Genomic DNA, 72,089 nt, shown 5'->3' with positions numbered 1-72,089 from the left:
AAACCCACAAAAATCTGATCGAAAGCTCTAAGTTGAAGCCATTGCTTCATACCTGAGTTCCGTGGATCGAGATTAGCTTTCGGGGACCCTTTGTAAGTATTCCTTCGTTGTTTTATCGCTTTTCGAGTCCGAAAGTCGAACTATGTTTGACTTTCTGCATTGACCAGTTTATGGTCGATGCGAAGTTCGTTTGAACTTCATAACACGATGGTTATAGTCCATAGTGACTATACCTACTGATTACCACGTTATCTAGGCTCAGTGACGAGTCGTAGTTTCGGCCAAAATGCGCATTCTTGCGTATTTTGTAACCAAACTACTCATAGGTATAAAAACCATTTGTTTTGATACCAAACCTGTTTTCTAAACTTGGTTAAGCATGTTCTAACATGCTTAAGCTCGTCACTTTTAGTTTAGTGCATATATAGGGTCGTAAGGTAAGCGATCTAAACCATCGCTTATACTTTCGAACCCGACCCATTTGGTCGATCATTAAGATCCGACCAAACACATTAGGTGACCATAGCTATAACCTTGTGAGGTTATACCTTATGGCCACGATGTTAGGCGTTCCAAACGCGTTCTACGCAAACGACGCATTAAGGTAGCATAAGCTACCTAAACGGGTCGTAATGGGTCGCAAGCACTTAGGATAGGTTTCATTTTAGTATGTAGGCTTTGTTAAACCATATTTCACGAGTCTCCATACTCGTTTGGTTTACGAACCCGCATACTATCCGATCCTTCCAATTTTGGTCCGGTATATTAATATAGCTACCTATTAGGTGCCGTTTGATATCCCGTGATCTCTAGCATTGTGTGATTTTTACACAAGGAATTCAAAGCAATCTCAGGTGAGTACATAGAACCCCATCTTTTACATGTTTTCGAGGAGTCAATGTGAGTACATTGAACCCCATCTTTTACTGTTTTTCTAAACTGTTTTGGGGTGAAACACATGTGCCTACTTGTTACTTTCATGCTTTCCATGTTTTCACATCATATCGGCTATGTTCGTTAGTACATTATCGTACATGATTTCATTACATTTCATGCTATGTATGCCCTTAGTACATTGTTTTACAGTACATTTCATGCTATGTATGCCCATTGTGTGCGTACTTAGTACATTGCTTTTCATTACATTTCATGCTATGTATGCCCATTGTGTGCGTACTTAGTACATTGCTTTACATTACATTTCATGCTATGTATGCCCATTGTGTGCGTACTTAGTACATTGCTTTACATTACATTTCATGCTATGTATGCCCATTGTGTGCGTACTTAGTACATTGTTTCACATTACATTTCATGCTATTTATGCCCATTGTGTGCATACTTAGTACAATTGCTTACATCACATGCCTTCATTTTTGGTATGACATTTGGTTTGTTTAACATGGAACAATACATACGTTAACATTAGCTACGCCGTTCATTAGTAGGTAGTGGTACCATAGGAATTGACAACTCCCGTTCCTGAAATCCTGGGTTTGTTTGGATTGGAAGGAATGACCGAATTCGATATACATAACTTAGATAAACCTTTAATTTGTTTAAGGGTTTATCGCCACAGTCTCAAGGCTTGGATGTATGCATATTTCACAATACCGCATAAATGTTTATATCAGAAGAGCATGCATTGTTCCACAAAACATAACGTTGATTTAAACCATGTTTTACTTCAACACCTTGTTTTATGCATTTTACATATGGTTTAGTTGATACATCTCACTTACCATACAAGATATATTTTGGGTACACATTACATGATCTACATTAAACATAAACATTTTGACATTGATATACATACTTGGTGGTTTACATTGAACATAGACATTTTGATATGGTTTACACAATAACACTTGACAATTGATTTATACATGAACAATTTACATGGTGGTTGGTTTGGGTAAATGGTTGGAGTAACGTGGCGTATGTAATACGATACAAACATGGTGGATACGCCGCTGGTACTTCCTATATATAAATGTTTGTATAATATTACATATCGTGGCGTTATCTAAATCATTTCAGTTTAGACATATTATGTTTTATACAAATAACATACTTTTTACAAGGCATTGCTTTACAAACAACTTATCATATTCAACTCAGTTTACCTGGTTATTCGTTTAACCTTACATTTATCTATACATATCATCCGATTTTATCGTTTTCTAAAGGATTTACAAGGCAAAACAATTTACAAGGTTCATGACTGACTGTTATTAAACATTTTCTTAAAACTTAAGTCATGAATCCCATTTTCACAAAACCTATGTATCTCACAGGCATTTTTATGCTGACGTACCTACTTTCACATGTGTTTTCAGGAGCTATTCCATAGGATGATGATCATGACACTAGGGCGGACCTGTGCCTTAGAGAATAAAAATGGAGATAGACTAGTTTAATTATGTTCCGAACTCTTTGATTTCCTGTTTAAGACAATGTATTACTCTTGTTTATAAATAAAATACAACTTTGTATGCCATGGTTATGAAACAATTAATTCTGTCCCAACACTCCCCGGCGTTTCCACCGCGGTTGCACGTTACATGCGGTCGGGGTGTGACAGAAGAGTTGGTATCAGAGCCATTGGTTATAGGGAATTAGGTTATTAGTAATGCTTTCACCTAGACTATAACTTTCTAGGACCCTAACGCAAGTTATCTTGTGTTTAGATTCTAAAACATGCACATCACCTATCCTTAGGTGATAACCACAACGGGAACTTCGATTCCTAATCCGCTTTGTAAATTAATCGTCTGTTCGAGGATGATTGATTACTAGGTTTTGAACCCTCTGTTATATGGTTTTGAACCCTTTTAAATTTTCAAAAGTCTCGTCAAAGTTTTGGGCTTTAATAGTGTGAACACGTGCGAACTGGAAGAGTGAATGCCTGTACCCTGGGTTTTCTGTCTAAGGCTAGAGTGTTCGTACAAATCCACATAATCGGACCAGTCACACTTACCTGGGAACTCTTGGGGTGAGTGTTCACTTATCGGCGAACATGTCTTCGAGATACATTATTTTTAACCCGCTTACTTTGACTAGACATTTTCGTGTCGCTTGTTTGCTTTGCGATGCGTAACCACCATCTTTGCTTTTGTTGATTCTGTTTCATCTCATTCTCTTCATCCAATCATCTCACTCGTTTCCTTTCATGTTTTTTCCTCTTTTAGAATGCCTCCTCGACGCGAACACCAGATAGCAACTGCCGAGCTGGCAGAAATTATTGCGCAGCAGATGGCTGCTCAATTCCCAAATCTTTTTGCTCAATGGAACCAAGCCAACAACAACAACAATGGTACATGCAATTTCAAGAATTTTAACTCGGCTAAACCACTCAAGTTTAGTGGTTCTGAGGGAGCAACTGGGCTTCTTCAATGGTTTGAGAGCATTGAGAATACTTTTCACCACGTTCAGTGTCCGAATAATCGCAAGGTCGAGTTTTCTTCAAGCGTGTTTTAGAAGAGGGCTCTTACATGGTGGAATGGGGTAATGAGAGACCGTGGTGCAGAAGTTGCTCTAGCACAGACGTGGGCTGAACTCAGAGCTCTTATGATGAGGGAGTTTTGTCCTCGTCATGAGCAACGAGCGTTGGAGAAAGAGTTTGATGATTTGAAGCAAGATAGCGGCGAGCACAGGGCTTGTACTGATAGGTTTGAGGAGTTGAGTCTACTTTGCCAGACTATGGTCGCCCCACTCGACAAGGCTATCAAAAAGTACATCGACGGCCTGCCTGACTCGGTACAAGACATTATTACTGGTAGCAACCCTACCACACTCCGTCAGGCAATCGAGTTATCAGCGACACTGACTGAGTCGCAGATTCGAAAGAATAAATTACACAGGAAGGGTGACAAGGGCAAGAAACAGTCGTCTGACAAGGAAGATAGCAAGAAAGGTCAAAACAAGAATGGAAAGGATTCTGGTTCATCGAAATGGGCAAAGAAGCGTAAGGCTTCCCAAAACTATGCTGTTACTGCCCAAGCTAACCAGGCAGCTCCCAACCAAGCCGCACAGCCTCCAGCAAAGAAGCCCTATTCAGGAAGTGCACCTTTGTGCAATAGATGCAACAACCACCATCAGCCGCAACATCAGTTCCGTTTCTGTACTAACTGTGGGAAGTCAGGCCATCTTGCCGATGTTTGTCGGTTTGCTCAAAATCGCGCAGTTCAGAACCCGGCACAACAAGTTGCTCAGCCTCCTGCTCAGCAACAGGGTCAGGCTGCACGTCCAAACTACCTACCAGGTGCTTGTTATAATTGTGGGGATCTGACCCATTACAGAAACCGGTGCCCAAGACTAGCCAACCAGAATCAGAATGCAAACCAGAATCAGGCTCAGGCTCGAGGTCGAGTCTTCAACATGAATGCTCAAGAGGCACAAGCAGATAATGAAGTGGTGAACGGTACGTTCTTTATTAATAATCAGCCTGCATCTGTTCTTTTTGATTCGGGTGCCGACAAGAGTTTTGTGTCATTGTATTTTGAGCCAATGCTTCGCGTGTCTAGAACGAAACTAGATAAACCTTTGACAGTAGAGGTTACTAATGGTGAACCCATTGTTCTTGATTCTGTTCTCCGCAACTGCCAGTTGAACCTTAACGACCATATTTTTCCTATTGACCTCACGCCAATGCAACTTGGAAGCTTCGACGTTATTGTGGGTATGGATTAGTTATCTAAGCATCGCGCAGAGATAGTTTGTTTTGAGAAGATTGTTCGTGTGCCGCTGTCGACAGGCGAGATCCTACAAGTTCGTGGTGAGAAGCCTGCCGGTGGTCTCAAACTCATGTCTTGTTTTAAAGCTCGGAAGTATCTGCGAAAGCACTATGTGGCATTTTTGGCACATGTTGTAGCAGATAAAGGAAAAGGTAAGTCTATTCAAGATATTCCTGTTGTATGGGATTATTCTGAAGTATTTCATGAAGAGTTACCCGGTCTACCCCCAGCACGCCAAGTCGAGTTCCGTATTGATCTTGTACCTGGTGCAAATCCCATTGCCAGAGCTCCATACCGTCTTGCACCGTCTGAGATGCAAGAGTTATCTAAGCAGCTTCAGGAGCTCTCTAACAAAGGTTTTATCCGTCCTAGCTTTTCACCTTGGGGTGCTCCCGTTCTTTTTGTCAAGAAGAAGGATGGATCTTTTAGGATGTGTATCGATTATCGTGAGCTTAACAAGCTTACCATCAAGAATCGATATCCCCTACCTCGCATTGATGATCTCTTTGATCAATTGCAAGGCGCTTCTTATTTTTCAAAGATTGATCTACGATCTGGATATCATCAGCTTCGTGTGCATAAAGAAGACTTTCCCAAGACAGCATTCCGCACTCGTTATGGACATTATGAGTTCACAGTCATGCCATTCGGTTTGACTAATGCTCCTGCTGTTTTCATGGACTTAATGAATAGGGTCTGCAAGCCTTATTTAGATAAGTTCATCATCGTTTTCATTGATGACATCTTAATTTATTCCAAGACGCGAGCTGATCATGAACAACATCTTCGTCTTACGTTGGAACTCCTCAAGAAAGAGCAACTTTTCGCCAAATTCTCCAAGTGTGAATTCTGGCTTAAAGAGGTTCAATTCTTGGGACATATTGTCAACGAACAAGGTATTCATGTAGATCCCTCCAAGATCAGTGCGATCAAGGATTGGGATACGCCTACTACTCCTACTGAAGTTCGTTCTTTTCTTGGTCTGGCGGGTTATTACCGCCACTTCATAGAGAATTTCTCAAAGATTGCAGTTCCTCTAGCTGCTTTAACTCAGAAGAATAAGCCATTTGATTGGGGAGTCAAACAAGAGGAAGCGTTTCTGACTTTGAAACAAAAACTGTGACAACCTAAGCTTTCAAGATTTTCACTCGACACGCTACTTGTTTCATACCGTGTTTTTCATGATTTATTTGCATGGTAACTTGTGCACGTTGATACATGATTATTATACTATTGATGGGTGTGTAGTTGATGAAAACTTATTAACTTTTTATGATTGAATAAGCTTAGTCGTGCACCCTCACACTAATGCATTACACTCGACGAAAGAGTACACTTTCTCGGCGAAACATAGAAATTTCGTCGCCACCCATTCTTTCTCCGTGTGGGCTTGTGGCCCAGGTTAGGCCCAGATATGAGTCTCTTATATTTACCTAATATTGATAACCGACAAACCCTAACTCTCCTACTCTCAAAACAAGTCGACGGCAACCATCTCGAAGAATCCACTCAATTTTCCTTTCTTACTTCATTGGTTAGTGTGTCTCTTTCATTGATTATTGAGATTCGTTTGTTTCACACAGTGGTGAATTCATGCAACTATATGATTGGTTAAAATTGTTACATGCATAATATGTGTAGGGCATGCCTGTATACAATGATAAATACGTTTATGATGAAAAGTGATGATTAGTATACGTTTAGATTATGATAATGTGGTTGTTAAATTCTGTCTGATGATCGATGAGTGGGTACGGTTTTTAAAATCAGTGAGTGCTTATAATTTTAGGATTAAACGACTGTTGAGAATGATATGGATAATGAGTTAAAGTAATTGACAATTTCATGTGTTGCATGGTGTCTGCGGTCCAATGAAATCCATTTACCATGGGACTTGTCGGCCATTGTCTTTGGTTACATTAAATTGACATTTATCCACACTAAGGAAACCAACACTATTACCATTGATATATTAGAACAGATTGTGATAGCATGTGATTATTGATATATAACAGTGAGAGGTCCAATTACATCACAATATATTGAGGCACATTTAAGTCAAACAAGAACTTGCATTGGGGTAAGTTGTGAGTGAAATTAGAATATTAAGCATGTGATAACCTGATGCAACACACAACCTTTTGTTAATGAAAGATGATTTAATGGCCGACAACCATAACCTATGAAAATTCTAATTGAACCGACAGAACAGTTCACATGCAAGGCTTTAAATATGATGGGTTGCACTAATTTCCTGATGTAGCTCATTAAGTGGCCTGACACAATGAATTATCACAATGAATATGCACATGATAGGAACCTTGGGTTACTTAACAGATTGATTAATGGCATAACTTTGATTGGGCCTCGGGATTTCTTGGTCGCGGGATAAACTCGGCCTGCTAGTTGGGCTGCGTGTTAACATGTTTAGTTGGGCCGGGTTTCAGGGGTTGAACACTTGGGCCGGTTACACGTTACACACATTGGGGATGGGTCATAAACTCTGATTCGGACTTATGAGCAAGGGCCGCATAATGCACTAGAATAACTCATGTATATATAGGGGCCACACACACACAATTATACTCGAATGGTATTTTGGGCCACACCTTTTCTCTGTTCGTGTTGGGCCACGTAGTATGGTACAATACTTGTTGGGCCTCGACAGTTGAATTGAAATGTCGAGTGTATAGCCTAAATGGAATTAAACTAAGTAGTGTTTGTTGTATGTCTTGTGAAATATGAAATTGTAATGTGAGTGCATGCATGAACCAATTACCTGCTATGCGTGTGTGTGTTTATGGTCTGGTGTGTCGCATGAATTACTGAAGTGACTTGCATAACAATACGTGAAATCTGTGTGCATTGCAAGTGTAGTATGTGTAAAGAATACGTGATCTGTGCGCATACGAAACTGATTGATATTGATAATCACGCTAGGGTTTGGTTGATTCATTTGAAACGAATAGTGAAACGCGACATACCGAGAAAACCAAGGTGAGTTCACACTCTTACTAAGGCATGGGATTCCCAGGGCTTGGGAATGGGATTGAAGGAATAAGGTTGAATAGATTCATACTGACACTAATACTAGACTACCATACCATCGTCCTCGGTTGTGCAGGACACATACGCAAAACCTACGTATACTAATGCTACTCACTGTCCTCGGTTGTGCAGGACACATACTTATGCTACTCACTGTCCTCGGTTGTGCAGGACACATACTTACAATCTACGTATACTTATACTTACTACTATCCTCGGTTGTGAAGGATACTTACGTAATACCTACGTAAAGCTTGTACGTACTACTGTTCTCGGTTGTGAAGAACACTTATGGTTACGAATAGTCTAGTGGTTATACAACATGGGAAGCCCCTACCAATAGAACGTACTATCGGCCCAGTAGAGCCACATGTTACAAACGAATATACTATTACGCATTTACTTTCTGTGAACTCGCTCAACTAGTTGTTGATCCTCTGTTACATGCCTTGTAGGTCGTTAGATACATGGAGCTTGCACAGGGAGGAGCTGGTCGTTGTGGGCTTGGATCGTGATCATCTTGTTAAACACTTATGACATTTGATACTTTATTATGATGGGTTTTATTTATACGCTTCCGCTAAACAATGATAACTTACTTATGTTTGGAACACCTTTCATATGGATTTGGTTTGGTTTAATGGCGATTACTTTTACTATATACATTATTCTATATGATTGGTGGCTTGATCCTGGCCAATCACGCTCCCAAGCGGTGATATTCCGTAGGTGGATTTTGGGGGTGTGACAGATTAGTATCAGAGCCATTGGTTATAGAGAACTTGGTTTTAATATGGGAAAACGTTTTATTAAAACCAGACTATAACCAGAACAGTGCTCTCAACGATCCACAATGACGCTTCGCTCCACGTGCAAGACTCGACATCATAGGTAATATGGTTATGTTTATTACCTGCTTGCTAGAAATGCATAGAACTTTGCTCGTAGTATGCTTAGATACACATGACCCTATTACATGAGAATACTTATGTGCTTACACTCTTCTGTTATCGCACTACTCGTGAACCATTCTCACTTACGTTACATTTGCTATGAAGATCATGGTCGGATATATCAACATGACACAAGCCCAGTTGACGGCTCTCATTAACGAACAAGTTGCTGCGGCGCTTGCAGCCGCACAAGCAGGGGGTATAACCTGCTATTCCAAACCTATCCTAGGATGTTAGACCCTACTCTCGTGACCCAACTCTCGCGCTTAACCTTGACTTATCTTCCTCGTGCAACGGGTCAGAACGCACAGCAACCTGTCTGCACATTCAAGAACTTCATGGACTGTCGTCCAAGCACATTCAGTGGCACAGAAGGAGCAGTGGGACTACTCCACTGGTTTGAAAAGCTCGAGTCCGTGTTCGAGATGTGTGAATGCCCTGAGGCTCGCAGGGTGAAATACGCCACTGGTACTTTGGAAGGAATCGCGTTAACTTGGTGGAACGCGCAAGTGTAGATTTTAGGGTTGGCAGCTGCTAACGCCACCCCTTGGAATGATTTCAAGGAATTGATCAAAAGGGAATACTGCACACGGGAAGACATTCACAAGTTGGAAGATGAGTTATACCATCTGAAAATGACTGGGTCAGAGATCGAGGCTTATACCAAGAGGTCAAACGAACTGGCCATCTTGTGTCCAACCATGGTGGACCCTCCAAGCAAGCGTATCGAATTGTACCTCAAGGGTCTAGCCTCAGAGATTTAGAGCCATGATACATCGGCTAACCTCGACAATATCCAAGACATTCAGCGTCTTGCTCATCGCCTTACGGATCAGGCAGTGGAACAGAACAGGCTGCCTAGTTGTATCAGCGCTATTACTACCGCTACCACTTCTGCTACTCCCGCTACTCCTAGTGACAACAAGCGGAAATGGGATGGGTATTTCAGCAAGGGTTCCGCTACCGTTCAGTCTCAAGCATAGCAGCAGCGCAACAATAGTGATCATCAGAGCCCGAGTCAGCCAACTTCTGGTGGTCATGGGGCAGGGTGGATATCGGGGAATTCACCCAATGTGTAACAAATGCAACAGACACCACAGTGGTTAGTGCAACGAGGGACGTTGCCAGAGGTGTCTCAAGATGGGCCATGAAGCTAAGGATTCAGGAACCCACGGCCTGCAAATCAGAATCGCCAGCAGCAACAGCAAGCAGAAATCCTATGCAAAGAAAAGATTGTTCGCATTCCTCGTTCTGGCCAAGAATCTCTCGAAGTTCAAGGCGACAAGAGTGGTGCTGTGGTTGGCATCACCTCTCTATTGAAGGCTCAAAAATGTTTGCAGAAGGGTCACACCGCAATTTTAGCTCTCGTTACTGACGCATCAACGAAAGAAAAGAAGTTGGAAGACCATCCAGTTGTACGCGACTTTCCTCAGGTGTTTCCTGAAGATTTACCTGGTCTACCGCCTCATCGTCAGGTCGAATTTCAAATCGAGCTCGCTCCAGGAGCAGCACCCATAGCTCGAGCACCATATCGTTTAGCTTCAACCGAACTGGAAGAACTGTCAAAGCAGCTACAAGAGCTCTTGGAAAAGGGCTTTATTCGTCCAAGCTCTTCGCCTTGGGGAGCTCCAGTGTTATTTGTGAAAAAGAAGGATGGCACTTTCAGGATGTGCATAGACTACCGCGAACTGAACAAGGTCACAGTGAAGAACTGTTATCCTCTTCCTCGTATTGACGACTTATTCGACCAGTTGCAAGGGTCGAGTTACTACTCCAAGATTGATCTAAGGTCAGGTTACCATCAGCTGTGAGTCCGCGATGAGGACGTCTCCAAGACAGCATTCAGAACTCGCTACGGTCACTACGAGTTTTTAGTCATGCCATTCGGGCTTACGAACGCGCCTGCAGTTTTCATGGATCTTATGAACAGGGTGTGCAAACCCTATCTTGACAAGTTCGTCATCGTTTTCATCGACGACATTCTGATCTACTCCAAGAGTCAGGAGGAACACGAGCAGCACTTACGTCTTATCTTGGAACTTCTTCGAAAGGAGCAATTGTATGCCAAGTTTTCAAAATGCGACTTCTGGCTTCGTGAAGTCCACTTCTTAGGCCATGTGGTGAACAGGGATGGGATTCATGTCGATCCATCCAAAGTAGATTCGATCAGGAACTGGCCTGCACCGCGTACACCAACAGAAATACGCCAATTCTTGGGTTTGGCGGGATATTACAGACGATTCATCAAAGACTTTTCCAAGATCGCACAGCCGCTTACCATGTTGACACAGAAAGGTGTTACCTATCGCTGGGGTAATACACAAGAAACGGCTTTTCAGTATCTGAAGGATAGATTATGCAGCGCACCTATTCTCTCATTGCCAAAGGGCACGGATGATTTTGTGGTCTATTGTGACGCATCGATACAGGGGCTTGGTTGTGTATTGATGCAGCGGGATAAAGTTATTGCCTACGCTTCTCGTCAACTAAAAGTACATGAACGGAACTACACGACGCACGATTTAGAGCTGGGAGCTGTTGTTTTTGCGCTTAAGATATGGCGACATTACCTGTACGGTACCAAGTGCACTATTTACACCGATCACAGGAGTCTCGAGCATATCTTCAAGCAGAAGGAATTAAATATGCGTCAACGACGGTGGGTCGAGTTACTAAATGATTACGAATGCGCCATCAGGTACCATCCAGGCAAAGCCAATGTTGTGGCTGACGCTCTCAGTCGGAAAGACACTCTACCTAGGCGTGTGCGAGCTTTGCAGCTCACTATTCAGTCCGATCTCCCTGCACAGATACGAAATGTTCAGGTTGAAGCATTGAAACTTGAAAACGTCAGGGCTGAAGCCTTACGCGGCTCAAGGCAACGATTAGAACAAAGGGAAGACGGCGCCTACTACGTAACAGGGCGTATTTGGGTCCCACTATACGGAGGTTTACGAGAACTTGTGATGGACGAAGCTCATAAGTCTCGCTACTCGGTACATCCAGGTTCGGATAAAATGTACCACGATATTAGAACTACATATTGGTGGCCTAGCATGAAGGCCCACATCGCAATTTACGTCGGCAAATGTTTGACTTGTGCGAGAGTCAAGACAGAGTACCAGAAACCTTCAGGCTTACTTCAGCAACCCAGGATACCACAATGGAAATGGGAAGAAATTTCCATGGATTTTGTTACTGGCCTGCCTAGATCACAGCGTGGGAATGATACTATCTGGGTGATCGTCGATCGACTCACAAAGTCTGCTCATTTCTTGGCTATCAAAGAAACGGATAAGTTCTCTACGTCAGCAGACATCTACTTGAAGAAGTTGTTTCGAGGCACGGGGTGCCCACCTCTATTATTACGGATCGGGATGCACGATTCACTTCAGAACTATGGCAAGCGATGCACAAAGCTTTTGGCTCTCGATTAGACATGAGCACAGCTTATCACCCTCAGACGGATGGGCAGTCTGAGCGCACGATTCAAACCCTAGAAGACATGCTTCGGGCATGTGCTATTGATTTTGGCAACAGCTGGGAAAAGCACCTCCCTTTAGTGGAGTTTTCGTACAATAACAGTTATCACACCAGCATACAAGCCGCTCCATTCGAGGCATTATACGGACGTAAATGCCGGTCACCTCTCTGTTGGGCAGAGGTGGGGGATAGTCAGATCACAGGTCCAGAAATGGTAGTTGACGCTATTGAACGAATAGCACAGATACGACAACGCATGGCGGCAGCTCGTGATCGCCAGAAAAGCTACGCTGATAAACGCAGAAAACCGCTCGAGTTCCAAGTTGGGGATCGAGTGCTACTCAAAGTCTCACCCTGGAAGGGTGTGGTTCGATTTGGTAAACGAGGCAAGCTCAATCCACGGTATGTTGGACCGTTCTAGGCAAAGTAGCCTACAGACTAAACCTACCAGCTGAACTCGGTGCAGTTCACAATGTATTTCACGTGTCGAATCTGAAGAAGTGCCTGTCAGATGAGACCCTCATAGTTCCTTTTAAGGAACTCACTATCGACGAGCGGTTGCAGTTCGTCGAGGAACCAGTTGAAATCACAGACCGGGATGTTAAGGTCCTCAAGAACACTAGAATACCTCTTGTTCGAGTTTGTTGGAACTCCCGTCGTGGCCCAGAGTATACCTGGGAACGAGAAGATCAAATGGAACTCAAGTATCCCCAGTTATTCGGAAACCGTGCAACCACTACTTAGGCTGAAGCTACTACTACAGAATTTCGGGACGAAATTCCAAATCAACGGGGGGATGATGTGACACCCAAGGAAAAATCAGTAGATGATACAACTTACCTAGCTTCCTCAGTAACCGCATGCTAAATTTCGGGACGAAATTTCTTTCGAGTTGGGGATGATGTGACAACCTAAGCTTTCAAGATTTTCACTCAACACGCTACTTGTTTCATACCGTGTTTTTCATGATTTATTTGCATGGTAACTTGTGCACGTTGATACATGATTATTATACTATTGATGGGTGTGTAGTTGATGAAAACTTATTAACTTTTTATGATTGAATAAGCTTAGTCGTACACCCTCACACCGATGCATTACACTCGACGAAAGAGTACACTTTCTCGGCGAAACATAGAAATTTCGTCGCCACCCATTCTTTCTCCGTGTGGGCTTGTGGCCCAGGTTAGGCCCAGATATGAGTCTCTTATATTTACCTAATATTGATAACCGACAAACCCTAACTCTCCTACTCTCAAAACAAGTCGACGGCAACCATCTCGAAGAATCGTCTCAATTTTCCTTTCTTACTTCATTGGTTAGTGTGTCTCTTTCATTGATTATTGAGATTCGTTTGTTTCACACAGTGGTGAATTCATGCAACTATATGATTGGTTAAAATTGTTACATGCATAATATGTGTAGGGCATGCCTGTATACAATGATAAATACGTTTATGATGAAAAGTGATGATTAGTATACTTTTAGATTATGATAATGTGGTTGTTAAATTCTGTCTGATGATCGATGATTGGGTACGGTTTTTAAAATCAGTGAGTGCTTATAATTTTAGGATTAAACGACTGTTGAGAATGATATGGATAATGAGTTAAAGTAATTGACAATTTCATGTGTTGCATGGTGTCTGCGGTCCAATGAAATCCATTTACCATGGGACTTGTCGGCCATTGTCTTTGGTTACATTAAATTGACATTTATCCACACTAAGGCAACCAACACTATTACCATTGATATATTAGAACAGATTGTGATAGCATGTGATTATTGATATATAACAGTGAGAGGTCCAATTACATCACAATATAGTGAGGCACATTTAAGTCAAACAAGAACTTGCATTGGGGTAAGTTGTGAGTGAAATTAGAATATTAAGCATGTGATAACCTGATGCAACACACAACCTTTTGTTAATGAAAGACGATTTAATGGCCGACAACCATAACCTATGAAAATTCTAATTGAACCGACAGAACAGTTCACATGCAAGGCTTTAAATATGATGGGTTGCACTAATTTCCTGATGTAGCTCATTAAGTGGCCTGACACAATGAATTATCACAATGAATATGCACATGATAGGAACCTTGGGTTACTTAACAGATTGATTAATGGCATAACTTTGATTGGGCCTCGGGATTTCTTGGTCGCGGGATAAACTCGGCCTGCTAGTTGGGCTGCGTGTTAACATGTTTAGTTGGGCCGGGTTTCAGGGGTTGAACACTTAGGCCGGTTACACGTTACACACGTTGGGGATGGGTCATAAACTTTGATTCGGACTTATGAGCAAGGGCCGCATAATGCACTAGAATAACTCATGTATATATTGGGGCCACACACACACAATTATACTCGAATGGTATTTTGGGCCACACCTTTTCTCTGTTCGTGTTGGGCCACGCAGTATGGTACAATACTTGTTGGGCCTGAACAGTTGAATTGAAATGTCGAGTGTATAGCCTTAATGGAATTAAACTAAGTAGTGTTTGTTGTATGTCTTGTGAAATATGAAATTGTAATGTGAGTACATGCGTGAACCAATTACCTGCTATGCGTGTGTGTGTTTATGGTCTGGTGTGTCGCATGAATTACTGAAGTGACTTGCATAACAATACGTGAAATCTGTGTGCATTGCAAGTGTAGTATGTGTAAAGAATACGTGATCTGTGCGCATACGAAACTGATTGATATTGATAATCACGCTAGGGTTTGGTTGATTCATTTGAAACGAATAGTGAAACGCGACATACCGAGCAAACCAAGGTGAGTTCACACTCTTACTAAGGCATGGGATTCCCAGGGCTTGGGAATGGGATTGAAGGAATAAGGTTGAATAGATTCATACTGACACTAATACTAGACTACCATACCATCGTCCTCGGTTGTGCAGGACACATACGCAAAACCTACGTATACTTATGCTACTCACTGTCCTCGGTTGTGCAGGACACATACTTATGCTACTCACTGTCCTCGGTTGTGCAGGACACATACTTACAATCTACGTATACTTATACTTACTACTATCCTCGGTTGTGAAGGATACTTACGTAATACCTACGTAAAGCTTGTACGTACTACTGTTCTCGGTTGTGAAGAACACTTATGGTTACGAATAGTCTAGTGGTTATACAACATGGGAAGCCCCTACCAATAGAACGTACTATCGGCCCAATAGAGCCACATGTTACAAACGAATATACTATTACGCATTTACTTTCTGTGAACTCGCTCAACTAGTTGTTGATCCTCTGTTACATGCCTTGCAGGTCGTTAGATACATGGAGCTTGCACAGGGAGGAGCTGGTCGTTGTGGGCTTGGATCGTGATCGTCTTGTTAAACACTTATGACATTTGATACTTTATTATGATGGGTTTTATTTATACGCTTCCACTAAACAGTGATAACTTACTTATGTTTGGAACACCTTTCATATGGATTTGGTTTGGTTTAATGGCGATTACTTTTACTATATACATTGTTCTATATGATTGGTGGCTTGATCCTGGTCAGTCACGCTCCCAAGCGGTGATATTCCGCAGGTGGATTTTGGGGGTGTGACAAAAACTTTGCGACGCGCCTGTTCTAACTTTACCCGAGGGCAATGTTGATTTTGTCGTTTATTGCGACGCATCTAAATTAGGTCTTGGTTGCGTCCTGATGCAAAAAAACAAAGTCATAGCATACGCATCGAGGCAGTTGAAGATACATGAGAAGAACTACACCACTCATGATCTGGAGTTGGGTGCAGTTGTCTTCGCTCTTAAAATCTGGAGACATTATTTGTACGGTACAAAATGTGTGGTTTTCACAGACCACAAAAGTCTTCAACATATCTTCAATCAGAAGGAACTCAACATGAGGCAACGACGTTTGGTTGAACTCCTAAACGACTATGACTGCGAAATTCGCTACCACCCTGGTAAGGCGAATGTCGTGGCCGATGCTTTGAGTCGCAAGGAACGTACTAAGCTTCATTGTGTTCGTGTCCAATCTGTTATCCAAGCTCAAACCGATATCCAAGCCCGTATTTCTTAGGCTCAACAAGCTTGTGTTTCACAAGGTTTGATGGATAAGGAATTTCCTTATCACATAACTCCTGCTCTTGAACTGAAAGGCAATGGATTGTATTACTTCATGGACCGTTTGTGGGTCCCGAGCCAAGATAATCTTCGTACCCTGCTTATGGATTAAGCCGATAAGTCTCGTTATTCTATTCATCCTGGCTCAGATAAGATGTATAAGGATCTTCGTATTCAGTATTGGTGGTCTGGTATGAAGAAAGACATTGCCTTATATGTATCAAAATGCCTTACTTGTCTTAAGGTTAAGGCTGAACATCAGCGTCCTTCCGGTTTATTGGAGCAACCAGAGATCCAGTTTGGAAATGAGAGAACATTACTATGGATCTCATTACTAAACTCCCGCGCACAAAGAAAGGTCACGATTCCATCTGGGTAGTTGTTGATCGTCTTACTAAATCAGCGCATTTCTTGCCAATCCGTGAGGATTTTTCGGCTGACAAACTTGCTCAAATCTACGTGGATGAAATTGTAGCTCGACATGGTGTTCCTTTGAACATCATTTCTGACAGAGATGCTCGTTTCACTACTCATTTTTGGAGAACCATGCAATCTGCTATGGGGTCCCAACTTAATCTGAGCACAGCTTATCATCTGCAAACGGATGGTCAATCTGAAAGAACAATCCAGACACTGGAGGATATGCTTAGAGCTTGTGTAATCGATTTTGGTGGTAGTTGGGATTCACATCTTCTATTGATTGAATTCTCCTACAACAACAGTTATCACTCCAGCATCAACATGGCTCCTTTCGAGGCTCTCTATGGTCGAAAATGTCGTTCACCAGTCTGCTAGAATGAGATTGGCGAGGCTCAACTTATGGACCTGCCCTCATTTTAGAGACAACAGATAAGGTAAAGAAAGTTCGTGATAACCTTCAGACAGCTAGAAGCCGTCAAAAGAGTTACGCAGACCTAAAACGCAAGCCCTTGGATTTTCAATTCGGTGGTCGTGTATTACTTAAGGTCTCACCTTGGAAAGGTGTGATCAGATTTGGAAAGAAAGGAAAACTTGCACCTAGATACGTTGGACCATTCAAGATCGTCGAAAGAATCGGTAAGGTAGCCTACAGACTTGAGTTACCTCCTGAACTCGGAAAATTTCATCCAACCTTTCACGTGTCCAATCTCAAGAGGTGTTTAGCTGATGAGAACCTCCACATACCGCTTGATGAAATTCGTGTTGATGAAACACTGAAATTTGTTAAGAAACCAGTGGAAATCATGGAACGTGAAGTCAAGTGGCTCAAACGCAAGCGCATTCCTTTGGTCAAGGTTCGTTGGGAATCTAAGCGCGGACCCGAGTTTACTTGGGAACGTGAATATCAAATGAAGGCAAAATATCCGCATCTTTTTCCACGAGTTTCCTCTAAATAAGTTTCGGGACGAAATTTCCACAAGTAGGGGAGATTGTAACATTTGTGCTTGTAATCACTGTGAACAGTTCAAATTATTAATAAAACAATGTTATTTTATCCCAATGTTTGTTTGGTTGTGTTTTACATTTTTTCATGTTTTGACTTTTGTTCAATTCCAAACTCTACATCGCTTTCTGGAGAATTATACGCAAACTGGTGCATAAGCGTACTCAGTCTAATGCGACAAATACTCCGGAACATCAACATATACTCAACATACCTTAAATAACCATTACATAACTTAGAAATAAGTTTTGAAGGCTTTGGTATGGCAAAAACAAGTTAATTCGCTTACAGGGACTAAAATTGACTAACCGCAAAAGTAAGCCAATTTGAACTGTAACAAACATTCCAGAACATGTCCATAAGTTAAACATACCATAAATATCCTTTACATAGCTTAGAAATAGGCTTTGAGGGGTTTGGTATGCTAAAACAAACATTTGGATCATTCAGGGGCTAAAGGTGTCAAAAAGTGCACAAGTTTGCACTTTTACGCATAACTTACGTTTTGAATACATCCAGACATCCAAAAATTTATGTAAGCATCCTTATATTATGCCTTAGTGTATGGCATGAGAAAAATCCATTCGTCGCGCAATTTGGATCGTCTTTCGCGCTTATGCGCATTCCGTCGTAATTAACCGAACATCGCGGCCGTACGGCCAAACGAACCGACACCCGAGATATTTTTGAGCATATTTTAAGTTCCCTATACTTTAACTTCATTTTAGAGCTTTGAAATAGGGTTAACGGGGCTTAAACGTGTCAAAAATGCATCAAATATCAAGTTTTGGGGCTGCAGGGACCAAAACTGTAAATCTGCCAAAGTAAGGGCTTACAGACCGTAAGCCATCACCCATACGGTCCGTAAGGTGTCCCCAGTACAGCAGATTTAGTTTTAAATGTTGTTGCCTCTTCATGTAGTGAAAGGCCAAGCTTGCCCTTGTCTCTTCTAGCCAATGAAGGGCAAAACCTATTGTACCATAACATTGTGACAAGTATATGGACAAGATCAAAGCACGTTAATCGATAAACAATCCTAACGGTCTTGCTTTTCCTATAAATACCCCCCCCATTCTTGCAAAAACCCACAAAAATCTGATCAAAAGCTCTAAGTTGAAGCCATTGCTTCATACCTGAGTTCCTTGGATCAAGATTAGCTTTCGGGGACCCTTTGTAAGTATTCCTTCGTTGTTTTATCGTTTTTCGAGTCCGAAAGTCGAACTATGTTTGACTTTCTGCATTGACCAGTTTATGGTCGATGTGAAGTTCGTTTGAACTTCATAACGTGAGCGTGATAACGATGGTTATAGTCCATAGTGACTATACCTACTGATTACCACGTTATCAGGCTCAGTGACGAGTCGTAGTTTCGGCCAAAATGCGCATTCTTGCGTATTTTGTAACCAAACTACTCATAAGTAACAAAACCGTTTGTTTTGATAGCAAACCTGTTTTCTAAACTTGGTTAAGCATGTTCTAACATGCTTAAGCTCGTCACTTTTAGTTTAGTGCATATATAGGGTCGTAAGGTAAGCGATCTAAACCATCGCTTATACTTTCGAACCCGACCCATTTGGTCGATCATTAAGATCCGACCAAACACATTAGGTGACCATAGCTATAACCTTGTGAGGTTATACCTTATGGCCACGATGTTAGGCGTTCCAAACGCGTTCTACGCGAACGACGCATTAAAGTAGCATAAGCTACCTAAACGCGTCGTAATGGGTCGCAAGCACTTAGGATAGGTTTCATTTTAGTATGTAGGCTTTGTTAAACCATATTTCACGAGTCTCCATACTCGTTTGGTTTACGAACCCGCATACTATCTGATCCTTCCAATTTTGGTCCGGTATATTAATATAGCTACCTATTAGGTGCCGTTTGATATCCCGTGATCTCTAGCATTGTGTGATTATTACACAAGGAATTCAAAGCAATCTCAGGTGAGTACATAGAACCCCATCTTTTACATGTTTTCGAGGAGTCAATGCGAGTACATTGAACCCCATTTTTTACTGTTTTTCTAAACTGTTTTGGGGTGAAACACATGTGCCTACTTGTTACTTTCATGCTTTCCATGTTTTCACATCATATCGGCTATGTTCGTTAGTACATTATGGTACATGATTTCATTACATTTCATGCTATGTATGCCCATTGTGTGCGTACTTAGTACATTGTTTTACAGTACATTTCATGCTATGTATGCCCATTGTGTGCGTACTTAGTACATTGCTTTTCATTACATTTCATGCTATGTATACCCATTGTGTGCGTGCTTAGTACATTGCTTTACATTACATTTCATGCTATGTATGCCCATTGTGTGCGTACTTAGTACATTGCTTTACATTACATTTCATGCATTGTATGCCCATTGTGTGCGTACTTAGTACATTGTTTCACATTACATTTCATGCTATTTATGCCCATTGTGTGCATACTTAGTACAATTGCTTACATCACATGCCTTCATTTTTGGTATGACATTTGGTTTGTTTAACATGGAACAATACATTCATTAATATTAGCTACGCCATTCGTTAGTAGGTAGTGGTACCATAGGAATTGACAACTCCCGTTCCTGAAATCCTTGGTTTGTTTGGATTGGAAGGAATGACCGAATTCGATATACATAACTTAGATAAACCTTTAATTTGTTTAAGGGTTTATCGCCACAGTCTCAAGGCTTGGATGTATGCATATTTCACAATACCGCATAAATGTTTATATCAGTAGAGCATGCATTGTTCCACAAAACATAACGTTGATTTAAACCATGTTTTACTTCAACACCTTGTTTTGTGTATTTTACATATGGTTTAGTTGACACATCTCACTTACCATACAAGATATATGGGTACACATTACATGATCTACATTAAACATAAACATTTTGACATTGATATACATACTTGGTGGTTTACATTGAACATAGACATTTTGATATGGTTTACACAATAACACTTGACAATTGATTTATACATGAACAATTTACATGGTGGTTGGTTTGGGTAAATGGTTGGAGTAACGTGGCGTATGTAATACGATACAAACATGGTGGATACGCCGCTGGTACTTCCTATATATAAATGTTTGTATAATATTACATATCGTGGCGTTATCTAAATCATTTCAGTTTAGACATATTATGTTTTATACAAATAACATACTTTTTACAAGGCATTGCTTTACAAACAACTTATCATATTCAACTCAGTTTACCTGGTTATTCGTTTAACCTTACATTTATCTATACATATCATCCGATTTTATCGTTTTCCAAAGGATTTACAAGGCAAAACAATTTACAAGGTTCATGGCTGACTGTTATTAAACGTTTTCTTAAAACTTAAGTCATGAATCCCATTTTTACAAAACCTATGTATCTCACAGGCATTTTTATGCTGGCGTACCTACTTTCACATGTGTTTTCAGGAGCTATTCCATAGGATGATGATCATGACACTAGGGCGGACCTGTGACTTAGAGAATAAAAATGAAGATAGACTAGTTTAATTATGTTCTGAACTCTTTGATTTCCTGTTTAAGACAATGTATTACTCTTGTTTATAAATAAAATACAACTTTGTATGCCACGGTTATGAAACAATTAATTTTGTCCCAACACTCCCCGGCATTTCCGCCGCGGTTGCACGTTACACGCGGCCGGGGTGTGACAAAGTCACAGACAGACTCCTACGAATAAATTTCGGGACGAAATTTCCTAAAGTAGGGGAACCTGTGACACCTATGCCTCTGCGACCATCAAACAAAAACCAAATCAATGAAATATTGGGTTTCATACTTGGGATTTGTGTAAATATGTGTATCGTTTGCACATGTCAATTCTTGTTCGATTTCGGGCCTTAAATCGCTTTCTGGAAGGTTATACGCGATCTGATGCGTAAATATAACCAGTTTAATGCAACAAACACTCCGGAAAAGTGACATAGTCTTAACATACCTTAAATAACCTTTACATAACTTAGAAATAAGTTTTGGATGGTTTGGTATGCCGAAATCAAGTTTGTTCGCTTACAGGGACTAAAATTGACAAACTGTGAAAGTATGCTGATTTGAACTGTAACGAACAATCCGGAACTTGATCATACGTTAAATATGCCCTAAATATCCTTTACATAGCTTAGAAATAGGCTTTGAGGTGTTTTGTGCGTAAAAATAAACTTTATGTTCATGAAGGGACTAAAAGCGTCAAAAAGTGCATAAGTTTGCATTTTCGCGCATATCTTACGTTCTGAATACATCCGGACATCCAAAAAATTTATGTAAGCATTAAAATATTTTATTTTAGTGTTTGGCATAAGTAAATTCCACTCGTCTCTTGATTTGGATCGTTTTTGCGTTCGTTACGACTTCCGTCGTAATAACCGAACAACGCAACCGTACGACCAAATGAACCGACATCCGACATATTTTTGAACATGTTTTGAGTTCCCTTTACTTTAACTTCATTTTAGAGCCTTGAAATGAGTTTAACAGGGCTTAAACATGTCAAAAAGGAGCCGAAATGCAAGATTCTGAAGTTCAGGGACCAAAATTGACATTCTGCCATAGTTATCTTAGGAAGGGACCAAAATGAAAAATCTAAATTCTAGCTTGTTCCATCTGTTCCCCTCATTTGCACATGGTCTTAATGAAACTATGGGCTCCCATGGTTTCACAAAACCATGGGCACATGTGTACGGATGAGATCGAAGCTCGTTTTACGATGAACGATCCTAACGGTTCTAGATTTCCTATATATACCCACCTCCTTTCACTTGCAAAACCCACAATGATCTGATTTTGGCTCTCTAAGTTGAAGTTTATGCTTCATACCTGAGAGTAAATCGGATCATAGCTTGCGGGGACCTTTCGTAAGTATTCTTTCGTTCTTTTCATTCGTTTTTATCGTTAAAGTCAAACTGCGTTTGACTTTCTGCTTTGACCAGTTTATGGTCAACGCGAAGTTCGTTTGAACTTCATAACGTTAGCGTAATCACGATGGTTATGATCCCTAGTGACTATACCTACCGATTACCACGTTATCTAGGCTCAGTGACGAGTCGTAGTTTCGGCCAAAATGCGTTTTCTCGCGTATTTTGTAACCAAGCTACTTATAGGTATCAAAACCGTTTGTTTTGATACCAAACCTGTTTTCCCAATTAACTAAACATGTTTTAGCATGTTTAGCTCGTCACTTTTTAGTTTAGTGCTTGTGTAAAGTCGTAAGTCAACCGGACTAAACACCCGCTTAGACTTTCGAACACGAACCGTTTGGTCGATCATTAGGATCCCACCAATCATGTTTAGTGACCATAGTAGCATAGGGAACAACCTTCTGAGGTTATACCTGTAAGTCCCGTTTAACCGGATCTTTCAATGATATCAAACAACACCAAGTTTGTGCGGAATCCAAACTTGATGTGATTCAAGAACAAATCGGAAAATATGAAAATACGAACCGAAAATATGGAAACGAAGAACAAACCGAATCACCTTTAGACTTGCACACGATTCTATTACTTGAACAAGCAAAATCGTCTGGTACAAGTTCACCACCAATTGCCTCTCTCTCTCTAGAGAAAATGTAACTATGAATGTCCAACCCTAAAACAAGTAGAAAACTTGTTTATATACTAACCTAAGCCCACTTCCTTACATGGGCTCCCCTTGGGCCTGCTTGGCCCACATGGCCTAAAGCTTGGCCCAAGTGACCTGTAAAGGTCCAAAACCTATTATAACTAACCCAGTAAAGCCCAGTTCGTAACCATAGCCCGTTGGATTAATTTGATGCATCAGTCTCACACTTTAGGGCCTAACAATCTCCCCCTAGACTGATGCCATCAAATTGTCTTCATAACTTGAATTCAGCAACGTCTTCAACGAAATCTATGCTTGTCGCTATGCTGCAGATGTTGTGGAAGTTCTTGACTTCTGAACTCTCAGCACTGGGTCTCTTTCTTCAGATTTTGTGGTTAGCTTCATATCAGGATCACGATCAGCATTTGCTTGAAAATCTTGTCAAAAGAATGTGAGAGGAGGATTCTCAGCAGCTCTTTTCTTCTTCAGTCTTTGTCTTTCAAGCAGGTTCACGGTACTTCTTCAAATGCACTTTCATTGTCAGACGACGTCTCGTATCCGATTCTTCTGACTCAGGTACATCTTGTTGTTGTGATGCTTTGGACTTCTTCAGCAGCTAACAGCATCTCAGTCTTCATCAACCCCTGTTCTTGATTGAAATCAAGTTCTGCACATGCTCACAAACTCATAAGCAAACATTTCTTGTGCAACAGGGAGAGCACCACATGAACACTAGGTACATCCAATTTCACAATTTAAATTCTTTTAACTTTTGATGATCAGTCAAATCTTCAAGAACGGTTACATTTTTAATTTTTAAGAGAAACAAATAAACACACTATTTTTGGATTTTTGAATTTTTCCTTTTTTTTTAAATTTTAAAAACTAAAAACAAATAAAAACTCGAAATATAAACAACTACCATAATATACAATTACAATTGCAATGGGATCAAAATTCGTTCTCAGGCAGACTAAGGAACACTTTTCAGTACAAGCCTAGTCAAACTGGTCTATGCGATTGCCAATATGTTTGTCCACTTAAACTTTAACAACTCAACTTTCAATTTTTTAACTTAGTGATATGCTTAAGGTGATATTATACTATTATACCCGTGTGTCCCATTCCAAGGCATACCCCCGCGATCAAGGTAAGCACAACGATTCATCGTAACAAGTGAGTATACTGATGTCATCCTTTAAGATATCCTGACTGTGCAGTCTGCATATAATCTGTTTTATCATGTTTTGATTTCTTAACAATGAACACCCAAATAAATACTAATCAAATCTCGGAAATATAAACAGCACACTCTATCATGCAAGTATCTTCCCTACCACATATTTCACAAGTCCAATCCAGATTTCTGAAATTTTAACTGGGAGTAGGTTGAGAAAAGAACAGAATAGATCTTTTGCAGAGATGATATAATATACAGATCAAATGAGTTTTTCTCAATTTGATATAGGTTTCTTGGGGTTTCTTTTGGGCACTAGAGGGCCTCTTTCGGGTGTATTAGATCTATAGCGCGAAAACGTACAGCTAGGTCAGCATGTATCTGGATGCAGCAGAAGCTGACGTTGCCTAGCACCTCCAGGTCAGCATGTATCTGGATGCAGCAGAGGAGGTACACGACTTTTTTCAGAGAAGATTTCAGAATCAGATCAAAATTGTGTGTATCGGGAAAACATACAGACATTCAAATAGAAATGAGCTAATTCCAAGTGACTTTCTTTCCTGGGGTCATGCACAATTTTAGTTCTAAGCAGAAGGACAACCAAGATATCCCGGATGATTCAACAATATAAAGACCCGAAACCTCAGATGTTGGCTATCTATCAACGCAAGATTTAAGACCATAAAATCATACGCCGTTGGTATGTTACCCACATGGTACATAGTTCGTTATGTTTATATCACTTAGTATCTTTTATCATGTTGAGCGTCAAGCCTATCGACATATCGCAGTAGATCCTAGTCTTTTCAGCTATGGCACCTTACATGTGTTAGACAAACCCTTTAACACAAACATTTATTTCACTTCCCATATCATGCAATTTTTCTTTTTGGCTTTTTCATTTTTCTAATGTTTTTGTATTTTTCTCATTTTCTCCCCCTAAACACTATATATGTCTCTCTCTCCCCTAAATTTGTGCATAAATCTTTGATTTTTGCGCAAATTTACCATTTACAAGAGAAAGGACACTTTATATACAAGGTTATAAACTAAGAAAAAGGGAAAATATTTTTGCTTAACCGTTCTGTCATCAGATTGAAGACTAATTAAATTCAAATCAAAGTACTGAATTTAAACGGTACCTTTTGCTGATCATTTCTTACTTCTTTTATCTCCTCCAAAGGAAACATATCATCTGTAAAAAAAAATTGAACTTTTTGCAACAGTGAAATGTTACCCGTTTTATCTCTGGAACAACCGCTATCAACATTCCAGAGATTGTCAACAGCTCCTCCTTGGTTGTTCCTGAAAAGTAAGGAGATTAGTAAGACATGGGTACCCAGGCCATCGTGGTCCTGGGATTTCCTGAAGCATCAAAATAAGACACTTCTTTTAAACACAAGTCCCCTTTCATTTCAAGAATTGGAGATGTAGCTGCTTTTTGTTTTGCTCTCCAAATTTGTTTAGGCTTTTCTAGTTTCTTAGATGCCTTTGGCAACACATTTGGCTTATCAACCTTGTTATTTTTCGAAATTTTTGTAGGTTTGAAAGCTTGTTTTCTTTTTGCTTTAGCAGCATTCCAATCCCCATCAGAAGGTTTAACCTTGGGATTCACATTCTTCATTGCCTTAGGTGAAGATACCTTCATCGGCTTAGAATGGTAGTTACCCTTTGGTGTAACCCTCTGATTTTGCATATAGTAGGGTACGTAAGGACGATGTGTGCAATTTCGAGCAATGTGACCAGCAATGCCGCAATTGAAGCATGTTTGTCTCTTTACGTAGAATGCATTCTGATCAGCTGGATTTGCTCTTGAAGACCCTGAAGGACGAACAGGTCCTTTCTGTGCTTGATTTTGTTGCACATTTCTTGCAGACGACGATGAATTTGGATGCCTATACTTGTCGTTTGCAGGGGCCTTCTGTGGTGGAGATTTCTTCTGAGTTTTCTTGTTTTGAGTAGACTGCACGTCATGTTCAGAAATCTCGCCAGTCTTTCCGAAAGCTTTGTTAGCACAGTCAAATGCATATTTTTCACATTTGCCATTACTGACTGGCTTAACAAAGGCATTTTTCACATCACGGGCCTTTTGATGACTATTGCTGCCCGTTGAGGACTGTGGAGAGCCTGCTTGTCTTTGATGTTTAGGCTTCTTATTTCCGCCTCCTATTCCTGCTTGCTTTGGCTCTTGTTGCTTGATCTGAACCTTTTCATCACTAACCGAAGGTTCAGATTGTTCAGTCTGCGTATTTGGAGCCTTTTTCACGTCTGTCTTCTCTTCATCCTTCATGGCATCAACTTTGACAGAATCGGAGAGTTCTGGTTTGTTGGATGAAATACCAGAAACTGTAGCAGAAACTTCAGCTGAAACCTTTGACGAATTTTCAGCACAAGTCGGTTCTCCACATGACACCCTTGAGCTGAATTCACTAGAATCAAATGATTCCGATTTCTCAGAAACAGCTGCTTCAGGTGATTCGCATTTGGAATTAGATGTTTCAGCTGGCCAATTCGCTCTATTTGCCGATTCATTTTCCGTTACACAAGCATCACCGTTTTCGCCCAAATCATCAGGCCTGAGATTAATCACAGAGCGAAAAACTGAGTTAAGAATATCACATGCTGTAATAGAGTCTAGATTAGCTTTATTTATTAAATTTTCAGAAGCATTAGACTCTGATGCTTGTTCCTCCCCAGCTCCTTTTTCAATCATTACTTCAACTACTTCATCTGCACATGTAGAAGAAGCATTAGGATCAATTGTACCCTTAGCAACAAAATTTATTGGAGGGGTCGCTCGTTTATCAACAGGTCTGCTGTTGATTGATGACTTATCAGTTTTAGGACCGTAAGTCATTTTACTTTCATTCATCAGCTCCTCCTCAGTCATAGGTAAATAAGTATAATTGTCATTATAAGGAGGAGGAGCCTGATTAAAACCCAATCCCAACCCTTTTCTTTTCTGGTATGCTAGCTGTTGATCACACAGGTTTTTGACTAATTTACTGGAAGAATCAAATTTCTTAATGTTAAGCTCATTAATTTGATATCTCTCTCTCTGATATCCTCCAGTTCCTTAGTCACATCGCATAGTTTTTCTTGAACCATGAAGAGTTGGGCTGTTTTTACACTAACATCATCCTTAAGTTTGATGATGTCTTTTCGCTGAGCTTCAATTTTATCTTTATAAAGCTTTTCATTCTTTGATAAAGTAAAATTTTTATTTTTTATGTCGTTGTAGTCTTGAACCAACTCAGCGTTGTGTAATCGATATTCCTCATTTCTTTTTCTACACTCAGGAGTGCAAAATACAGAAAGTATCTCTTCACGATCACGAGTAACTTCTTGAGCCATGGGTTTGTTAAACATAAATGCCGAATTTTGTGATGAGTCAACACTGCCATAGGATTTGATGAGGGAGATCAGCTCATCTGACTTCATTTTGTAACAGTTGCCGTCGGTTGTCACTATTATCTGATTAACATTCATAAACCAACTACAGTTCGCCTGATTTGGAATCCCTTTTATAGCCTCCAGAAGCTTTCTGTTGCTTATGCGAGTAGACACCACCATTTCTGCCTTCTCCATTTCAGAAAGCAGTTCAACAAACCGGCCAATCACTGCATCTATAGATTCACCGTATGAGTAACTGAATCCTTCGAATTTCTGCTCAAGCATCTCTCTTTTTGAAGACATTTATGATTTGATCTCCCAAAAAATATGATCTTTTAACTATTCCCTCAACACAATCTCAAGCGAGAACCCGTGTACTCGCTCACTCAAAACCCTTTGCACGCGAATCGAGCCCGCTTTCTGAAATCACACCTCAAAAATCTGTCAAAAACCGTTATCACAAACAAACTCTTCCCCCCTTCTTTTTTTTAATTATTTTTTAATTAATTTATTTTATTTTATTTTATTTTATTTTTTTTATTATTATTTTTAATAAACCCTTTTTTTTTATTAAAATTTAAATTAATTAAAATCTATAATGTAAACTATTATTATTAAACAATTAATATTATAATTATTATTATTATATAATGATTAGGCAATGATTAGATAGTGATTGATTAATTATTATTATTATTATTAAAAAAAATTTAATTATATATCACGTATGTCTGCTTCTCCGTTTTACCCGAAAATCCAAAACCCTAATTTAACCTCTCAAAGTTACAATCGTGAAAGAAGGTTGGCTGGAGATGAAGTTTGATCGGAGAAGAAGACCGGATGTGATCGGAGAGAACGGTGGTAGTAGTCTTGTTTGTTGCAGGTGGGTAATGGTGGTGATCGTCGGACGATTGATGATGAACGGAGTTGTTACGGTGATGATGATGAACGGAACTGTGAAACGGTTGCGAGTCGGAACGATGGATGCGGTTGCGACTCAAGACTATGGTGTTGCACGGTTGCGAGTGATGATGATCGGAGAGATGGTTGCGAGTCAGAATGGTTGCGAGTCAGAACGATTGCGAGAGCAGTGAAGTCGAGACCTTGAAACTGTGGTTATCGTTGAATGATAGCCGATGATGATGAAGACAATGTTGTCAACCGGAGATGATGAAGATGAAACTGTGGTGTCTCAAGGTTGATGGTGATGATGAAGATTATGGTTGTTGAAGCACGAAGTTGGTGGTTGCGAGTCGGTATGATGTACTCGGAACCGCGGTTGCGACTGAGAATGATCACTCGAGACTGTTATGAAGTTAACTCGATACTGGAGTTGAAATGATGATTGCGACAGGCCGTGAAGAGTCGTAATCTCGGTTGCGACTGATTGAGATTGCGACTCGGAATATGATTGTGACAGGGAGTATGATTGTGGTAGGGAGATTGCGACTGGGAGTGTAATAGCCGAAACCGTTGGACTCGAAACCAGGAAAGCGAAGATGTCGGACTCGAGGTTGTTGGACTTTCCAAAGATTTGCACGTGATTTTAAAACTCAAACAATATATTGGATAATTTTTTCTTTTTTAATTTTGGCAGTTTTTAAAATCAAGAATTTATCAAAACAAATATCAACCAAAATGTCGAAAGTTTTGGGATTTTTTTTTAAATAAAGAAAAATTTAAATTTGGATAAAATCCCTTTAACACAATTTTGAACGGATCAAGGAGCAAAATATGATAGATTTTCAATAAAACACCGATGAACACTTTGAAGAACGCGAAGAACGCGAAAAACGAAAATTCTAATTCTTGAATATTTGATATCACACCGAGCCTAGAAATAGGTTCTAAAGGCTCTGATAACACTTGTAAGTCCCGTTTAACCGGATCTTTCAATGATATCAAACAACACCAAGTTTGTGCGGAATCCAAACTTGATGTGATTCAAGAACAAATCGGAAAATATGAAAATACGAACCGAAAATATGGAAACGAAGAACAAACCGAATCACCTTTAGACTTGCACACGATTCTATTACTTGAACAAGCAAAATCGTCTGGTACAAGTTCACCACCAATTGCCTCTCTCTCTCTAGAGAAAATGTAACTATGAATGTCCAACCCTAAAACAAGTAGAAAACTTGTTTATATACTAACCTAAGCCCACTTCCTTACATGGGCGACATGGCCTAAAGCTTGGCCCAAGTGACCTGTAAAGGTCCAAAACCTGTTATAACTAACCCAGTAAAGCCCAGTTCGTAACCATAGCCCGTTGGATTAATTTGATGCATCAGTCTCACACTTTAGGGCCTAACAATACCTTATGGTCACCTAGGTTTAATTAATCGTATGATAGGTAGTTTATATGCCTTAGGAAAATTACCAACATACCCTTTTTACGCATAAATTCATTTTAAGCATATGTAACCTAACTTTTGACATCTAAACTGATTAGACAATGATATTAGACATGTTAAGGCATATATTACTTGTCATAGGACTAGTTAGGCATTCTGAACGCGTTTTACGCGAACTACGCTTAAAGTAGCGTAAGCTACCTAAACGGGTCATATCGGGTCGTAAGCACTTAGGTTAGGTTTCATTTTAGTATGTAGGCTTTGTTAGACCATATCATATGAATTCCAATACTCATTTGGTTTACAAAACCTCATACTATCCGATCTTCCGAGTTAGGTCCGGTTATTAATGTAGTTACCTATATTAGGTGTCGTTTGATTTCCGTGATCCCTCTAGCTTTGCTTGGTTGTTGTTCAAGACTTCTAAGCACCCTCAAGTGAGTACATAGACCCCTCTTTTACTGTTTTTCAAACGTTTTGGGGTGAAACACATGTGCCTACTTGTTACTTTCATGTTTTCATGTTTTTATATCATATACTTGCTATGTTCATTAGTACACTATTAGTACATGATTTCATTATGTTTTTATGCTATGTGTGTCCATTGTGTGCATACGTAGTACATTGTTTTACATTACATTTTGCTGCATATGCTCATCCAGCATATGGACACATTGAATTACCTTTTGAACCGTTGTAACTATTTGACTATGTGAACCGTTGTAACCATTTGATTATGTGAACCGTTTGTAACCATTTGATTATGTGAACCGTTTGTAACTGTTGGACCGTGTGAACCATTTGTATCTGTTGATTGACATGAACCGTTTGAAATCTGTTTGAACCGTTGGGTTAGGGAAGTGATTAGGTAATGGGGCGGGTGTAATGTGCTAAAAGCATGGTGGATACGCCGCTGGTACTTCCTATATATAAGTGCTTTTAACACATTATATATCGTTGTGTTATCTGGATCACTTGGGCAAGGTTATCAAAAACAAAGTTATACTACAAGGTTTTTCTAACAATATATATATACTATTCGAGTTTTTATTTCAAAAATGATTTCCAATCTGGGTTTAATTAAACAAATGTTTTTTGGAGTTAAGAAGCATCACTACGAGATTTTATAAATTATAATCAACTTGATTTGAGTTGGTTAATTATGTCGCAATGCTATACTTTTCAAAATAAGGTTTTTAAATAAGCATTGTAACATGTGAAACGAGCCATGAATCTGACACTCACATAAAACCTATGTACTCGCCAGCATTTTTATGCTGACGTATTTTCACATGTGTTTCAGGTACAATAGTTGATGATATTTGATGATGATATTGGTGTATGCTCACATAGGAATGGACGAGGCCTTAGTGACTTAATAACAACGAAAGACTATTTGTTTATGTTTTGTTTCAATTTCTAATGTAATGTAATACATTTGATTTAATAAAACGAAACTATTTATTCCATGGTTGTGAAACAATGATTCTGTTACAACACTACCTGACGTTTCCGCCACGTTTTGTTGTTTTATGTGGTCGGGGTGTGACACATTGCCTTTAACTGCACTAGGATAATCGTGCGCAACTGGCGAAGGTGTAAGAACCTGATTCGTAGAAGGTAATAGATACCTTAGCTGGGGATAAGCCCAAAAACTGGGGACAAGCCCAAAAACTTTGGAGAGTTGGCCAACCACTTTGATCTTCTGTAAAATGATAATAACTCTGCAAAAGCTTAAAATAGATGTTAAATGTTTAACATCTTTGACTCATTATAAGTAATAAGTATAAAATGAATGAAAATGAAAGTAATGTGTTACCAAAGATAGAATCATATATCCTTTGAGGATCCCGGATCCTTAATCAGAATACTAGTATCACTGGGGATTCCTGATCCTTCTTACATAAAGTACTTCTTTAGATGAACATCATTCCAAGCCCTTGGTAAGAGGTCACCATCCATTGTCAGTAAATGATATGTCCCCTTTCCTGCCTCAGCTTCAATTAGGTAAGGGCCTTTCCACTTTGGTACTAGCTTGCCATCAGCAGGATTTGTGGTATTTTGGAATGCTTTCGTTAATACCAAGTCAACAACTTGAAACTTTCTGACCCTGACATTCTTGTTGTAAGCTCCAGCTACTCTTTGTTGATAAATAGCCATCTGTCACAAAAGTTAGTAGTTCTACTCCCAATAAATTGGGATCCATTATCACAAACAATTTCAGAAGGGATGCCAAATCTAGTAATAATGTTTCTTTTAATAAAGGATATCACTTCCATTTCTCTGACTTGTGCAAAGGCTTCAGCTTCTATCCATTTGGAAAAGTAATCGGTTATAGCAAGCATAAATACTTTTCCTCCTGGTGCTTTGGAAGTTTGATTACTGTTGGTGCATAAATGTCTGTCAACTTCGTCTTGTATCGAGTCTTGTACCTAGATAGGATAAACCAGTGTTCAGAAGGCTAGAAATTAGGGTTTTAGTAGTGTTTAACCATTTCACACGAAATGAGTAATGTCCATTCCATGCGAAATGGTCACCACTATAAATACTGAGCATGGTCATTTCATTTGTAAGGTTCGAGATTTCAGAGCCAAGGTGCTGTCAAATTGTCAAGTGATCTGTATTGCTTTGAAATCAATAAAACAAGATAATTAAAGTGAATCAAGTTGTAATCAAGTCCGAATCATCGAATTCCGCCTTTTATTCTGATTAAAACTCTTCTGATAGACTCTTTCAGGTCGTACAACGATCCAACAAGTGGTATCAGAGCTCAGGAGGAAGAGTTCTTACTGGTTCGGCTTGTTTTCACCGAAATTTCTGACTTCTACTCATCTTCTTCACATTTTTCAAAATTAACTAAGATTTCACGGTTAAAATGGATTGAGTTTCACATATTACACGTGCAATACAGTTTTAACAAATCCTTGAAAGAATCAGACCTTAAATCAACTTAAAACCTGATCAATTTGACAAAAACATGGCCGATCGTATGACGCCAGCATCATTTCGTTTGAAAAATACACTCCGTTTCGCACGGATTGATTAGATTGAACTCCATTTCGCACGGATTGATCAGCTTGAACCCCCATTTCGTACGTATTGACTCCAGGTCGTTTGAAAGTGTCCATTTCGCATCAAAGTTGCCATTTCTTTTGAGGGATTCATCCAATTCGCACGATTTGGATTTGGTTGGATCAATTCGCTTGAAATTCATCCATTTCACTTGAAAAGTTCATCCAATTCGCACGAATTGGACATTATTGGATCATTTCGCTTGAAAAGTTGCTAGTTCGTGTGAAAGTTACTTCCAATTCGCTTGAAGTCCAATTCGCTTGAAGTCCAATTCGCTTGAAGTCCATTTTGCTTGAAGTCCATTTTGATTGAAGTCCATTTCGCTTGAAATTCATTTCGTTTGAAACTACATCAATTGTAAAGTTTGTTTTTAAAATCACAAAAATTTGACAAAGTGTTTGTTAATTGTTTCAGGTACTTAAAGATGGGTGATGGATTTCTGAATCCGTTTAGTGATGTTTTTGCATACACAAGCAGCACAGGAGAGAACACATCAGACTACATGAACACCTCAGCACCAAACCCGAACCATAGGAAAACTATTGCTGATTCTCTGAGTGTTGATAATGCCTATGGCACCTACAACAAACCGCCCAAGCTAATGGCGATAGAGGAATACAACAAATGGGCAAATAGGTTTGAGGAATGGCTGAAACCATTTGCATACCTAAGTTGGAAGAGTATAAGAAATGGTTTTGACATTGGAAGAACTGACTTTGAAAATTTAAATGATACTGGACAAGAAAGGTTCGTGGCAGAACAGAAATGCATTGCCTTACTACATCAATCAGTGAGGGATGACATTATATCATTAATTGACTACAAAGATTCTAGAGATCTATGGGAGAAATTAAAGATGAGTTGGGAGCTTATTATGTTAAACCTGTGAAATTGAAAAGTCAAAACAAGTTCATTAAGTTGAAACTTGTAATTTTCAGAATATTGTTTTGAAAAATGTTGAATAAAATTCAGTTCTGCTTTGTCTCGGGTCAACCAAGGTCATTAAGTTGGACTTGGTAGGAAAATTAAGTACCCAGGGTCATTAATTTGGATATGGATGCTTAAGTGGATTATTAAAAAAAACTAATAAAAACAGCAAAAGAAGTCAAAAAGTGAATAGATTATAATGTTAGATTTCTGAGAAGCAGGCAACAGTATTGAACTTGTGAAAGCTGCAAAGCAAGATTCCCATGGCTAAGTCTAAGCAAAGTTTGAGCCAGAATACGATTGAAGAACGAGAACTATTCAAGACTGCAATCCTAGCTTATCAAAAGGGAGAGTCTGAAGATGTAATCTGGATTAACATTCAAGGGGGAGTTTGAAGATTGTAAAAGCCTGGTTCGAGTGCTAGCTGCTGATGCTGTTAAAGTTAATGAATTAAGAGATCTGATCAAGAGAATTAGAAGAAAAAGAGATTGAAGGGTGCTTACAGTGTCAAATTCTTTGAAAAGAGCGAGAAGACTGATCAAGACTGAAGACTCGACACCGAAGACTTCGACAACATCCAAGGGGGGAGTCTGTTGGTGCATAAATGTCTGTCAACTTCGTCTTGTATCGAGTATTGTAACTAGATAGAATAAACCAGTGCTCAGAAGGCTAGAAATTAGTGTTTTAGTAGTGTTTAACCATTTCACACGAAATGGACAAGCCATTTCACACGAAATGAGAAAAACCCATTTCGCACGAAATGAGTAATGTCCATTCCATGCGAAATGGTCACCACTATTAATACTAAGCATGGTCATTTCATTTGTAAGGTTCGAAATGGTTAAAAACAAGAAAAAAATGTTGAAAAAAGAATTCGATCTATTTGGGTGTATGAAAAATGAGTCTGTGTCAAAGATGATAGAAAGATTCGGTCACTTAAAGATGGAACTTGCAAGATATGGAATTGTGTATACTCAGGAAGAATTGGTTGATAAGTTGTTTGACTCACTGCCTGATGAGAAAGATTGGTAGTATTTTGCTTTAATGCTGAAGAACACAGTGAAGTCGATTGATCTGACAGTTGATTTACTAATCGAAAGGTTGGAGAGTCATGAATTGGAGATCAGGAAAACGAACAAAGTCAATAATTCCTCGTATCAGCAAAATGTTGATTTATATTATCGAGGAAGTATGATTCCTTAAACTGGTCACCGAAGACTACATTCTCAGCAGAAAATTCAAACATGTCAAATCAAGAAAGTCCAAGCAGTGGTTATCATGGAGGATCATCTTCAACTGCTCCAAGTCAACACCAAAAATCAGTTCTGAAAAACATGTTCCAGTGCAATATTGTTGTAGACCTAAAAATGCACAAAACTTCAGCGAAGAAGCAGCCAAGCAGCAAATGGTGTTTTTGGCATCCATCTTAGAATCATATGAGAGCCTTGTTGCTGGAAAGAACGGAAACACAAACCTCACCAAGGAATATTATGATCAAATCGACCCCGAAGAGATGGAGTTGATTGACATTAGATGGTGTATGGCGAGTGCGGTCAGAATGGCTCAGAGATTCATGGAGATAACATGCAGACACTCTGTGACAACTCGTAGTTCGAGCCCACTTCTGTGTAACATTATGTGCCGATGTGAACTATTACGATTGATATGACGTTATGATTCTGTGTTTTGTGTTATATGAAGTGCATGTATGTATGTCATAAACAAACCGAACCACACAACATGGCCTTTGGGCCGTAATATTTGTACTCGAGATGTGGGGCTCGGCCCACTCTCATGCCCGCAAACAAACACCTCTTTAGGGGTTATTGCCCTTAGTTAGTAACAACACACACACACAAGACTCTCGTCTCTCTCTCTCTCTCTCGGCTTAGGCTGAAACCCGACGGCATCCACACGCACAACCGAAGATCTTTCTTACTCGGATCACCTTTGTGTACTCTAATCGGTTAGTGTCTGATTATGATTGATGATATTATTCTATGTGTGATAATCTAGTATGATGATCTAGGGTTCATGATAGTATGTTTGATTTTGATGTTAACTATTAATGTTCATGAATCGGCTATTATATGTGATTACCGGATATATATTGTATGATGTGTTAATGGTATCTTGGGTTTGATTATGATTTAGCTGGGAAATTGTTATGCTTTAGGGTCTAAACCGATTTATGTTCGGTGAAAAATTGATGTTCACGCTTTGATCATGACTAGGGTTCATGAGATTTATGTTAAAACTGCCTGTTTGATTCGTTTGAATGGTAAACAAAACTGTTAATTGATTCTGATTGAATTGCCAAAATTATGCATAATCTGTTACGGAATTTAGAAGCTACAAATCAGGGAAAACTGTTACACACTTGGTTGCGACACATAGTTGCGGGTCTAGTTACGACTCGAGACCCCACACTGGTACACACATAGCACAACTCGAAACCGTGGTTGCGAGTCCAGTTGCGACTCGTAACCAACGCACACCGACACAAAACAGCATGAACCGAAACCACTGTTGCGAGTCAGGATGCGACTCGTAACCAGACCATGACAAACCGAAACCACTGTTGCGACTCGTAATCTTTGTTGCGACTCGAGACCTTTCTTTGTTGCGACTCGAGACCATATAACCGTACATGCTGATATTGGGCCTGCACAATACGAGCCCAACTGATTGGGCTGAACACTTGGACTTTGCTTGTTTACGTGATTGTTTACGTGGAATACAATGTTGAATACTTGTACAACCTGTTACAATATGTGTGGAACATACGTGCACTACTTGTATACGAATCTGACTAGCATAATAACTTTGGTAGGACGTGGTTAATCGCTCTATAACTTAATTGAACTGTGTGTATCATACCGAGCAACCCCAAGTGAGTTCATTGCATTTTCTCAAGCATGCGTCCCGGTGGTTTGGGACAACTGGTAAACATTTGGAAGGGAAACGTGGGGTAAACAACTGAAACATAGAAACAATCACTTACCGGATTGCCTGTAAGGCAATGGGGTAATTAGTTGATAGCGCTATTAGGTTTGGCACCCTCACACCGGGCCGTAAGGACGGGCGTGAACTAATTACTGGGACAACTTGTAACGCGGATATAAGACCTCCTACAGCTTGTCAAGGTTGTTTGATACCTTGACTTTGACCAATGCCTATAAGGCATTGGGGTTAGGCATTCCTAGCATTGACGCTGCATACGGTACAACAAACGAATTAACAACGATATCAGAAACAAACAACGAGTTGACTTAACGAATATCTGGTAACTTCACACGTAAGCAACACCTTGAACTCACCAGCGTAGTCTGACACACTTGTTGCATGCTTGTAAGTCGTTAACTTTGGAACGTGGACTTGCTGTCTGGAAGTGCTGGAGTTGTCATGGATCGAAGCTATTGGATTACTCGTATTGACACATTGGTTTTGATTTATTCTGAAACGATTACTAAACAATTTACTATATGCTTCCGCTACTCAACATTATTGAATTGATAACGTGTTTTATTAAGTATTTTCTATTGGTTCAATGTGATTGGTGGCTCAGACTCTGATGTGTAACACGCCTCGCGGGGGTTCTCGCAGGTGGTATTTTGGGGGTGTTACAGTTTGGTATCAGAGCCACTGGTTATAGTGAACTAGGTTTTAAAACGTTTTGTAAAACCAGACTATAACCGAACGTCTTCGAAAATCGATCATGACACTCAGCACCAGATTGCAAGGTTCGTTTCTCTCTCACTTTATACTAGCTTAGCAGTCACACACTCACAACGTATATGAACTGAAACGTATAACACCATAGTGACTTGATAGTGTGACACTACTCTTCGACTCCTGTAAACCATAGAACTGTGATATTATCTGTTGTGTTGTTTGAACGGGGGAAACTTCGAGCGCAAGCTAAGAGGCTCTGAGATGAACATGCAAATCGCCTTATTATTATGGGTGCACACTTAATAATAACGCGGGGTGCATGCAAGTCCCAGTGAGGCTTATCGAGCGTGAGAAGGGTTCTGCCTTACTATATGTGAACTTGGTAGTACGTAAATATCAGTGTGATACTTGACTCCTGTCACGTTTCGATTTCTAAATCGGTTTATTCCCAACTTTAGAAACATGAGTGGACGAGGACACGGACGTGGCAACATCAACATGACTCAGGCTGAGTTGAATGACCTAATCAACACCCGCGTGGCTGAGGCCCTAGCAGCCTATCAAGCTGGTACGGAATGTACCAAGTACTCTTTACTCTTATACCACGTACACGTCTTTTCATTCCTGTAATGTGTTCCCTTTCGTCATTTAGGTCAGCAAGCGCAACCTCAACCTAACCAGCCTGCGTGTACGTTCAAAATGTTTATGGACTGCAAGCCACAGACCTTCACTGGGACTGAAGGGGCTGTGGGACTCCTAAGATGGTTCGAAAAAGCAGAGTCCGTGTTTGCTATCTGTAACTGTCCCGCTGGGGACAGGGTGAAATATGCTGCGGGTACCTTGGCTGATGGTGCCCTAACATGGTGGAACGCCCAAGTGCAGTTGTTGGGCATTGAGGCAGCGAATGCCACAACTTGGGAAGATTTTAAAGAACTGATCAGGGAGGAGTACTGTCCTCGGGACGAGGTCCAGAAGTTGGAAAACGAATACTACGACTTGAAGATGGTTGGATCTGAAGTCGAAGCGTATGTGAAGCGATCGTATGAACTGGCCGACATGTGCCCGAACTTGTCTCGGCCTATGTCCCGGAGGATTGAGTTATTCATCAAAGGGTTGCCTCCGCGTGTGAAGAGCTTGGTCACTGCAGCCCACCTCAATGATTTGACACAGATCGTTCGTCTGACTCACAAGATTGTGGATCAAGAGGTGGAAAGCGAATCGCTGCCCCCGCGTATTTCGGCCACTAAAACTGCTACACCCACTGCCACTGCGTCCGCTAATGATAACAAGCGGAAGTGGAGTGATTATGACAAGGCATCCAGTGCTGGCCAGACTCAGAAAAGGCCAGACAACAGCAACCGCAACATCAGCCAGTCGTCTTCTGTCAATCAAGGCCAGGGAAGTGGTCAAAGTCAGGGCTCGTATGCAGGGAAGAAACCACAGTGTAATAAGTGTGGCTACCATCATTTCGGGCCATGTAGTCGCACATGTCGCAGGTGTGGTAAAGTGGGCCATGAGGCCAAGGATTGTAGGGCTTCACAGCCCAAACACCAGCAGCAACAGAACCAGCAGAATCAGAGACAACAGGGACAACCACCACAGCAGAACCAGGGTTTCAGGAAGGGGTGCTTTCAGTGTGGTGATGAGGGCCACTTTAAGCGGGATTGTCCTCAGTTAAACCAGAACGCCAACAACCGCCCGAATAACAACAATGCTGGAAACAACAACAACAACGGCAACAACGGGGGTAATGGTGCTCGGGGCAGAGTGTTTCAGCTTGGAGCAGGGGATGCCAGGAATGACGGCAACGTTGTAACTGGTACGTTTCCTGTTAATGATCGTATTGCTTCTGTATTATTTGATTCGGGTGCCGATTGGAGTTACGTGTCCCTAGAGTTTAGTCAACGATTAGGGATAACCCCAACACCTTTAGAGGTTAGACAAATAGTGGAACTAGCAGATGGTAAGACGATAGAAGCCTCAAATGTTCTTTTTGGATGCAAACTAGATCTCGTGGGTCAGGTGTTTGACATTGACCTCCTTCCCGTTACGCTCGGTAGTTTCGACATAGTGGTAGGCATGGATTGGTTGGCTAAGCACCAAGCAGAAATTCTGTGTAAGGAGAAGATTGTGCGTATCCCTCTCCCTGATGGAGAGTCACTGTTAGTCCAAGGGCATCGCAGTGGGACGATGGTTGGGATTATCACGGCCATGCGTGCACAGCAGTATCTACAAAAGGGGTACCCAGCAATGTTAGCGTTAGTTACCAACGCTCAGTCTGAAGAGAGTAAGATTGAGGATCTACCAGTGGTGCGAGAATTCGCTGATGTATTTCCAGAGGAGCTACCAGGGTTACCTCCTCACCGTCAAGTAGAATTTCAGATTGATCTTGCACCGGGAGCGGCTCCAATTGCTCGAGCTCCTTACCGGTTAGCACCAGGAGAATTACAAGAACTGTCTAATCAACTGCAGGAGTTGTTGGACAGGGGCTTTATTCGACCTAGTTCGTCGCCTTGGGGAGCCCCAGTTCTGTTCGTGAAGAAGAAAGACGGGTCATTCCGTATGTGTATCGACTATCGAGAGCTCAACAAGGTGACCATTAAGAACCGCTATCCGTTACCACGCATCGACGACTTGTTCGACCAGTTGAAAGGGTCGAGTTTCTATTCAAAGATCGACTTAAGGTCGGGTTATCATCAGGTAAGGGTTAGGGAAGAGGATGTTCCCAAGACCGCCTTTCGAACGCGCTACGGACACTATGAGTTTTTGGTCATGCCGTTTGGATTGACCAATGCACCAGCAGTTTTTATGGATCTCATGAACCGCGTATGCAAGCCATATCTTGACGAGTTCGTTATAGTGTTTATTGATGATATTTTAGTTTATTCCAAGAACAAGGAAGATCACGAGCGTCATCTACGTCTCATCTTGGAACTCTTAAGAAGGGAGCAGTTGTATGCGAAATTTTCTAAGTGCGACTTTTGGATTCGAGAAGTGCACTTCCTTGGGCATGTTGTTAACGAGAAAGGGATACACGTGGATCCTGCGAAGGTGGATGCAGTTAAGAATTGGGCGGCACCAAAGACTCCGTCTGAGGTGCGACAATTTCTCGGTCTTGCAGGGTATTATCGAAGGTTTATTAAAGACTTCTCGAAAATCGCACAACCTCTCACCTCGCTGACACAGAAGAACACGACGTACTCTTGGGGAACGAAGCAGGAAGAGGCCTTCCAATTGTTAAAACAGAAACTTTGTAGTGCACCGATCTTGTCTTTACCAGAGGGCACCGAAGATTTTGTGGTATATTGTGACGCGTCAATTCAGGGTCTCGGTTGCGTGTTGATGCAACGCGAGAAGGTAATAGCTTATGCTTCCCGTCAGCTAAAGGTGCACGAGAAGAACTACACGACACACGACTTGGAGTTAGGAGCGGTGGTGTTTGCGTTGAAGATTTGGAGGCACTATCTGTACGGTACCAAATGCACCATCTACACCGACCATCGAAGTCTCCAGCACATCTTCGACCAGAAAGAATTGAATATGCGACAACGACGATGGGTGGAATTATTGAACGATTATGAATGTGCCATCAAGTACCATCCGGGCAAGGCGAACGTTGTAGCTGACGCCCTCAGCAGAAAGGATAATGCACCTAGGCGCGTGCGAGCATTGCAACTCATGATTCAGTCCAATCTCCCTTCCCAGATACGGGATGCTCAGTTAGAAGCATTGAAACCAGAGAATGTTCAAGCTGAAGCTTTACGTGGCTCGAGACAACAACTAGAACAAAAGGGAGACGGCTCCTACTACGTAACTGGACGCATTTGGGTTCCACTCTTTGGCAACTTACGGGAACTTGTAATGGAAGAGGCACACAAATCACGCTACTCTGTACATCCTGGATCAGATAAGATGTACCACGACCTGAAAACTACCTACTGGTGGCCCAGCATGAAGGCTCATATAGCAACCTACGTAAGCAAATGTCTGACCTGTGCTAAAGTCAAAGCAGAACATCAAAAGCCCTCGGGTCTACTGCAGCAACCAGAGATACCCACATGGAAGTGGGAACAGATCGCTATGGATTTCGTGACAGGATTACCCAGAACTCAGGCTGGGAACGACACTATTTGGGTGATTGTTGATCGCCTCACGAAATCAGCACACTTCCTGGCAATCAAGGAAACAGACAAGTTTTCTCAGCTGGCAGCAGTGTATCTTAAGGAAGTGGTTTCTAGGCATGGAGTGCCAACTTCTATCATTTCAGACCGTGATCCGCGTTTCACTTCAGAGTTATGGCAGTCTATGCATAAATCGTTTGGTTCCCAACTCGACATGAGTACCGCTTATCACCCACAGACGAATGGTCAAAGCGAGCGCACCATCCAAACACTCGAAGATATGCTTCGGGCATGCGTACTCGACTTTGGAAAAGGATGGGAGAAGCACCTACCGTTGATAGAATTCTCCTACAACAACAGCTACCATTCAAGTATTAAGGCAGCTCCGTTCGAAGCACTGTATGGACGGAAATGTCGTTCACCTCTCTGTTGGCATGAGGTGGGTGATAGCCAGATCACAGGCCCTGAGTTTGTTCTTGAAGCATCGGAAAGCATTGTGCAGATCAGAAACCGTATGGCTGCAGCTCGTGACCGCCAGAAGAGCTAAGCTGACAAGCGTAGTAAACAGTTAGAATTTGAAGTTAATGACCGCGTTATGCTAAAGGTTTCACCCTGGAAGGGTGTGGTGCGTTTTGGGAAACGCGGCAAACTAAACCCTCGTTATGTAGGACCCTTCAAAATTGTGGAACGGATTGGAAAGGTGGCCTACAGGTTGGAATTACCGGCTGAGTTGGGTAATGTCCATGATGTATTTCACGTATCGCAGCTAAAGAAGTGTTTGGTTGATGAAACACTAGTAGTACCATTTCAAGAGCTGAAGATAGACGACAAATTGCAGTTTGTCGAAGAACCAATTGAGATTATGGATCGGGAAGTTAAAGTTCGTAAACACAGCCGTATACCGATTGTGAGAGTTCGTTGGAACTCAAGACGTGGTCCAGAGTTCACGTGGGAACGCGAGGACCAGATGAAACTTAAGTATCCACATTTGTTCCCCGAAGACCAGTCAAAACCTAGCGAACCTAGTGTTGATGCAACTAGCGAATTTCGGGACGAAATTCCCATTCAAGTTGGGGAGGATGTGACACCCCAGGAAAACCAGCAAACAATGTAACCTACCTAGCTTTAACTTACATAGCTTACGTTAGTGAGTGCGTACCAAATTTCGGGACGAAATTTCCTTTTAGTTGGGGATACTGTGACAACTCGTAGTTCGAGCCCACTTCTGTGTAACATTATGTGCCGATGTGAACTATTACGATTGATATGACGTTATGATTCTGTGTTTTGTGTTATATGAAGTGCATGTATGTATGTCATAAACAAACCGAACCACACAACATGGCCTTTGGGCCGTAATATTTGTACTCGAGATGTGGGGCTCGGCCCACTCTCATGCCCGCAAACAAACACCTCTTTAGGGGTTATTGCCCTTAGTTAGTAACAACACACACACACAAGACTCTCGTCTCTCTCTCTCTCTCTCGACTTAGGCTGAAACCCGACGGCATCCACACGCACAACCGAAGATCTTTCTTACTCGGATCACCTTTGTGTACTCTAATCGGTTAGTGTCTGATTATGATTGATGATATTATTCTATGTGTGATAATCTAGTATGATGATCTAGGGTTCATGATAGTATGTTTGATTTTGATGTTAACTATTAATGTTCATGAATCGGCTATTATATGTGATTACCGGATATATATTGTATGATGTGTTAATGGTATCTTGGGTTTGATTATGATTTAGCTGGGAAATTGTTATGCTTTAGGGTCTAAACCGATTTATGTTCGGTGAAAAATTGATGTTCACGCTTTGATCATGACTAGGGTTCATGAGATTTATGTTAAAACTGCCTGTTTGATTCGTTTGAATGGTAAACAAAACTGTTAATTGATTCTGATTGAATTGCCAAAATTATGCATAATCTGTTACGGAATTTAGAAGCTACAAATCAGGGAAAACTGTTACACACTTGGTTGCGACACATAGTTGCGGGTCTAGTTACGACTCGAGACCCCACACTGGTACACACATAGCACAACTCGAAACCGTGGTTGCGAGTCCAGTTGCGACTCGTAACCAACGCACACCGACACAAAACAGCATGAACCGAAACCACTGTTGCGAGTCAGGATGCGACTCGTAACCAGACCATGACAAACCGAAACCACTGTTGCGACTCGTAATCTTTGTTGCGACTCGAGACCTTTCTTTGTTGCGACTCGAGACCATATAACCGTACATGCTGATATTGGGCCTGCACAATACGAGCCCAACTGATTGGGCTGAACACTTGGACTTTGCTTGTTTACGTGATTGTTTACGTGGAATACAATGTTGAATACTTGTACAACCTGTTACAATATGTGTGGAACATACGTGCACTACTTGTATACGAATCTGACTAGCATAATAACTTTGGTAGGACGTGGTTAATCGCTCTATAACTTAATTGAACTGTGTGTATCATACCGAGAAACCCCAGGTGAGTTCATTGCATTTTCTCAAGCATGCGTCCCGGTGGTTTGGGACAACTAGTAAACATTTGGAAGGGAAACGTGGGGTAAACAACTGAAACATAGAAACAATCACTTACCGGATTGCCTGTAAGGCAATGGGGTAATTAGTTGATAGCGCTATTAGGTTTGGCACCCTCACACCGGGCCGTAAGGACGGGCGTGAACTAATTACTGGGACAACTTGTAACGCGGATATAAGACCTCCTACAGCTTGTCAAGGTTGTTTGATACCTTGACTTTGACCAATGCCTGTAAGGCATTGGGGTTAGGCATTCCTAGCATTGACGCTGCATACGGTACAACAAACGAATTAACAACGATATCAGAAACAAACAACGAGTTGACTTAACGAATATCTGGTAACTTCACACGTAAGCAACACCTTGAACTCACCAGCGTAGTCTGACACACTTGTTGCATGCTTGTAGGTCGTTAACTTTGAAACGTGGACTTGCTGTCTGGAAGTGCTGGAGTTGTCATGGATCGAAGCTATTGGATTACTCATATTGACACATTGGTTTTGATTTATTCTGAAACGATTACTAAACAATTTACTATATGCTTCCGCTACTCAACATTATTGAATTGATAACGTGTTTTATTAAGTATTTTCTATTGGTTCAATGTGATTGGTGGCTCAGACTCTGATGTGTAACACGCCTAGCGGGGGTTCCCGCAGGTGGTATTTTGGGGGTGTTACACACTCCATTGGTGGACCTTCAACAAAGCTAGGTTTTGATAAATCGAAGGTTACATGCTTTAAATGCAAGCAAAAGGGGCATTTTAAATGAGAATGTCGAAATGCATCTGCTGATGAAACGGCCAATCCATTCCGTGAGGATTATTATAAAAGAGCCATCTATCATCAAAATAAAGCCGAACCTCCACGAATGAAACAGTTAGAAGATGCTCCCAAAGAAAAGTCGAGAGCATTAGCTGTTATCCATGATGATGAGGGATTTGATTAGAGTGAGTTGTTACCGGAAGAAGATTCAGTGGGTTATGCTTTTATTACAAAAATTGTTCCTTTCAAAGATACCCGAACAGAAGAAGTAAAATATGTCAACAGGAAGATGACAACCCAATGCATGAAAGATAAAATCTATCGAACATGGAAAGAAGCAAAAAGCGCAAAAAGATGGGATGCTGATCGAGAATGTTATTTGGATTCTAAAGGAAACATAGTTGTTGAATCTTCATCAGTCAGTGTTGAAACTCTCATCGAACAAATAGCAGAAGAGGAAGAAGCAAGACAGAGAATGTGGTGGTCAAGTGAAGAAGAAGAGAAAGAAAAAGAGCTACAACCGAAAAAGGTCGATGATGGGATAATCGACACGACCAAAGAATTTACAGCAGAAAATCTGAAGAAAATGGCTGATAAAGTTCTTGCAGCGAAAGAGTTAGAGGTAGATTCTGAGTCTGGAACTGAGTCTAAAAGCAAGGTCAGGTCTAATGATTCAACAAATGAGTCAGGTAAGACTGATAAAGCCAAAATTGAGAGTGACTGCAAAAATTGCATGAAAGATTGCAAGGATTGTAGCACACATGCTTACCTTAGTGGTAAAAAGACTGAAGAACTGACAAAAAGAGTCAAAGAAGTTGAAAACCAGATTTTAAGTCGTGACAAGTTGGTAAAAGCTTCAAATGAGCGCATAAAAGAATTAACTAATAAACTTGAAAATGATAAAACTGACTTAGAACGAGTTAGGAAAGAAAACGAAAAGTTAATTCATGAAAACCGTCAACTTTCAGAAAATCACGAGAAGCTAAAAGGAACGATAAAAGATTCTGATGAAAGAAACGATAAAACAACCAAAGAAAATTTTCAACTGTCAGGAGTACTTCAGTCAAAAGAAAAGCAAATCAACCAACAGTTGGATGAGATTGCAAATCTCAAGCGTCAGTTTCAGGAAGCTAAGATTGAAAATGAACGCATCAATCTGAAACTCAATAGTTACAATCCGCAAGTTTTTTTGTTCAACATATCGTTCCTAAACCAATTGGAAAGAACAAAGCCGGCGAAGATGTATACTCGGACGGAACTGGGGTTGGGTATCATCAGGTTCCTCCTCCAGTATTAAATAATTTTTCAAAGAAAAAGTCTGGGTTGGTTAATGATGAAGAAATAAATGAGGTTAAACTTCCAGACACGATTGATGTCATATTCACTTCATCATCCGATGAAGACAGTGTTCAGTCCGAAGTAGTTAAAAGTATGGTTGAAAATGTTTTGAAATCTGACAGTGACACAACTAAGGATGAAGAATGTTTTTTGGACAAATATATTCCGAAATCAACATCCAAAAACAACTTAAGTTAAGAACCTAATCTTGTGATGTACAAGATGTCGGGATCAAATAAGTTGTATTCGGATCTTGAATTTCCTTTGGAAAATGTGAATGTTGACAAATTGAAAAATGTGTTCATGTTGATTGAGATTGATGTGTCTGAAACCGAAGGTTTGAAATGTTCCAAAAGGAAATTAAACTTTGAAAAAGATAAATCTTACTATAAAAAACCTGCTGTTCTACCACGATTTTCTAACAACAATCAAAACAAATGGTAGGGTGGATATCAGGGTGGTAAGAATTATCAAAGAAAAAGGTGTCTGTAAAAAGTTCAAGTTCAAGCTCACTTTCTAAGCAAGAATCTGATTTTTTTTTCAAAATCAAATGAAGAATTTTTTGAAAAGAAGGCCTCACAGCCTCAGACCGAAGGCACAAGTCGGAAAGTTGATACCCGTACATGCTTCAAATGCAACAAAGTTGGACACATTGCACGAAAGTGCACCAACTTAAAGCCTAAGTCTGAAGTTGTTGAGAGTCAGAAAAGGAAAGTTGATGTAAAACGAAAAGCTCCAATGGTTGTTGAGAAGAAAGTTTTGGAAAATGATAACACCAAAATCAAAACTGAACCTCTAAAGAATGTCGTAACTAAAATTGATAAATTTTACAAACGGGTTACTTCATCTCAACAAACTTAGAAGCCAAAATCTGAAGAAAAGAAAGCAAGTTCTCCAAAACCAAAGGTGTCTGAGACTAAAAAATCATCCTCTTCAACAAAGAAGATGTATGTACCTTTGGATTACTATAAGAAACTTGAAAAACAAAAGTTTACTTCTGAAAAGAAGTATGTGGTAAAGAAAGACCAATCATCTGGTCAACCCCCAAACAAGTATTTCTTTCTATACAAAGAGGTTGCGATTGGATCTGAAGAGAGCTTAAAGATGAATGACAAGAATTTTCCGCCACTTTACATTGCAAAAAAGGCTTGGGTGGCATCAAAATATAACTAAGTGTTTATGATATGTGCAGGAGCTTCCAAGATATTCACACTGGATTATGGATAGCGGAGCTTCTCGGCACATGACGGGGAAGAAAACTGATGCGTGTTAGTGTATATATGTTTTAGATGTATATTTTAAGCCTTTTTTACACTATTAGCCAAGTTTTAAATTTATAAAACACGATATTTACTAACACTAAACACACATATGGGCAAGTGCACCCATCTTGGACGTAGTATAGTGTTGGTAAGATACCGAGGTCGTCTAAGGACACAAGAGCTTTTAGTACCGGTTTATCCTCAACGTCTAATCAAATCAAAATGTTAGAAAAAGATTTATAAACTAAGAAAATAAAAACTAACTAAATGCTGAAAAATAAAAATAAAAACAGATAGATAAGATGAATCACTTGGATCCGACTCGTGTATTAGTATAACCTTTGATTATTTTCGCACTTATGCACTTGTTTAAGAGATTATCTTAGTTATTGTAGTAGGCCCCTCTTTTGAAGGCGACGTTACCCTCAACCCAGTAGTTTGAGTCAGCAAGGATACAATCCTAAAGGGTCGGATTATTGAAAGATAATGAATTAAGTTATTAATGCAAATTATGGTAGGCCCCTCTTTTGGAGGTGACGTTACCCTCGACTAAGTAGTCTGAGTCAGCATGGATATAGTCCTAAATAGCCGGGTTATAGTATTAATAGTAGTTAACTTATGAGGGGGTCAAAGAGTTTGGATCCCCGCCATCCAATACCTATGGGCATTGAAGGAGATCCTACTAAATTTGACCCAGGTCCCTTGCAGGACCTCTAAACGCTGAACAAGGGCAAGACCCTTACCAAACCGTTCCCTTAACCCCCGACCAGGTAGCCAACATACCTCCATATAGACCGTGGAAATATGAATGGTGAAAATCTTTTATTTTATATAGACAGTAAAATAATGCCAAGACACCACGGACAAACGATAAGGAAGAATCACCTTCGACATAAGCAACTAGTTATTAAAGTCATTAATACAAAACCAAATAAAAAGTGCAAAAGATTAAAAATAAAAAGTATTATACTAAACACTTGTCTTCACCAAGTGATCTAAGAGACTTAGGCAAACATGGCCTTGATTGTCAAGAACTCTTACGATCAATCTTGGATCCCGAGACGACTCACACACTCTATGATGGACAATGGATGATAGTGGTGGATGATGGTGTTATAGTGGTGCTGGGTGGTGGATGAAGTGTGAGAGAGGTGGTGTGCCAAGGGATGAGTTGCAATGAAACCAAGCACTCCTATTTATAGGCTGAACAGAAGGCTGGGCACGGCCCCGTGTCCGCTGCACACGGCCCCGTGCCTGTCTGACACTCTCTCTCTTCATTAATTGTAATTCGCAATTACAATTAATGCGCCTGCTGTACTTTCGCCACGCCCCCGTGTTCACTGGGCACGGCCCCATGGTGGGCAATAGAAGCTTCTATAGGTTTGTCTTTTCTGCTGCTTCTTGGGCACGGCCCCGTGCTGGCTGAGCACGGGGCGTGTTCAGTCTTCTGCCTTCTCTATTTTGCTTGGGAGGATGCTGTTGGGGGGTCGGGCAATCCACTTATGTTCCTTTTCTTGTATTTATGTTAGATTTAGCTGTCTTTTTGCTTCTTTTGTGAATTGGAGCTCATTTAATCCTGAAAATACAAAAGGAAGACAAAAACACTCTTTTTCCAACATTAGTACTTAAAAAGGGTTAGTTTTATGCCTCATTTGATGTAATTTATATGTTGCATTTTACACTCATCAAATACCCTCACACTTGAATTTTTTGCTTGCCCTCAAGCAAAACTCTTTAATACGTGGCTTACACTCCCAAATGGAATGGGTAGAAGATAAGGTTTTGGCTTGTCATAGAGTGTCGGGAATCCAAGATCTTTTTGGTTTTATTTTTATTTATTTACAATCATATTCGTTATGATTTATTTAGAACGTTTCATAGGAGAAATTACTTATTTGGGCATAGCATGCCTTTTTTTTAAAATTCCATTTATATACAAGTTAACATACCTCACGGGAGAAATCACTCACACTCGGCCGAAGGTGTATTTTTAGTGAATCACTCGAGAGCGGCGTGGAACTTATCCCTACCATAGGCTTGCCAAGCAATCAATCCTCCTACTTTTTAACTTGTTACCTTTGTAAATATCAAGAGGACTTTTTGTAAAGGGCGAAAAGCGTAAAAAGCGTCGGTTTTCGTAAAACATTTTGTTTTAGTGACTTTTTATTCTTAATGAAGTATTTCTTCAAACAAGCTTTTGTTTTAAGAGCTTTGTTTGTTTATTTCTAACTTCATCATTTTTTTAGTCACACGAAAACCGAGCTTGTTACTAAAATAAAGGGTAAGAATAAAAAGGGTTTTGGTAGGTAAAAGGGTTTTAGGGTAAAGAAATGAAAGGTTTAGGCTCAAAGGTGTTAACTAGGGGGAGTTTTTGGGTAGGTGAAAAGAAAAATAAAAATAATGGTTTTGAAAGAAAAAGAGTTAGTCCTAATGCCTCCATCATTTACTTACTTGGGTTTAAGTTGGTAAGGACCGGGAATGAATCGTCGTGGCAAGTTCTAGAGTCGTAAGAACCAAGCGGCTATTCACACAAGAAACGAAAAACGAGCATTTAGTCTAAAGATGTGTATTTGTATGCTCAATAAAGGCTCAAAACTCACTTTTTATGGGAATGGGTTTTTCTATGTGATCAAGTATATATAATCGAATTTTAACTAAGCGGCTATTCACGACGCTATCGGTTGCAAACTTGCAAAAATATAACCTTATTAATCGTAGAATTCCCAACTTAAACTTTAGACAAGAAAAAAAAATGAAATTTTTTTTTTGAAAACAAAAAATTTGGGGTGATTAGCGGTTCCAATAGAGTTTTGTGTAAGGCTTGTTATTTGGACTTGCAAAATTTCAAGGTTTTAGCATCCCCCCACACTTAAATTACACATTGTCCTCAATGTGTCCCAAAAATAAATTTTTAGGTTTATTGAATGTGTAACATGGTGTTTAAAAGCAAAAATTTATGTTACTGGCAGCTTGGACACGGCCCCGTGGGGACCGGGCACGGCCCCGTGTTCAGGTGCCAGTAACGATAATTAAGGAAAAGAAACAGAAGCCTGGACACGGGGGCGTGTATGGTGAACACGGCCCGTGTCCAGTTACCTGAACTGGGCATTTTCTTGCAGGGGGTTCAGCACGGGGCCGTGTTGGCTGGGCACGGCCCGTGTTGAACCTACTGTAACGGAGAAATCGTCGACGTGTGGTGTGACAACCCTCACCAAATCAGGTATCCGTACGACTTAATTAATATTTAATTACTGCTTAATTACCACCCGATCTTTAAACGTAGCTTACGCATTTTTGAAAAAATACTAGTGAACGCGTATTTTGACAAAGGCATTATATTGGGAAAATTATATGTAACAAAATATAATATTTTTGGGAAAAATATTTATATTTTGGAGAAAGGATTAATATATACTTTAAGTGAGACTTAATAATATATTACGAAAATTCACGAACGCACATGTATTTAAGCCCCCATCCTTGGGAAGGAAAATATTTACCAAATATTTACAAAGTGTAAACACGAAATAGTTGTCTAACTATTTCAGCAAAAACTTAAACCTTAAACTAAGGCACGGCCGTCCGTCTAATAAAGTTAGTACGTGTAGGTCGTCGCACAGCAGATTGATCAGGAGATTTTCTTGATAGAGACGCACCACTGTGAGTTCATGTCCCCCTTTTCTCTTAACTGTTCTCAGTTTTCTAAACTGCGTGGGTGAAATACATGTTACTATGATTTCGAATACTTTTTACATGGTATGGTTAGCGTAAGGAGGGTTATTACCTAGATCATGTGAATGGGTAGGCTGTTATCGTAAGACCATTAATCCTTGTATAAGGACCGAGAGGCATGAGTGATAGATCTATCGGGTGTTGCGAGCCCCACACATGAGCCAGCGTGTGGCTGCATGTGGTGACTATGTCGTTCCGCCGGAAGGACCAGTATGAAATACGCGTTACAGGTTTGAGTGCTTCCTAGGCCATTTCACTTATTAATGTATTAGCTACACATTAATTGATCTCTTTTTCCTTATTGGTACATAACAGGAATTTTCATACATACAGACATTTTACAAAGGTTTATATCAACTCACATACACATGACTCGCTCAACTTTATGTTGACTTTTCAAACTACATGTATTTCAGGGAACTAAAGATCTGGCGCGGTATGCTACGTTTTCCCGCTGCATAAGAGTTTCGAGGTCATACAAGTTTAGGGGATGTGACTTTTACCTGGACGAGTCACAGTCCTTAAACTGCGTTTATTTCATGTTGGTGTTTGTGTCTTTCAAACAATGTTTTTGTGTTATCAGGTTGTAGTGTCCGTTGCGTGAGTCAACGCCGTAAGACAATGTTGTGTTATTTATGTTTTAAAACTTAATTCAATGGATGATCTTGCATGGTTTTATTTTCATATAGCTTTGTTATGATTAAGCTATGGTATTAAGAAGTCACACCAAATTAACCACGCTTCCGTAAAGCCAGGGTGTGACAGCTTGGTATCAGAGCTCTGATCATAGCGAACTAGGATTCCTTCTCGAGTCTAGACTATGATCACTAGGGCTCTCATGAAAACATTTTTACATTGCATACCACTTAAGTCCAGATCCAAAACATTTTTACATACAAATGTTGAGCACATTTTATTTATTAGTTATAGGCTCAGTCTGGGAGGCTGAGGCTCGGTCTGGGAGGCCAAGGCTCGGTCTGGGAGGCCGAGGTAGTTGTCTAGTGGGACTAGGAAGAGCGGTCTGGGAGGCCGAGGTAGTTGCCTAGTGGGACTAGGAAGAGCAGTCTGGGAGGCTGGGAGGCTAGTGGGACTAGGAAGAGCAGTCTGGGAGGCTGGGAGGCTAGTGGGACTAGGAAGAGCAGTCTGGGAGGCTGGGAGGCTAGTGGGACGAAGATCATTCTGGGAGGCTGGGAGGCTAGTGGGACTAGGAGAACTATTTGATTGCTTAATTGGTGACTAATATGTTTATCTGACTATATGACTGATTATTTGTGCCTATATGTGTTTGTGTTACAAACGTCATGCCTTCATCATGTACTAGAAAGATGGACACTACGAATCCCATGGCCATAGTATCAGACGACATAGTTTCATCGGAGCACGAGGTGTACATCTCCGATACTACCGGCACAGATGATGATGACTTTCAGCCCTTTGCGTTGCTTGATGTCGTAGCAGAGCCTACTGATGGCCATCTTGTTGGGAATTTGCCACTCGCGGTGATCCCTGCTCCTGTGCCCCTTGCCGCTTATCCCGTTGTTGATGTGCCCCCCGACGTGGTCTCTGACGACGATAACGATCTATTAGAGGAGGACCCATTTGAGGGCGAGGCCCTATTGCTGCTGGTGATAGCCTGCTGCTTGCTGACGCTCCTGCAAGAAGAGGCTCATGCCCATTTACCTGTCCCAGACCCATATGAGTCTGTGGCGTCCACATCTTTGCATACACAGGGAGTGCAACATCACTCACACGACGCCGACCCTGATATGGGGTCATCAGCTGCACCAGTTCCCGCGCACAGCTTTGAGTTTGATCACGATATTGAGAATGATCCCTTTTTTCCATCTGGTTTTGATCCAGATCATGACATGGAGTTCATACACTTAGACCAGCCCTTGGAGGATTCTGTAGTCCCTATCGACCCTATGTTTGATGATCCGGCTGATTTTGAGATGGAGTTTGTTGATCCGGAGCCGGCTGTGGCCCCTGAGCCAGGCGTTGCTCCCGACCCCGCATTGGAGCATGACCCTGATCATGCCGATGCACCTGCTGTTGCTCCTTGATTGATCATCTGCTTGGACGAGAGAAAATTGGCGTAACTGTGCAAGACAATTTATTATTACGGGGGCCCACTTAATAGCGACTTGTAGTGCACATAAATCCTGGTGGACTCTGCGGGTCAAGCTAATGAAAACCAATGTAGCAGGAAATAACTAAAACACGAATGACCAAGGCGATGTAGCCTCGAGTTCATTCTATTACAAGCAACAAGCCAAATTGGCAAGCCTATGTGAAGGCTCAGAAATTTATTTCCCCACTCATACGTTGAGTATATTTTCGTGTAAAATTGGGTGATTACATGATGGCTTATGGTGCTATGTATCTCATAGACAATTGAAATGTTGTCTAGCCCGCTTCATACCACTTCGACAGAAGAGAATGCACCCAGACGTGTCTCAGACACCAGTATACTGCTAAGGACAGAAGCCGAGCTGCAAGAACGCATCTCACAGGCAAATGCACGACATGAAGCCCTCCGCTCTAAGCACAATGATGGCATTACTGGAAATAACCCTCCAACTGGCTGCACCTATAAGCAGTTCCTGAACTACAAGCCTTTGAACTTTGACGGAGCAGGAAGTGCTGTTGCATTTGTTCGTTGGTCCGACAAGATTGACTCCATTCTAAGAATGAGTAACGGTTCACCCCAACAGAGTGTTCCCTATACCTCGGGGTTATTTCTAGATGACACACTCTCATGATGGAACCTTCAGGTTCAAACCCTTGGCACAGATGTTGCTCATGCACTGAGCTGGGACTAGCTCAAAGGAATGATGGAGAAGAAATACAATTCTAGGGCTGGAATCCAGAAGCTTGAGGTGGAGTTCTGGAATTGAAAATGGATGGACCAGAGATTCCTGAATACGTCCAGCAAACTCACGACTTGTCTAGGGTCGTCCCCTACTTAGTCAAACCGGAGTTCAAAAGGATTGAACGATTCATTTGGGGACTTGCACCCCAGATCAGGGGCATGGTTACTACCTCGAAGCCCTCAACCATTACAGAGGCTATCGATATGGGTGATTTATTTATAACATGAGATGATATTGTTGTATACTTACGTACACTCTACTTACTATGACCTGACCAGCATGAACCATCTTTTAGAAGATGCCACCAAGACGCGAGACGCATATGCCTACCAACGAGGCAGAACTTCAAGGAACCATTGCTGCGCCATAGCGCAGTATGCAGCCTTAAACGGAGGAACAAGCGGGAGCCATTCAAGTAACAACGACAACAACAACCTGACTCATAGGGGCACGTACAAGCAGTTCCTAGACTGCAAGGCCGTGAACTTCGACGGCACCGGAGGTGCTATTGCTTTTGTAAGATGGGCCGAAAACACGGAGTCTGTTCTCCGACTGAGCAAGTGCGCTCCAGACCAGCAAGTTACCTACATTTCTGGGCTATTCTTGGACGGAGCCCTGTCCTGGTGAACTTACAAATGCAAACTCTTGGTTAAGTCGCTGCTTACGCATTGATGTAACGCCCCGTGTTTTCATAACTTTCCTAATTTAGGAATCGAGCCTTGAAAATCTTTTTATAGAAACTGTCCCTTTAGAATAGGTTAATCGTCGAAAAATTCTTTTTCTTTATTTAACTCGTTACAAATGTGGTTATTAATCTATAGTATAATTAATTAAATTAATTAAGTTTGCAATTTAAAAGTATTTATTTTAATCGAGTTAGTCTCGTTGAGCTTTAAAGTTAGTTCATACAAACTAACCTAGTCGAGTTAATTTATAAAGTTAGTTTATTTTTTTTACAAGTTTTATAACATCACTTAGTTAATTAAGGTCAAGGACTGTTTGAGTATCTTTCTGACTTTGAAACTTGAGGGACTATATGCGTATTTACTTGATTGTATAAAAAAAAGGGAACTAAACCTAATCCCTTCATCATCCATTTTGCAGCCGACACCATCTTGTTCCCTCCTAATCTTTTTTGTGTTCAATCTATGAACAAGTAATACACACACTTGAAACATCTCTCAAAACCTCTCTCCCTCTCTGAGTTATATATGCAGACAACAACACTCACACAAGACTCTACACAGCCACCACATCTTCACCGAGACCCCTGCCCCATCATCTCTCTCGCTCGATCTCCGGCAACCGGAGCTACTCCGGCGGCGGTCCCGTTACCAACCACACCCTCACAACCCTCCTCTCTTCATCAATAACTTCACCTCTTCACACCCCCCCCTGTTCGATCTCCGGCCACCACCATTGCAGTGATGGCGCACGCGAAGAGAAAGAGCGACGACGGCTGCGACGCCGTCATCCGCGGCGGCGTGGGATTTCGGGTTGAGCTTGTTCGAGTTTTCAGGTATGAGTGTCTCAGGTTTCGGTTCACGTCAGTTCGTTTCCGGCTCCGACTACAGTGACAATGATGGTTATTTCAGTTCAAGATGGGGGCTTTATTTTCGGTTCGGTTCAGGTTAGTCAGATTTCGAATATTATTCGGTTGATTTTCAGTTTCATTTCAGAATCGAGTTTCGTTTGGTTCAGGTCCCGGGTCAGGTTTCACGTACAGTTCTGATTCAAGATTATTTTGATTCGAGTTCGATCGGACTCGGGTTTTGGTTCTGTCACAGCACGAGTCAACGTGGTGTGTTGGCTCGGTTCAGATTCGCATTCGAATTCAGTCCAGTATATCATTTCATTCCTTCATTTAAATGCTCTTTGGACTTTGTAAATGGAAACAAAATAAAGGCACTTATATATAACAACATGATTTCGTTTTGGGTTCCAGTTGGTTCAGGTTCTAATTAGATTATGTGTTGTGTTCAGTCGGGTTCCGGGTTAATTCTGATTTCGGCTCAGAGTTGGTTCGGATCCAGTCAACACTGGTCTAACCGGTCATATTCGTTTTTCGGTATAATCCTAATGCCTCGAAGTACATTTTAGTATTTATGTTAATGATGTTTTAATCGTGAAACCAAACCTTTTATACTTTATAAACATAATAGAAATGTAACATATAGATATATTTATATTGTTTCGTCAATTGTTTATCGAATTTTGAAAATAGATCGACAACATGTAATGTCGGGATTGTCCAAAAACAGAGGAAACTCTGCCCGTTTTTCGTAAGAATCCGTGAAACGATAACGCGTTTAATTATAAAACCAAACATATCGGATTCAAATAATTTTTATAACGATAATTATAAATGTATACTTATTTTGGACACTTTTGAGATTTTAAATTTTTTTAAAATCCTTTTTTCTTTTTCCTTTTTTTTCAAAATAAAACCTTTATAATTTCTATTCCTTGAAAAGTTCTTTTAAAATCCTCCTAATCTTTAAATCCATTATTAATTAAACGAGTTTTCATCTAAAGTTCTTTCCTTGTAAGAATCTTTACAAACCGTAAATTTATGAAATAAATATTCTTTTCTAATTTATTATAAACTTCTAAAATAATAAACAGTTCATTTTAATCCCTTTTATAACATTAAAGCTTAATATTGAGATAAATTATCTAAATAAATTAATTTATTTAACTATTAAATAATAATAAGTTCATGATATTCTAAATATCTAGGCTAAACTCTCTCTCGTTCGTACTCTCGAAATTGTTCCAATCTTTACTCGTGCGTTATTTTACTAGGAGTCGCAATCGTAACAACTCATAACCTCGAGACTTCGGTTTTCCTTCCTCCTAATCTCGTACACTCGTCAACACTTGGATAATCGGAAGACTTAGCAATTATGTGAGTATACTCGATCCCTTTTTCACTTTACACTTTGGGATGCAACATGTATGATTATACAAAACACACTTTTATGCTTAAAACAAAACATACTCTGTCTATGAACGAAACATGAAACTATTGTGATCAATTGCTATGCTTGTATGCTCTATGAACGATTTGTAACGTTATATGCTCATTAACTTTGCTAGCCCACCTTAACAATTATAGCGCTATAGGATTAACGCCCCGCCCGCTATTCTAATTGGGTATTGTTGAGTTAAACATTTCTATCCCGCTAAACTATTGGGATTAGGCTATTGTGCGTTGTATTCTTGGGTTTGATCATCTAGTACGCCAAAAATTGCATCGCTAGTAAATTTAATCACTATGTTACATGTTGGATATGAGTTTTTATTCTATTATGCTATGTAAACAAACTTGTATACTCGCTCTTTGCTTTTGCATTGAAACTCTATTTTAGTACATGTTGCAGGTTGACAGTCAAGATGTTGAAGAATCAAGTTAGGATGGACTAGATACCCATTTTAATAATAAACCATGTTTGTTGCAATTTGTCATTATTTGAATCAATGTATTTGAATTTAGTCATTTATGAAATTTGATTTAAATTATACTGTCACATAGCGTTATGATGTCTCTTGCAATCTAGTTTTCGTCTCATCCCGATGTTTCCGCCATCGGTTGGGGTGTGACAATTGACCTGGGCTTAGTTAAAGGAGTTGATGAGAAAGAAGTATTGTTCTCGTGCTGAAATACAAAGGTTGGAGACTGAGTTTTGGCATTTGAGGATGGACGGTCCCAAAATCGCGGAGTACGTTCAGAGATTCCACGACCTACCTTATGTGGTACCTTATATGGTAACACCGGAATTCAAGCGAAGTGAGCGCTTCATTTGGGGTTTAGCTCCTCAAATCATAAGTATGGTGACCTCTTCAAAGGAAGGAGGAGACTCACGTAGAGTCGTCCGGGGGTAATAAAAGAAAGTTCTCGAACTTCAAACAAGACAAAAGCAGTGATGGCAGGAAAAGAGAACCAAGCGCACCGGTTCAAGCTACAACCGGTGGCGGAAAGAAAGGAAAAGGGTATATGGGTACCCATCCCAAGTGCAACACCTGCCAGCGTTACCACTCAGGCCGATGTGGTTTAAAAGTATGTGAAGCATGTGGGAAAACTGGTCACTCAAAGGATTCTGGTTGGGCTACTGTTGGCCGGGGAGGCCAAGGAGGATTTGGAAATAGAAACAATAACTGGGGTGGAAATAGAAATCACCCACAAGGAAACAATGGAGGAAATGGGAATCGAGGCAACAATGTGAATCAAGCTGGAAATGGTGGAGGAAACGGGCAAAGACCAAGATGCTTTAATTGTGGTGATATTGGGCACTATAAGAGGAACTGCCCAGAATTGAACCAAGCCCGTGGAAGAGTTTTCAATATCGAAGCACGGGAAGCACGCCAGGATCCCAATGTCGTTACTGGTACGTTCCCTGTAAACCAACGCTTTGCATCCGTTTTATTTGACACTGTGCCGATTATAGCTTCGTATCACTAGAGTTTAAGAATATGCTTGGGTTAGCCGCTAGTAAGTTAGATATTCCCTACTCAATCGAATTGGCTAATGGAAAGTTAGTAGAAGCCAATGAAGTGGTCAGAGGTTGTGTAATCGAATTTGGAGAGCGTGAGTTTGCTTTAGATCTACTACCAATCAAGTTGGGAAGCTTCGACGTGGTAGTAGGAATGGATTGGTTGTCAAGCAACAAGGCTGAGATTATCTACCACGAAAAGATCACTCGCATCCCAACCGAAGATGGTGAAACAATTGTGGTCCATGGAGAAAAGCGTGATACGCCCTTGAGAATCATCCGCTGCCTGAAAGCGCAAAAGTGTTTACAAAAGGGATGTGCTGCCTTCCTGGCATACATCGTGGATAAGAAAGCTGTTGAGCCAAAGATCGAAGACATCCCTATTGTGAGGGAATATCCTGAAGTCTTTCTAGAAGACTTGCCAGGATTTCCACCTCAGAGGCAAGTAGAGTTCCGCATTGACTTAGTTCCAGGCGCCGCGCCTGTGGCTAAGGCACCTTATCGACTTTTCCCGTCTGAGATGCAGGAATTGTCGACACAACTTTAAGAGTTGTTAGACAAGGGATTTATCAGACCAAGCTGTCACACCCTGGCTTTGCGGAAGCGTGGTTAATTTGGTGTGACTTCTTAATACCATAGCTTAATCATAACAAAGCTATATGATTTAAAAATATGCAAGATCATCCATTAAAATAAAAATCAAAACATTGTCTTAACGGGTTAACACCCAACAACCATTAACTTGTCTAAACATTACAACCCCAAACATAACATAAACATGATCCAAGGACTGTGACTTGTCCAGGAAAGAGCCACATTCCCCGAACCCTGGATGACCCTGGTGACTTATGCAGCGGAAAACAAGCCATACCGCGCCAGATCATTAATTCCCTGAAATACATGTAAGTTGAAAAATCAACAATAATGTTGAGCGAGTTCATGCGAAAGTGAGTATATAAACCTTTATCTTTATCAAAAACCTGGTATGTAGCAAATAAGGAAAAAGAGATCACCAATGGTTTGCAAGGCCATTGATATGTGTGAAGTGCAAGTAGGAAGACTCAAACCTAGCGGATTTCGCGTCGGGCACAAAGTCACCCCAAGGTCCGTTATGCTGGACCTGGAGTTGGGCTCGCTACACCCAGATAGATCTACCGCTTACGTCCCTCGGTCCTACAATGAGGATTAATGGCCTCCGCCTACCCACTCACATGATCTAAGTAATAACCCTCCTTACGCTAACCATACCATGTATCAAGTATTCATAATCATAGTAACATGTATTTCACCCCCGCAGTTTATAAAACTGAAAAGAGTTAAGAGAAAAGGGGGACATGAACTCATAGTCAGTGCGTCGCTAAGTAGAGTACTCCAAATATCCGAAAGCTGTGCAACGACCTACATGTGCTAATTCTATTAGACGGATGGCCGTGCTTTAGCTTTATAGTTTAAGTTTCGGGAAACAGTTAGACAACCGTTCCTTATATATATTTGGTAGTTAATCTCCTTCCCAAGGATGGGGGAATTAATACATGTGCGTTTATAATATTAAGTCTCACTTAATATATTTTATTTCTCATCCCAAAATATAATTATTTTTCTCAAAAATAATATATTTTCTTTTTACATAAAACTTTCCAAAATAATACGTTGACAACATACGCGTTTATGAATATTTCCGTATAAAGCGTAAGTTACGTTTTGGCGATTTAGTGGTAATAGTAATTACCGTTGTAACTCATATGGTTGTCGTGTAGGCGTTGGTATTATTTTGGGGTTCGTCAAAGTTTGTAAATATTATTTTTACCCTAAAAATAATATTTATATATTTTCACAAAATAATCATAAACAGTGTGGTGAAAAATATATTTATCGAATAAATACTTATCACGTTTAGTTTTTGTGAAAATCCCACCTCCGATTATTTAATAAATAAAGTCATGGCGAAATATATTTTGAAAACATTTCAAAAATAGTCTAACACTTGTAAATAATTCTAAGTGTTAGATTTTAGAAAAATTTCGCCAGAGTTTCCCCTGTAACTGGAGGCGGCCACGCTTTCAAGCGTATCATTTTCTTTTACAAAATCATTCCAACACTTCTTTAAATCAACCAATCAATTTCCGATACTTCAAACTAGTTTCAACACATCAAACTCGTAGACTAGTATGTAAAATCGCATTATTACATGAACTTGTAGTTTTTCCGAAAGTCATAGTGTAGATCACCTTATATTTAGTGGATCTATGTACAAAATAGTTTAGTCTTGTAAAAACCCCGTTTTTAGAACAAATCATCCTTTACAACTTCCCGACAACTTTTATAAAAATTGTTACTTTGTCGGATCTTTCGTTTCACAAGTGTTTATACACTTGTAGTTTGTAAAAATCATATTTGTTAACATGTCATCCAACTTTTATAAACATGATTTTCTCGACACTTGGTTCTACGAATATACCTCTTGTACATACGTAGATCGGCTCGTTTTAGGTACTATTTTACAAGTCAAAATACTTTTACACAAGTTCATGTTTCTCGTGTGGTGGAGTTTCACCTTTTAACCCTCGTACCGATAGAAACAAGCGTATGTCAAGATTCGTGATCTTAACAAAGTCGGGTTAAACGATGATAAGAGCCACCACAACGTAGATCAGGCCTCAATAATCAACATATTCGAATACTACGACTTTTACACATGTTATGAGCTTTTAACCAACAATATTCGAGTTTTAGTAGCCTTTAAAGATTCAAAACGCATGATTCCGACTTTTAACCGTTAAAAATCATATTAACCACTTTAGATACGATCAAGAGTGAGTTTTAAACATTATACCTCTAGCTCGGGGCTAGGGAAGAATCTAGTCGAAAATGGCGTGGATAAAAGCAAAGAAACGAGGTCCTTCAACTTCCGCTTGCTTCAAGCTTCCTTATACGTGACCCGAACACCTTGTATGTTCTTGGAATGTATTGATCAAAGCTCGAAAGTATGATGGGTGGGAGTGGGGAGTTCGGCCGAGAGGTAGGAGAGCAAGAGAGAGTGTGGTGTTGGTGAAATGTGATCTCTAATGTGAAGTGTAGGGTATTTATAGGAGAAAACAAGATCATCGTCCATCGGTCACTATGTTCTCTAGATATTAAACATATACAATTAAATAATCAAAAAGTCGTACTCCCTTGTCCCCTTGGTTGGCCGATCTCTTTAGGGGGAAAGGGTATCCGGTTGGTTTTTAATTGTTCAGTTAGAGTTCAGTTATGTTTAGTTGGTTACTTTAGAGATTAACCCCGTTAGTTGCATGACGCGTTATAAAGCGGGTGTTAGGGTAATCAGGGACCCTAACTGGCTCAGAAAAAGACCAACAGTATTTCTGACAATATTTTTATGTTCCGGGTATAGTCCGGTTGTTCGGTCGGATAGTAATCCGTTAAAGTGCTTAAGTAATCCTTTAAGCGTCGTAATTAATATTTTTAGCGACACAATTTATTCTGCAAAGTGTCAGGAATACTTCCTCATGTTTTGGCACTTTATTAGTTAGCTAGAAGCTAGTATGTTAGATAAAGTGCTGTGTTTCGTGCTCAGAGTACGTTTTAGGCACATCCAATCATTACATCTTATTCCTAGAGACGCAGTTATACAACCCTTGTATCCCTACACACACTATGGGTGTAGTAAAATATTTCTGGCTCATACAGGCCTTTAGAGGCAGTGTCTGCCTGATGCTGGCTTTATCAGCATTTCAATAGGTTACCCGTTCAAATGCTACTGTGCTTTTGTGCATCATGTTTGTCACTAGAGTTCAGTAAGTAAATAATGTAGTGACGGAAATCAAAGTATGATGCAGATATGTACAAGTATCAACAGTCAAGTAGTAGTTCATCAGGAATCTCAGTTAAGCACGGTAATTAAGCAACAATTAATAGTTAATTAAGTCGTACGGATACCTGGTTTAGTGAGGGTTATCACATTCTCCCCCCGTTAAATAAATTTCGTCCCGAAATTTTAAATTCTGCTTGTAGAAGCAGGGTTCTCAGGAAATAAGTGGGGGTATTTCTCTTTCATTCGGTCTTCACGCTCCCAGGTGAATTCAGGACCATGTCTAGCATTCCAACGAACTTTGACGAGCTTGACACTGCTCCGGCAGGTCTTGTTCACTTTCCAATCCGTGACCTCGACAGGTTCTTCAACGAAGTGGAGCGTGTCATCAACATGAATTTCGTCGGTAGGAATGGCAACGTTAACTTGAGTTGGACTTCTCTTTAGATTGGATACATGAAATGTATCGTGAACACCATTCAGTTCGGCAGGTAGGTCCAACTTGTAAGCTACTAACCCGATTCTCTCCAAGATCTTGAATGGTCCAATATACCTTGGGTTCAACTTTCCACGTTTCCCAAATCGTGCCACACCCTTCCAGGGTGATACCTTCCACAAAACCATCTCACCAACCTCAAACTCTAGAGGTTTCCTGCTTCGATCCGCGTAGGCTTTCTGCCTGTCACGAGCCGCGCTGATACAGTCTCGGATTTGCGCGATCTTATCTGTGGTTTCCTGTACCATTTCAGGACCAACCAATTGTCTATCACCTGCGTCAGCCCAACAAAGCGGCGATCTGCACTTGTGCCCATATAAAGCTTCAAATGGCGCGGCACCAATACTGGTGTGGTAGCTGTGGTTATATGAAAACTCAACCAAAGGCAAATGCTTATCCCAGCTACCGCCCAAATCCATCACACATGCTCTCAGCATGTCTTCTAACGTCTGAATCGTCCGCTCGCTTTGACCGTCGGTCTACGGGTGAAAAGCTGTGCTCAGATTCAACTTGGAGCCAAAAGCTTCCTGGAAGGATTGCCATATCCTTGACACGAACCTTCCGTCTCTATCAGAGATAATCGAGAGAGGTACTCCATGGCGTGTAACAATCTCTCTCATGTAAATTTCGGCCAATTTACTCGTATGATCCTTCTCGCGGATAGGCAAGAAGTGTTCTGACTTCGTCAATCGATCCACTATCACCCAGATAGTGTCATGGCCTCTTGGCGTTCTTGGCAATTTTGTAACAAAATCCATGGAGATTTGTTCCCACTTCCATTTGGGAATCTCTGGTTGTTGCAGAAGTCCTGAAGGCTTCTGGTATTCCGCCTTAACCTTGGCGCATGTTAAACATTTGCTCACATAAACAGCAACATCGCCTTTCATCCTAGGCCACCAATAGTAATCTTTAAGATCCTGGTACATCTTATCCGCTCCAGGGTGGATAGAGTACCGCGACTTGTGAGCTTCATCGCAAATAACCTTCCTTAAACCATCAAACAAAGGAACCCAAATCCTTCTCTCAAAACATAACGTTCCTTCCCTGTTTGGTACCAACAACTTCTCCATCCCACGGAGATACTCTTCTGCAAGGTTTCTTTCTTTGAGAGCTTCTTGTTGCGCTGCACGAACGCGCGAGGAAAGATCGGTTTGAATAATCATTTCCAAGACTCTAACCCTTATAGGTTTGATTCTTTCCTTACGACTTAGAGCATTGGCGACCACATTCGCCTTCCCTGGGTGATACTTTATCTCACAGTCATAGTCGTTCAGCAACTCGACCCATCGTCTTTGCCTCATGTTCAACTCCTGCTGGTTGAATATATGCTGGAGGCTCTCGTGATCTGTGAAGATCGTACACTTCGTACCATAAAGGTAGTGTCTCCAGATCTTCAAAGCAAAGACCACTGCGCCTAGCTCCAAATCATGAGTGGTATAGTTCTTTTCGTGCACTTTCAGTTGGCGTGACGCGTAGGCAATAACCTTCTGGCGTTGCATCAACACGCAACCCAATCCTTGACGTGAAGCGTCGCAGTATACCACCAAATCATCTGTACCTTCTGGCAGAGCTAAGATTGGCGCGTTACAAAGCTTATCCTTCAATATCTGAAATGCTTCATCCTGTTTGATTCCCCAATCAAACTTCTTATCCTTCTGCGTGAGGAGTGTCAATGGTTGAGCGATCTTTGAAAAGTTCTCGATGAACCTCCGGTAATAGCCAGCCAAACCCAAGAATTGCCGAATCTCGGTTGGCGTCTTTGGCGTTTCCCCAATCCTTGATCGCCTCGATCTTGGTGGGATCCACGTGGATTCCATCTCCGTTCACCACGTGCCCAAGGAATTGCACTTCCCTTAGCCAAAACTCGCACTTAGAGAATTTGGCGTACAACTGTTCTTTCTTCAGTAGCTCCAGAATGGCTCTAAGATGCTGCTCGTGCTCAGCCTTCGTCTTTGAATAAATCAAAATATCATCGATGAATACGATCACGAACTTATCCAAGTACGGCTTGCAAACTCGATTCATCAAATCCATGAACACGGCAGGTGCGTTTGTCAGACCAAACGTCATAACGAGAAACTCGTAGTGTCCATATCGAGTTCTGAAGGCTGTCTTTGGGATACTCTCTTCCTGTATCCGTAGCTGATGGTATCTAGATCGAAGATCGATCTTTGATTAGAAGCTTGAACCTTGTAGTTGGTCAAACAGATCATCGATTCTTGGCAGGGGATACCTATTCTTGATCGTCAGCTTGTTCAACTCTCTATAGTCAATGCACATACGGAAACTACCGTCCTTCTTCTTCCCAAACAAAACTGGAGCTCCCCAAGGCGAGAAGCTTGGTCGGATAAATCCCTTGTCTAACAACTCTTGAAGTTGTGTTGACAGTTCCTACATCTCAGACGGAGCAAGTCTGTAAGGTGCCTTAGCCACAGGCGCGGCGCCTGGAACTAAGTCAATGTGGAACTCCACTTGCCTTGGAGGCGGCAATCCAGGCAAGTCCTCTGGGAAGACTTCTGGATATTCCCTCACGACAGGGATGTCTTCGATCTTCGGTTCTTCAGCTTTCTTATCCACAATGTGTGCCAGAAAGGCAGCACATCCCTTCTGCAAACATTTTCGCGCCTTCAAGCAGCTGATAATTCTTAACGGCGTATCACGTTTCTCTCCGTGAACCACAATTGTTTCGCCATCTTCGGTCGGGATACGAACGACCCTTTTCATGACAAACTATCTCTGCCTTGTTGCTCGATAACCAATCCATCCCTACTACCACGTCGAAGCTTCCCAACTAGACTGGTAGTAGATCGAGAGCAAACTCACGCTCTCCCAACTCGATTACGCAACCTCGAATCACCTCGTTAGCTTCTACTAACTTCCCATTCGCTAATTCAATCGCGTACGGGACATCTAATTTTCTAGCGGCTAAACCAAGCATATTCTTAAATTCTAATGATACGAAGCTATAATCGGCGCCAGTATCAAATGAAACGGATGCATAGCGTTGGTTTACAAGGGACGTACCAGTGACAACATTGGGATCCTGGCGCGCTTCCCTTGCTTCTATGTTGGAATCTCCTTCTTGGTCTTGGTTAACCTCTCTTGGGCAATCCTTCCCAAGGTGCCCCATATTTCCACTTCCGTCCTGATAGTTACTGTGGTCGTTGTTTACTTCGTGTTTTCCACTACCATCTTGACCTTGATTTCCATGTTTCTTCCGGCGGTAACACTCCTTCTTGTAGTGTCCCACCCTGCCACAGTTATCACACTTTCCATTTTTGCATGCCCTGATATGATGGCGCGGGCATTCTTCACACTTAGGTAGTTTACCCTTGTACCCCCTTTCCTTTTTGGCCTTGTTCTTGTTATTTGTCCGATTACCTCCTTGAAATTCATTGAGCTTTCTTTTGTTCTTCTCGGATGTCTCCCCTGGAGTTTCCTTCTTCTTGTCGGGGTTTGCAAGTTTTTCTAGTCTAATTGCTTCTGTAACGCGTGCCAAACCCATCTTGCTTGCAGCAATAGTTGTTGGTGGCGTAGATGCTGTCATCAAGCTCAAGACTTGTGGTGCCAGTTCCCAAATGAACTGTCCCAATTTCCTCATTTCTGGTTCCGCTAAGTGGGGAACAACTCGTGCCAAGTCATGAAGTCTTTGCATGTATCCCAACATTTTCGGACCTTCCATCATCAGGCTCTGGAATTCCCCTTCCAACTTCTGGGTTTCCGCTTGGGAGCAATACTTCTTATGCATCATTCCCTTCAGTTCATCCCATGATAATGCATATGCTGCGGTTTCGCCCTTTGTTTGAACCTGAAGGTTCCACCATAGTCGAGCTCCATCTTGAAACAACTCAGAAACGTATAGAACTTGTTGTTCTGGCGTACAACCACTCATTCGAAAGATGGAATCCATACTTTCAATCCATTTCACAAAAGCTATGGCACCTCCAGTGCCGTCGAACTTCGGAGGCTTGTAGTTGAGGAAGTGCCAGTAGGGACAACCGTTATTTTCTGAGGTACCTTTGCTAGGTTCAGAACGTAGGGCCTCGTATTGTGCTATAACTGCAGCGATTATCTCTTGAAGTTCCCCCTCTGAGGTGGGCATTCGCATTTCGCGTCTCGGTTGCATCTTCTAAAAGATGTTTCACATAGGTTAGGTCGTAGCAGGTAAAATGTACGTATATATTCAACAATATCAGCACATAACATCTCATGCTATCAATAAATCAGCCACATAACATCTCATGTCATAAAGCATATACAATAGATTACTGCGATTGCATTGCCACAAATCGAGACCACGATGTAAAGCTTACACGTACATAACTGTGTCATACAACAATAATGACTTAGTAGGGGACGACCCTAGGCAAGTCGTGCGATTGCTGGACATGTTATGGAAATCTCTGGTCTGTCCATTTTCAAATTTCCAGAACTCCACCTTAAGCTTCTGAATTCCAGTCCTAGAACAACATTCCTCCTCAATCATTTTCTGGAGCTCGTCTTAGCTCAGTGCATAAGTAGCATCCGTGCTAAGGGCCTGATCCTGATGGTCCCACCATGAGAGTGTGCCGTCTAGAAATGACCCCAAGGTAAAGGTATCACTCTGTTTGGGGCGAACAGTTAGTCTTTCTTAGAATGGAGTCAATCTCTTCGGACCAACGAACAAATGCAATGGCGCTTTCTGTTTCGTCGAAGTTCAAAGGCTGGCAGTCTAGGATCTGCTTAGAGGTGCAGTTAGCTGGGGGATTATTTTCAGTAGTACCATTGCTGTGCTAAAAGCGGAGAGCTTCATGTCGTGCAATTGCCTGTGAGTTGCGTTTTTGCGATTCGGCTTCTATCCTTGGCAACATACTAGTGTTTGTGTCACGCCTGGGTGGCATTCTCTTCTGCCGAAATGGCATGAAGTGGGTTAGACAACTACCCAATTGTCTATGAGATGCATAGCACCATAGGCCATCATATACTTACCCAATTTTACACGTAAATATACTTAATGTATGGGTGGGGAAATAAATTTTCTGAGCCTTCACATAGGCTTGCCAATTTGGCTTGTTGCTTGAAATAGAATGAACTCGAGGTTTCATCACCTTGGTTATTCGTGTTCGAGTTATTTCCTGCCACATTGGTTTTCATTAGCTTGGCCCGCAGAGTCCACCAGGATTTCTGTGCACTACAAGTCGTTATTACGTGGGCCCCTGTAATAATAAATTGTCTTGCACAGTTACCCCAAGTTTTCTCTCGTCCAAGCAGATGATCAATCAAGGAGCAACAGCAGGTGCATCGGCATGAACAGGGTCATGCTCCAATGCGGTGTTAGGAGCAATGCCTGGCTCAGGGGCCATGGCTGGCTCCGGATCAACAAACTCCATCTCAAAATTAGCTGGATCAACCATCATGGAGGGTTAGAGGATCCTCCAAGGGCTGGTTTAAGTGTATAAACTCAAGGTCAGGGCCTGGATCGAAACCGGGTGGAAGAACCAGATCACCCTCAATACTGTGATCAAACTCAAAGCTGTGTGCGGGAACCGGTGCAGCTGATGATGCCGTATCAGGGTCGGCGTCGTGTGAATGGTGTTGCACTCCCTGTATATGTGAGGATGCGGATGTCAGGAACTCAAATGAGTCTGAGACAAGGGAATGGACATGAGTTTCCCCCTGCAGGAGTGTCCGCAAGCAGTAGGTTAATACCGGCAGCAATAGGGCCTCGCCCTCAAATGGGTCCTCTTCTAGTAGATCGTTATCATCGTCAGAGGCCACGTCGGGGGGGGGGGCATATCAACAACAGGATAAGCGGCAAGGGGCACAGGAGCAGGGATCACCGTGAGTGGCAAATTCCCAACAAGATGGCCACCAGTAGGCTCTGCTACGACATCAGGCAGCGCAGAGGGGCTGAAAGTCGTCATTGTCTGTGCCGGTAGTATCGGAAACGTACACCTCGCGCTCCGATGAAACTATGTCGTCTGATACTATGGCCATGGGATTCGTAGTGTCCATCCTTCTAGTACGTGGTGAAAGCATGACTTTTGTAACACAAACACATATACGTATAATAATCAATCATATATTCATGTAAACATGTAAGTCAACAATAAACAATCAAATAATTCTCCTAGTCCCACTAGCCTCCCAGCCTCCCAGACTGTCCTTCCTAGTCCCACTAGCCAATTCTTCCCAGCCTCCCAGACTGACTCCCTAGTCCCACTAGCAAATTCTCCCAGCCTCCCAGACTGACTCCCTAGTCCCACTAGCAAATTCTCCCAGCCTCCCAGACTGACTCCCTAGTCCCACTAGTCAATTTTCCCAGCCTCCCAGACTGACTCCCTAGTCCCACTAGACAACTACCTCGATCCATTAGATCGAGCCTCGGCCTCCCAGACCGAGCCTCAGTCTCCCAGACCGAGCCTAAAAATAATAAATAAAATACGCTCAACATTTGTTTATAAATACGTTTTGGATCTGGACTTAAGTGGTATGCAGTAAAAATGTTTTCGTGAGAGCCCTAGTGATCATAGTCTAGACTCAAGAAGGAATCCTAGTTCGCTATGATCAGAGCTCTGATACCAAGCTGTCACACCCTGGCTTTGCGGAAGCGTGGTTAATTTGGTGTGACTTCTTAATACCATAGCTTAATCATAACAAAGCTATATGATTTAAAAATATGCAAGATCATCCATTAAAATAAAAATCAAAACATTGTCTTAACGGGTTAACACCCAACAACCATTAACTTGTCTAAACATTACAAACCCAAACATAACATAAACATGATCCAAGGACTGTGACTTGTCCAGGAAAGAGCCAAATTCCCCGAACCCTGGATGACCCTGGTGACTTATGCAGCGGAAAACAAGCCATACCGCGCCAGATCATTAATTCCCTGAAATACATGTAAGTTGAAAAATCAACAATAATGTTGAGCGAGTTCATGCGAAAGTGAGTATATAAACCTTTATCTTTATCAAAAACCTGGTATGTAGCAAATAAGGAAAAAGAGATCACCAATGGTTTGCAAGGCCATTGATATGTGTGAAGTGCAAGTAGGAAGACTCAAACCTAGCGGATTTCGCGTCGGGCACAAAGTCACCCCAAGGTCCGTTATGCTGGACCTGGAGTTGGGCTCGCTACACCCAGATAGATCTACCGCTTACGTCCCTCGGTCCTACAATGAGGATTAATGGCCTCCGCCTACCCACTCACATGATCTAAGTAATAACCCTCCTTACGCTAACCATACCATGTATCAAGTATTCATAATCATAGTAACATGTATTTCACCCCCGCAGTTTATAAAACTGAAAAGAGTTAAGAGAAAAGGGGGACATGAACTCATAGTCAGTGCGTCGCTAAGTAGAGTACTCCAAATATCCGAAAGCTGTGCAACGACCTACATGTGCTAATTCTATTAGACGGATGGCCGTGCTTTAGCTTTATAGTTTAAGTTTCGGGAAACAGTTAGACAACCGTTCCTTATATATATTTGGTAGTTAATCTCCTTCCCAAGGATGGGGGAATTAATACATGTGCGTTTATAATATTAAGTCTCACTTAATATATTTTATTTCTCATCCCAAAATATAATTATTTTTCTCAAAAATAATATATTTTCTTTTTACATAAAACTTTCCAAAATAATACGTTGACAACATACGCGTTTATGAATATTTCCGTATAAAGCGTAAGTTACGTTTTGGCGATTTAGTGGTAATAGTAATTACCGTTGTAACTCATATGGTTGTCGTGTAGGCGTTGGTATTATTTTGGGGTTCGTCAAAGTTTGTAAATATTATTTTTACCCTAAAAATAATATTTATATATTTTCACAAAATAATCATAAACAGTGTGGTGAAAAATATATTTATCGAATAAATACTTATCACGTTTAGTTTTTGTGAAAATCCCACCTCCGATTATTTAATAAATAAAGTCATGGCGAAATATATTTTGAAAACATTTCAAAAATAGTCTAACACTTGTAAATAATTCTAAGTGTTAGATTTTAGAAAAATTTCGCCAGAGTTTCCCCTGTAACTGGAGGCGGCCACGCTTTCAAGCGTATCATTTTCTTTTACAAAATCATTCCAACACTTCTTTAAATCAACCAATCAATTTCCGATACTTCAAACTAGTTTCAACACATCAAACTCGTAGACTAGTATGTAAAATCGCATTATTACATGAACTTGTAGTTTTTCCGAAAGTCATAGTGTAGATCACCTTATATTTAGTGGATCTATGTACAAAATAGTTTAGTCTTGTAAAAACCCCATTTTTAGAACAAATCATCCTTTACAACTTCCCGACAACTTTTATAAAAATTGTTACTTTGTCGGATCTTTCGTTTCACAAGTGTTTATACACTTGTAGTTTGTAAAAATCATATTTGTTAACATGTCATCCAACTTTTATAAACATGATTTTCTCGACACTTGGTTCTACGAATATACCTCTTGTACATACGTAGATCGGCTCGTTTTAGGTACTATTTTACAAGTCAAAATACTTTTACACAAGTTCATGTTTCTCGTGTGGTGGAGTTTCACCTTTTAACCCTCGTACCGATAGAAACAAGCGTATGTCAAGATTCGTGATCTTAACAAAGTCGGGTTAAACGATGATAAGAGCCACCACAACGTAGATCAGGCCTCAATAATCAACATATTCGAATACTACGACTTTTACACATGTTATGAGCTTTTAACCAACAATATTCGAGTTTT

The 72,089-nt window shown here is 40.9% G+C and overlaps 1 protein-coding gene and 1 long non-coding RNA gene across 5 annotated transcripts; both read left to right on the top strand.

Moving 5' to 3' along the window:
* Positions 1 to 35,201: 35,201 nt before the first annotated feature.
* Positions 35,202 to 47,878, top strand: LOC110866897 (synaptonemal complex protein 1-like). Its single transcript, XM_022116040.1, has 5 exons — positions 35,202 to 35,287; positions 35,643 to 35,811; positions 45,552 to 46,550; positions 46,646 to 46,786; positions 47,567 to 47,878. Exons 1-5 carry the CDS (start codon positions 35,202 to 35,204, stop codon positions 47,876 to 47,878), a joined length of 1,707 nt encoding a protein of 568 aa, XP_021971732.1.
* Positions 47,879 to 55,667: 7,789 nt separating this feature from the next.
* LOC110868520 lies at positions 55,668 to 58,090 on the top strand. 4 transcript variants are annotated; one of them, XR_002552531.2, is made up of 4 exons: positions 55,668 to 56,202; positions 56,274 to 56,640; positions 57,378 to 57,480; positions 57,956 to 58,090. It is a non-coding gene; the product is annotated as an uncharacterized LOC110868520 (long non-coding RNA). The 4 variants fall into 4 exon arrangements; XR_002552533.2 differs by lacking the exon at positions 56,274 to 56,640; XR_002552532.2 differs by having other exon boundaries at positions 55,668 to 56,414.
* The last annotated feature ends 13,999 nt before the right edge of the window (positions 58,091 to 72,089 follow it).

This window comes from Helianthus annuus, chromosome 12, assembly GCF_002127325.2.
Source record: "Helianthus annuus cultivar XRQ/B chromosome 12, HanXRQr2.0-SUNRISE, whole genome shotgun sequence".
In the NCBI taxonomy this organism is placed as follows: domain Eukaryota; kingdom Viridiplantae; phylum Streptophyta; class Magnoliopsida; order Asterales; family Asteraceae; genus Helianthus; species Helianthus annuus.
The sequence above is the reverse complement of the archived record's forward strand: the minus strand, read 5'-3'. Positions and strand labels throughout refer to the sequence as shown.

Excerpts from the sequence above, each read along its gene's own strand:
- LOC110866897 (XM_022116040.1), top strand. The coding sequence starts at position 35,202 with ATGGAACTTGCAAGATATGGAATTGTGTATACTCAGGAAGAATTGGTT. Across the intron at positions 46,551-46,645 it reads TCAATAGTTACAATCCGCAA|GTTCCTCCTCCAGTATTAAA; the intron begins GTTTTTTTGTTC and ends GGGTATCATCAG. Across the intron at positions 46,787-47,566 it reads AAGACAGTGTTCAGTCCGAA|AAGCCAAAATCTGAAGAAAA; the intron begins GTAGTTAAAAGT and ends CAACAAACTTAG.